Source organism: Phoenix dactylifera, chromosome 17 (assembly GCF_051530095.1).
Source record: "Phoenix dactylifera cultivar Ajwa chromosome 17, Ajwa_hap1_PhDact_Kaust_v1.1, whole genome shotgun sequence".
Classification (NCBI taxonomy): Eukaryota; Viridiplantae; Streptophyta; class Magnoliopsida; order Arecales; family Arecaceae; genus Phoenix; species Phoenix dactylifera.
This window is the reverse complement of record NC_143206.1, coordinates 9,071,859-9,134,531: the sequence shown is the minus strand read 5'-3', so window position 1 is coordinate 9,134,531 and position 62,673 is coordinate 9,071,859. Positions and strand designations below refer to the sequence as shown.

Sequence of the window (62,673 nt, the reverse complement as noted above, 5' to 3'; positions counted from 1 at the left end):
GAAATGTTGTATTTTGCTATAACCGCTATCTCCTTTAAATTGCATACATATTATGCCATGAAGATGATTAGATAAATATGCATGTCAGCTTCTCAAACCCTGCATAAACATGGTTACCGTTATGTTCGATCCGGTAAGATTATGTATGATTACTTACTGAGCCGTGTAGCTCATATCCGTTCATTTACTTTTTCTTTCAGATCCTCACCACTGATAGCTGCCAGAGACACGTTAATTTGGTATCAGGGCTTCTTTCTTTTGGGGTAAAGCAAGTATACTATTATGTACATAAACTACATAGAAGCTCTGTATTTGGGTACTGACCAGCAGGTTGTACTAAGAATGCTTTCACATGAAAAGATTCGGTTGGTTTGACTACCCTGTTACCCAGGTATGAGGCTGCGTGCTATTATGGGCGATAGTCGGCAATAGCACGGCCGTGTCACGGATCCGGGTCCGGGGTGTGACAGTGTTGCTTGGCTACAACCAGCCAAAGCAAGGTAAAAGCTACTGTGCTTAAGTAAACAGGGTTTAAACTAAGAAAAAAGGGGTGGAAACTCCTCTATGGAGTGTTCTCCTCTTTGTCTCAACAGTGAAACAGAGGGGAGAAGATCGGCATGGAGGAGACAGGAATAGGGCTGCCGGACGTCACATGGGCCGGACCTACAGGCCGCGGGCCGGTCTGAGAACGGCCCAGGCCCAGGCCTGATGTTCATCCGGGCCAAGCCCAACCGGACTCGGCCTGCGGGTGAACAGGGCACCGCAGCCTAGGCTGCAGCTACCTTAGGGCACAGGAGCGGCCACAGGCCGCCGGGTCTGGCCGAGCTGGCAACAGACGCGGCCACAGGGCCGCCAGCCCCAGCCGAGCCCCCACCTCTTCTCCGGTGAAGAGGTGGTGGCGCCGTTTTTTTTTTTAAAAAAAAGAGAAGAGGGGAAACAGAAGTAGAAGAAGAATTAAAAAAAAGAAAAGAAAGGGCTTACCGGACCCTTGAGGCTTCATCCTCGGACGGCGGCGTTACCTCGCCATGGTCGGAGCAGGTGAGGACCTCCCGGAGGAGATCGGACCTCGAACCCACCTCCCGACTCTCCTCCTCTTCTCCGGCATCACTTCGGAGAAGAGGAAGGGCCGACCTTCCGTCTGCCGCTGCCCCGAGGTGGAAGCTCCGCCTCGGCCGGTGGATTGAGGGAGTCTCACCTCTCCCCCGGTTGCTAACGAGAGGAAGGGGAGGAGCCGGAGGGCGGCGAGAAAAGAGGAAGAGGCCGGAGGAGGAGAAGGCCGGAGTTTCGGCCGAAGCGGCTAGGGTTTCGGTGGAGACGAAGGAGAGAACGAGAGAGAGGGAGAGACCGGAGGAGAGAGAGGGGAGCGGGAGATGAAGAGGCGAAGCCTCTAGACGAACTGAGAAGACCCTTAAATGGGTCTGCCTAACGGGTCGGATCCGGGTACGGGTCCGAAACCCGTTAGGCCCAAATAAAGGAAAATGGGTTTGGTAAACCCAATAAAAATGGAACCGAACCCAATTGGATAAAATGGGTTAAATTCAAGCCCAACTAGCGTCGGGTCTGCACCTAATTGAGCTTGAACGAACCCAATTAAGCAAATTGGGTTAAATTCGAACCCAATTAAGCTCAATTGAGCTGGGCGGAACCCCATTCATGCTATGTAAATCTCAGCGGCCCAATTAATTTTAAATCAGGCCCAGTTCAAGTCCAATTAAATTGGCAGAAGGCCAAATTGGCTAGAAAAGACTGGACTTAATCATAAATCAGGCCCAACCTTTTATTAAAAGCCCAATTAACCCATGTGGATCCAAATTGGCTTTAATTGAACCCCAAAGGCTTCAAATTGGATAAATTAAATTGGGTTAAGATCCTTGGATGGGATCCAAGCAAGTCCATAGTAAGATGAACTAAATTCTATAGAGAATAATGTGATTCTTATGATGTGGTTTTAGGGATTAAAGATCTATCATCTAGACTTGAGAAATTCGGATAACGAACTATTGTAAGTAACCTGTCCTAATCTTATTAGATTTATGGATCATATATGTAAGTAGCCTATTCTTAATCTTCTATAGATCATGTAAGCAAGTGACTTGCCCTAATCTTTTATGGATCATGTTATGTTACATGAATTATCAATGTATAAGTAATTTGTATGCAAATAGCCTATTCTTTAATCTTAATATGGATCATGTGAGCATCATGTTTATTAAGATTTTCTAAGTATTGTTCATATACATACTTCATGTATAGCATACTATGAAAAGTAAGTAACATACCTAATCTCATAAATTTATAGCTATGCATGTATCATGTTTATGCTGATTTTTAAAATATTATGCATGCAAGTTAATATAGCAAATTAAATCTAGCTAAGTGTACTGCTTGCAAGAGGTACTATGGGCTCTTGATGTCACGGGCCGAATGCAACTGAGCCGGCCTTGCTAGTGGCCGAGAATGACTGAGCCGGCCCCGCCAGTGGCTGATAAAAAACTGAACTGGCCCCGCAAGTGACCGTTAATGAATTCGTCTTAGCATCCAAGAGGTACTACTTGCAAGAGGTACTATTAATGGGCTCTTAGATGCTATTGATCGAATGCAATTGAGCCGGCCTTGCCAGTGGCCGAGAATGATTGAGTCGGCCCCGCCAGTGGCTGATAAAAAACTGAGCTGGCCCCGTCAGTGGCCGATAACGACCTGGCAGTAGCATCCAAGAGCATGAACCACGGCATGGCGGGGGTACGGTTTTTACGTTATATGTGTATATATTTTATGAAAAAATTCTTGTTGACATAAAACACTGATTTGTTCATTCAGTATAAATATGTTATCATTATGAATTGCTAGATAGTATACATGCCAGTTTCTCAAATTCTGTTTAAATATGTTTAGCATTATAGTTGATTCGATAAGATTATGCATGTTTACTTATTGAGCCGTGTAGCTCATACTCGTTCATTTATATTTTCTTTCAGATCCTCACCAGTTATCGCCGTCAGAGGCATTTTTCTTTTGCAACAGGGCTTCTTTATTTTTGGGTGAAACATATATACTTTTGTATACATAAACAGTGTAGAGGCTCTCTATTTTGTATCAACCAGCAGGTTGTATTGCACATATTTTAATATATAAAAAGTTTGACTGCTTTTGGCTACCTGTTACCCATGTATGAAGCTTCGTGCTATTGCGGGCGGTAGTCGGCAATAGCACGGCTGTGTCACGGATCTGGATCCGAGGCATGACATCTTGTGGTATCAGAGCCCTAGGTTAAACAAGAAAATAACCATAAAATATCTGAGGTAATGGGTAGTTAAGAATGTTATAGCTTATAGAGATTGTCATAATATGTTAGTTTATTGTAATCTTTTTCTAAAATTTTGACTGCTAGATGACCATTAAGAAGACATGGAAGATGATAGGAGAGCACCCTCTCCAGAGCCTAGCTATCAGTCGGTTCCCAGGATTCTCGATGTTTTGTAGCAGGTCAAGCAGACCTCGTCAGGGTATACCAATTGATGGCACAACTGCTCCAACAATAACAGCAGATGCAGTTGGTTACTATACAACCGGCAGATTCCTACTACGAGAGATTTCGCCGACTGAACCCACCGACATTTGATGGTGGACCTGATCCTATGGCAGCGGAAGCATGGATCCAGAAGATGGAGAAAATGTTTCGAGCACTCCATTTTTCCGACGAAAAGAGAATGCCGAATATTGGTGGACGGCCATGGAGACGGCTTATGACGTCAATGGAATAACCTGGAGGGACTTTAAGAGGTTATTCCACACTCAGTATTTTCCGGACTCAGTCAGCTAGATGAAGCAAAACGAATTTTTGGCGCTGACCCAATCCGATTAGATGTCTGTTCTGGAGTATGCCAATAGATTTAACGAGCTGGGACGATTTTGCCCCCAGTTCATGGAGGAGGAAAGAAGCAAGATAAACTGGTTTGAGCAAGGATTAAGATACGGGATTCGGTCCCGAATATCCTTCCACCTATTCACTAGCTTCCGAGATGTGTTGGACCGAGCCTTAAAGGTTGAGGCTGACTTGATAAGGTCTGACAGAGAGAGAAAGGATCTGAAGAGGACTAGGTCGACTGGAGAGCAGAGTAGTGGGCCCGGAGGTAGTAAGAAGCCTACGACTAAGAAGAGGCAAAATCGAGGTTGCCCCACCTGCGGCAAACACCACAGTGGGACTTGCTTGAAAAAAACTGAGGCTTGTTTTACTTGCGCACAGATAGGATATATTGCGCGCGACTGCCCGAGCCGGAAGAGGGATGAGCCCAGACATTCTGCACCAGAGGACCAGAGACCGAGGAGTAACTCTCGAGTTTTTGCATTGACTCGTTAGGATGCTAGTGCTAGCATCAAGTGGTGACAGGTACTTTACCAGTCAACTCGGTTCATGCCTCTATTCTATTCGATTCTGGTTCTACGCATTCTTTCATATCAGTTATTTTTTTAGAAAATTATATTGCACATCTGAGAAATTAGAAGAACCATGGCATGTTGCTACACCCCTTCAGAAAACAGTAGTTGTTGACACTAAATACAAAAACTGTATAATCCAGATAGGGGAAAAAGAATTAGAGACAAATCTTCTACGGCTTAACATGCAAGACTTCGACATCATTTTGGGAATGGACTGGATGTCTCAGTACCACGCCCATATTGATTGTTACAATAAAAGAGTGGTATTTCGGATGCCTGGAGAATAAGAATTCTTCTTTTAGGGCGACACCCCTTCAAGGTAATTCTACATTGCATTTTATTTCCGCTTTGAAAGCCAAAAAGATGCTATGAAAGGGGTGTACGGCTTATCTGGCCTGTGTAACGGATACCAGAGAAGAGATCAAACTGGAAGATATTCCAGTAGTCAGAAAATACCCAAATGTTTTTCCGGATGAATTACCGGGATTACTCCCTAATCAAGAGGTTGAATTCACTATCGATCTTGCACCAGGAGTGGGACCTATCTCCAAAGCTCCTTATCGGATGGCTCCTGCTGAGCTAAGAGAATTGAAGATACAATTACAAGAACTCCTGGATAAAAAGTTTATTCAGCCCAGTGCGTCTCCACGGAGAGCTCCTGTCTTGTTTGTGAAAAAAAAAGATGGGAGTATGCGGCTATGCATCGATTACCGAGAATTGAATAAGATAACATTAAAGAAAAAATATCCTCTGCCCTGAATCGATGACCTGTTTGACCAGCTGCAAGGTGACCAAGTCTTCTCCAAGATAGATTTGTGGTCCGGTTACTATCAGTTGAAGATCAAAGCTGATGATGTGCCCAAGACTGCATTTCAAACCAGGTACGGGCATTATAAATTTCTAGTTATGCCTTTTGGACTGACCAATGCTCCGGCTGTGTTTATGGACTTAATGAACAGAGTCTTTAGGCAGCATTTGGATCAGTTCGTGATAGTCTTCATTGACGACATACTAATCTACTCAAGGAGCAGGGAAGAACACAAAGATCATTTGAGAGTGGTGCTACAGACTCTTCGAGAGAAAAGGTTATATGCCAAGCTGAGCAAATGTGAATTCTGGTTAGACAGTGTGGCATTTCTCAATCATGTGATCTCCAAGGATGGAGTATCGGTAGGCCCCAAAAGATAGAAGCGGTGGTGGATTGGCCTCGTCCCACCAACGTCAAAGAAATTAGAAGCTTCTTGGGACTGGCCGGGTATTACCGACGATTTGTGGAAGGATTCTCCAAAATAGCCACTCTCTTGACCCGCCTGACTAAGAAACGGGCCAAGTTTATTTGGGACGACAATTGCGAGAAAAGTTTTCAGGAGCTTCAACAAAGGTTAGTATCTGCTCCCATTTTAATCTTGCCGGAGAATTTACTATTTATAGTGATGTCTTCAAGAACGGGCTAGGCTGTGTACTGATGCAAGATGGCAAGGTAGCAGCCTATGCCTCAAGACAGCTAAAACCTTATGAGCAGAATTACCCGACCCATGACCTAGAGCTAGCTGCAGTGGTTTTCGCCTTGAAACTTTGGAGATACTATTTATATGGCGAGCACTGTGAAGTATACACCGACCACAAGAGCCTAAAATATATATTCACCTAGAATGAATTGAATATGAGGCAAAGAAGGTGGTTAGCGCTCTTGAAGGATTATGATTTGAGCATTAAGTACCACCCAGGAAAGGCCAACATGGTGGCTGATGCTCTGAGCAGAAAGTCGGCAGTGGGCTCCGCTGCACTACTCACCACTCAACCGCAGATTCAGAAGGATCTTGACAAATTGCAGGTTGAGGTGGTTACACAGACTACAAGAAGTTTACTGGCCACTTTGAGAGTGCAACCAACACTGATCGACAAAATAAAAGTCGCTCAGCAGTCTGATGTGCACACCTGTTAGCTCAAGGACGAAGTGAAGAAAGGGTTGCGACCCGAATTCCAGATCCACCCAGATGGCACCCTAAGATTTGGTCATCGGTTGTGTGTTCCAGCTGATGCTGACCTGAAGAAGGAAATCCTAGAAGAGGCCCACCAGTCTCATTTCTCTATCCACCCCGGCAGTACCAAGATGTACAGGGACCTTCGAGAACATTACTGGTGGAAGGGAATGAAGAGAGAAGTAGCTGAGTTTGTGGCCCGATACTTGACCTGTCAACTGGTAAAAGCAGAACACTAGAGGCCGGCTGGATTACTGGAACCAATAGAAATCCCAGAGTGGAAATGGGAGCATATTACTATGGACTTTGTTACTGGGCTCCCTAGAACTGTGAGAAAGAATGATGTAGTGTGGGTGATTGTTAATCGCCTCACAAAATCGACTCAATTCCTACCTTTCAGGATTGGTACCCCATTGGACAAACTGGCTCAAATATATATTGATGAGATTGTGCGCCTGCATGGAGTGCCAGTAAGCATTATTTCTGATCGTGACCCCCGATTCGTGTCCAGATTCTAGGAAAGCTTTCAGAGGGCTATGGGTACCAGATTGAGACTCAGTACATCATATCACCCCCAGACTGATGGTCAGTCAGAGTGGACAATCCAAACTCCGGAGGACATGTTAAGAGCTTGTATTGTGGATCTAGGTGGAAACTGGGATAGTCATATACCTTGGTAGAGTTTGCTTACAACAATAGTTACCATTCCAGCATTCAGATGGCCCCATATAAGGCTCTCTATGGAAGAGAATGCTGATCACCTCTACATTGGGATGATGTTGGGGAGCGGAAGTTACTGGGCCCGGAACTGGTTCAGCATACTAGAGATAAAGTGCTTCTAATTAAGCGAAGGCTTCAGGCTGCCCAGGACAGACAGAAAAGATGGGCTGATAGAGGAAGAAGGGCCTTGGAATTTCCGGAGGGAAACTTTATCTTCCTAAAAATTTCTCCTTCGAAGGGTGTTACCCGATTTGGGAGACACGGCAAGTTAAGTCCTCGCTGCATCGGTCCATTCGAGGTTCTTGCCAGAATAGGTAAGGTTGCCTACAAGTTGGCCTTGCCTCCAGAGCTATCAGGCGTACATGATGTCTTTCATGTCTCTCTGCTATGGAGGTACATTTCGGATCCTAGCCATGTGGTGCCATATGAACCTCTGCAAATAAATGAAGATTTGACATATGAGGAGCTTCCCTTGTGCATCGTTGGTATAAAAGAGCAGATCCTCCGAAGGCACACTATTCCCTATGTTAAAGTCCATTGGACCAATCACACTGAAAGGGAAGCTACCTAGGAACTGGAAGAAGAGATACGTCAGTGTTACCCCCAGCTCTTCGAGAATTGAGGTATGTTTAATTTCGAGATGAAATTTATTTAGGGAGAAAGAATGTAATGTCCGGGCCCAATATTAACTGGGCCCAATTGAAGGGTATTTGGGACAGGTGGTTAGTGAGCCATACTGGGCCCATGGAGGGCTGCCACCTCCCGCCTGAGGGCTGAAATGACAGGGCCCCAGCTGGCCGTTATAGAGAAGGCCTTAACCATGCAAAACGGGAGCTCGCCACCTCTTCACCCTCGGTTAATGGAGGACTGAGCTGGCCTGAGGAGGGGGGCAGCTGGTGGTTCCCGGAGCAAGGGGAAGGAAAGGATGCCACCTCTCCAAGGGGTCAAATCTTAAGCCACACCATATAAGCCCTTAGCTTGCTAACCCACTGTTTACTATATCCTCTTAACTTCTAACCCTCTGAAATACTGCACTAGAGAAGCCGGATCTTGGAGCTGAAGGCTAAAGGAGCTCTGCAGCCCTAGGAGAGGAAGGAGGGACCTTGTGGAGGTGGTACTGCTCGGCTACAACCGGCCAAAGCAAGGTAAGAGCTACTGTGCTTAAGTAAACAGGGTTTAAACTAAGAAAAAAGGGGTGGAAACTCCTCTGTGGAGTGTTCTCCTCTTTGTCTCAATAGTAAAACAGAGGGGAGAAGACCGGCACAGAGGAGATAGGAACAGGGTCGCCGGACGTCACACGGGCCGGACCTACGGGCTACGGGCCGGCCTAAGAATGGCCCAGGCCTAGGCCCGATGTTCATCCGGGCCGAGCCCAATTGGACTCGGCCTGCGGGTGAACAGGCCACCGTAGCCTCGGCTGCGGCTGCTCTAGGGCACAGGGGCGGCCAGGGGCCACCGGGTCTGGCCGAGCCGGCAACAGATGCGGCCATAGGGCCGCCAGCCCCAGCCGAGCCCCCACCTCTTCTCCGGTGAAGAGGTGGTGGTGCCTTTTTTTTTAAAAAAAAAAAGAAGAGGGGAAACGAAAGCAGAAGAAGAACAAAAAAAAAGAAGGGCTTACCGGACCCTTGAGGCTTCATCCTTGGACGGCGGCGTTACCTTGCCGTGGTCGGAGCAGGTGAGGACCCCCCAGAGGAGATCGGGCCTCGAACCCACCTCCCGGCTCTCCTCCTCTTCTCCAGCATCACTTCAGAGAAGAGGAAGGGCCGGCTTTCCGTCCGCTGCTGCCCCGAGGTGGAAGCTCCGCCTCGGCCGGTGGATCGAGGGAGTCTCACCCCTGCCTTGGTTGCCAACGAGAGGAAGGGGAGGAGCTGTAGGGCGGCGAGGAAAGAGGAAGAGGTCGGAGGAGGAGAAGGCCGAGGGTTTCGACCGAAACAGCTAGGGTTTCGACCGAAACAGCTAGGGTTTCGGTGGAGACGAAGGAGAGAACGAGAGAGAGGGAGAGCGGGAGACGAAGAGGCGAAGCCTCTGGAAGAACCGAGAAGATCCTTAAACGGGTCTGCCTAACGGGTCGGATCTGGGTACGAGTCCGAAACCCGTTATGCCCAAATAAAGGAAAATGGGTTTGGTAAACCCAATAAAAATGGAACCGAACCCAATTGGATAAAATGGGTTAAATTCAAGCCCAAATAGCGTCGGGTCTGAACCTAACTGAGCTTGAACGAACCCAATTAAGTAAATTGGGTTAAATCCGAACCCAATTAAGCTCAATTGAGTTGGGTCTGAACCCCGTTCATGCTATGTTAATCTCAGCAGGCCCAATTAATTTTAAATCAGGCCCAGTTCAAGTCCAATTAAATTGGCAGAAGGCCAAATTGGCTAGAAAAGGCTGGACTTAATCATAAATAAGTCCCAACCCTTTTATTAAAAGCCTAGTTAACCCATGTGGACCCAAATTGGCTTTAATTGAACCCAAAGGCTTCAAATTGGGTAAATTAAATTGGGCTAAGATCCCTAGATGGGATCCAAGCAAGTCCATAGTAAGATGAATTAAATTCTATAGAGAATAATGTGATTCTTATAATGTGGTTTTAGGGATTTATAATCTGTCATCTAGACTTGAGAAATTCGGATAACAAACTACTATAAGTAACCTGTCCTAATCTTATTACATTTATGGATCATATATGTAAGTAGCATGTTCTTAATCTTCTATGGATCATGTAAGTAAGTAACTTGCCCCAATCTTTTATGGATCATGTTATGTTATATGAATTAGCAATGTATAAGTTATTTGTATGCAAATAGCCTTCTTTAATCTTAATATAGATCATGTGAGCATCATGTTTATTAAGATTTTCTAAATATTGTTCATATACATACTTCATGTATAGCATACTATGAAAAGTAAGTAACATACCTAATCTCATAAATTTATGGCTATGCATGTATCATGTTTATGCTGATTTTTAAAGTATCATGCATGCAAGTTAATATAGCAAATTGAATCTAGCTAAGTGTACTACTTGCAAGAGGTACTATGGGCTCTTGATGTTACGGGCCGAATGCAACTGAGCCAAGATTGCTTTTATTATTCAACTCTCTTTGCTCTTTTTTTTACTCTTGATGGAGGCTGCAATTGCAATTTCTAATTATTGTAATGAAGAGCAGCATACTACATCAATAAAATAATAGCATTATTTGATTACATTGTTCTTCAGAAATTAAAATACGGTTTTCACAATCATGACGGGATTTAATTTTGAAAATTGTCACACCAACCACTAATAGTTGCTATTCAATTATGGACCAAGTATCATAGTGGGATATTACTTGTACATAGTTGAGATCCCTTTCGAAGCATGCATTGTGTCGCAAAGAGATGTACAATTCTTGATCTTTGCCACATCTTGATCACGGAGATGGATGGCTATCTGGCATGCAAGAGCAACCCACTGTGCATGCAAAGTGACGTGATCTCTTGCGCCATAATTGGCAGTCTTAAACACATACGAATATATACAGCAAAAAAAGTTGCAGTTACAAAAGACTAGCCTCCACTCTTAACTTTCCGAGCCCCATCTTAATTCTATTTCAAGTTCATCACAATGTGCCAGTGAATTTTGGCTCTAGTCCGGTCATGCGTACTGGAATTGTCGCATATCAGCTGCAATAAGAGAGATTATAGATATGTCGCATATCAGCTGTTATAAAAAGAAGTACGGATCAGATATAGCTACAGCTGGCCTAGCAGCGTAAGGCCTATCTCCAAAAGGTCTCTAGGTGACCTACATCCACATAGCATCAATCGGTCATTCACGCAAACGAAGAAGGAAATATCGCAGAAGAACAAGCAGATATCGGAGATGATACTCCATCCATCTTTCAAAAATCTTTCAAACTGTTTCGTGAGTGAATCTCGTTCAATTGGCAATTTATCGATTTTCGTTGCCTACCATGTTCGCTTGAGATAGACATTTCCGATAACTCATCTGCGAAAACTGAATTGAATGCCCGGGGAAGGAGCGAAGGGTTCTGGATGCCCATGCAGAGTTGAAAGAAGAAAATGCTGTTCTCTGAGTGCGGGGACGCCGTCAGCTACGATGATGAGTTCCTGGACAATTAATTTTAAGCTTCTGTCTCTCAAGCTGTTGGCTGATTGCACTGTGATGAAGTTCAAGGTGGATCAAGCTAATCTTCAAGCTTCGGCTACTTGAAGAGGCTAAGTGGAGCATGAGCATGAGCATGAGCTGCTACACCGAGGAGCACTGGTCTATAACTGATGCAAGAGAGATAGAAGGGATACTCTTTACTATGACTAGCCAAGGGACGATGACTGAGGTGTGACACAATCCTATTCATACTTCCTTGGAAGATCAAGGTGCCGAGCATGGTGGTGGCCTAGCGTGAAGGGAAAGAGTATTATGAGCTGGGCATGATCAAAAGTAAGATTTGTTGCATCAGTTGGTATCTTGCCGTACTGGTAATTGGTACCATACCGTATTGGTACCAAACTAATATGCTCTCTCTTACCATACCAATATTCGGGATGCATCGCTTTCTCATGCTGTACCGCATATCCTGAATATAATAGAATGGTGCTAGTATGGGATTCGGTACTGAGATATAAACTTTAATTAAAAGTGCTCGATGATGTTGCATGAAATTTTTTTTAAGAATATGAAATTTCTATTGTTTTATGAGGTTTCGCTTCAAAGGGAAAGCGAATAAATATGAAAATAAAGAAAAAAACTTCTTGTAGAGACAGGAACCTTTAGAAAATATCAATGGAGATTTCATTTTTAATATTATTTAAGTTTTATTCCTTCTTTTAATGCTTTTGGTTCGTGTCTAGGGAAGGTTGGCCTGCAATAAACACATCATGTATGCTAGATGCCTTTTTTGAGAAAATAGGGAAAAAATATTCAACTTTTTTTTGTTTATTGCTAAGAAAAAAATAAAAAAAGGGCACTTTTTTTTTCTAGTATTATTGCTTTAAGGTTGGTATCTGTTTCTCCTATCAATCTAGCATATACAGGTGTAAGTTTTGATATTCTGCATTGTTAATGAATGGTTATTGCATCCTCTTTAAAAACAGGTAGCTCATTATAAATTATTATTTTTAATTTACTTAAGCTGAGAAAGTGCTAGAGGTAAATATTATTTCTATAATTTCTAATGTTATTGTTTCCCCCAAAATTTTACATGGGTCAACTAGGTATAAAGATTTGTGGATAATGACGTATTAACCAATATTCAATTTGGCATGATATCTCAAGAGTTTACATTTGGCGATCAATCATTTATTTAAGAGGACACTTAAGGTAGCCTATTACTAAAATTAATTTCCTAAATAAGATTATCAAGGTGAATTGAAGTTATTTATAAGAATAATCACTCGAAAAGAGTAAAACCACTACCTAAAGGAGTATCCTCATGGAGATATAAACCACATATTACCTTCACTATATTTTGGGTAGAAAGCTTCAAGATATCAACATAACCCTCATTCTTTCTAGTTCTCATACAAGATAGGATGTCGTAACGACCACCATGCGGCGAAACTTATTATTGAAAATAACTTCTGCTAAAAAGGCAAAAAAGGCTTCATTTTTAGATCTCTTACTCTTTTTTAAAGAAATCTTTTACTCTTGACAACAATAATAGTACCATATTGATCATGGAACTCAGCTATAACAACAAGGTAACTTAAACTTAGGACATATTTTTTAAAGAGAAGACCTGACCTACTCTAGAATTTCTTTTTTTCTTTCTTGGTACTCTCAATCATTTGTATGGATTTCTAAATTGTTTTATGAAGGTATTGCTTTGTAAATTTAATCTGACCAATGTCATCATGACTTTTAGGGTGTAATGCTCTTGAAAGGGTGAGAAACAAAGCCTTGATTCAAAAATTGTATATTCTTTAGACGTTGCTATCTAGGCATATCGATTTGGTGAACAAATGAGTTAGTAATTGATAATAATAGGTTAGAGGACCAGGTGAATCATGCCTCATAGGTCGATAGTTGGCAAAACTATAGGCATGACTTTGAGGGTGCTCTATTAGCTTATCATCAATGACAAGCTTCACTTGGATGATGCCCAAACACAATTGCCCACAGAAATGTAAATTCTGACCCATTCCTACTTAAATGGTTTGAATAAGGAGTGGTTGCAAAAAAAAGAAAAAAGAAAAAAAGTAGTTGAAATACACTACTCTTGGCATTAGCCATTGCCGAATATAAAAGATCAGTAGAGAAATCAGTATCGTGGCTGTTGGGGATGAGAGGTTGTATGATATTATATTTATAATTAAAGTATAACATATATTTGATGATTGACTTTTTTTTCCCTTAAGTATAATATACTTGATTAGTAGGGAAATCATCATACCAGGAATGATGAGATGATATCAAAACTGAGGATCCGCTGATGGATTTCAAAAGAAATTGTCGACCTAGTGAGCACTAGGAGGGAGGGGCTTCTTGGAAGCAACGATATGTCGGGGCCAGGCAGCCGACTGCGAGGGAGGTGAAGGCTGTGTGAGAGAGTCAAGGAGGAAGTCGGATGGGAGTATGCGGCGGAGTGGAGGTGAAGGAGGAGGAAGTTGGTGAAGGAGAAGGCCAATAGAGAGGCAGAGGAGAAGGAAACTGGTAGAGAGGCAAAGGAGGAGATTGGTGGTAGTGTCTGATAAATAGTCGGTCCGGCTAGAAATTTACAAAAATATGTGGTACTCGACGACGTTTATTAGCATCATCTTCTTATTGGCCTTCGACATTGCTTTAGGCGTCATAACATAATGACGCTTACCAAAATGCATTGAAAAAATTCTGTTCTTTCTCACCGATGCTTTTAAGCATCGTTATATTTCGACGCTAATAAGCTGTGTCAGCAAATTTTGGCGTGGTGCACAAGTTAACAATGCTTATTTCTAGTGCCAAAAAATTTGCGTCGGAATTCACTCTTTTTTTGTAGGGTGTTGTATTCTTTCATTCTTTTTTAATGGATGGATCATCACCTTGTTTTTATGATTACTTTTATTTAGATAATGATTACCGTTATGATGATGATTATTGTTACTATGATTGACACGATACCATTATGGTTATGATGAAGTTTATGTTTACTATGCTAAATAATATTTTAATTGTCAATCTGATTATTACTTTGACATAGATAATGATAATTCTAATGTGAGCGAAGCATTATATAATTTTTGAAAGCTTGTGGATGAACTATTTCAATGCATCTCTACTCCAGCAAAATATTCAGATCATGCAAATCCTTATTGTTAAGGCATGAAAAAGAACTAATCATTACTCTCACTGACTATGGCACGCTCAACATTAACCAACATAAAAAATTTTCTATGGAAAAATATTTTAGCTTGCCCCATGGAATTGAATTGGCTTGAAAAAAGTTAATCAATCAGAATAAGTATGCTCATGAAATATAATTCAAGTTGGCTACAAAAGTATTGTAAATCCCAAATGACCAATCAATTAAAAAAGGTTAGTTCTATTGGTCCTCTTGGACAAAAAATAATTGATAACACATTAAAGTTGAAAATAATATTCAATATATGTGGGCATAATTTTAGTTTGTAGGTAGTTTATAAAGCATATTGTTTTCTATGTATATCACAAGGATACAATTAATTACTGCTGATACTCTTTTGCTAATTTTTTAATGAAAAATCTTGAGTTTATAGGAACATATGTTAGTATATGTTGAAGAGAGTAAATTATTGGGTAAAAAGAGTGACACTAGGGATTCAATTATGATGAAACACTAGAAATGGACTCAACTTGCTCATTTCGTAAGGTTCAAGAGAAAATTACTCTTCAAAATTCCTACCTTCAACAATTGTAGGATGACTTATTTAGAATTTGGGACATTAAGAAGAGGTATCCTATTTGAATGTAGCTTATAGGTAGATTGGAGAATGGACAAAGTATACTAGGATAATCAATTGGTATGGGATATAGTTGTCACTATGTTACTATCTAGGACACAATTTTAGAATCTTCATTGTTAACATGAAACTAGTAAAAAGTACAAAATATATGATGCTGCTTCCTCATTATTAACATGAAGCTAGTAAAAAGTACTGAACATGGGATGTTGCTTCTTGATTGGCTTTTAATTTTTAACAATTTGACAATGAGCATATGGTTAAAAAGCTAAGGAACAAATCGTGTCGGTGTTTTGTTTCGTTGACCTCCCTCCTTTATTTTTTTTTATTATTTTTTACAATGGCTGCTCATATCAATCTAGTATGAGTAGAGCTAGTAGAATCAAAAGAAAGAAGATGAAGAAGCAGTGTAGGGATAGCCTCTTGAGAAGACCAACAGGCTTCTTTTGAATGTTGGGCGGCAGAGACAACGACTCAGTTTGCTGCTCTATTCGTCTATCGATACACATGTACAATCTAAAAGGCATCACAGTTATTTATGTTTTTTATTCATGATAGCTGGCATTTTAATTCATGTCCTTAATGGATTTTGAAAATTAGTTATTTTACACTTTAAATTCTTTTTTACATCATAATTTTGGTACCACTACAAGAACTTAATAAATATTTCTGCAAAACTCTTGGAAGTCCGAAATGTTGTTTAACTTGGAAGATTTTTCATTAAAGACAATAGCAAGTAAATATTACAAATTTTGTCCTTAGCATACACACCATAAAGTAATGCCAGCTAAAAGCGAAAGCATATCATCCATTAAATTATATAAATAACATAAAACTTAGAACTACATAGAAATCACAGCCATTGAAGCTTCCATGGACAAGCAGCACATGTGCAAGCAGCCCCCCATACTAATCAGGTGTCTGAATGAAGGCTTCAGCCGCAAGTAATTCCCCTCACAAGCCATAACGGTCGTCCATAATCCCTCAGAACTCTGTGGACCAATCAAGGCTTCCTGTTCCCAAATTCGAAAAAAGATGTCGTTCCCGTGGGCCCACTCTGTTCTCCAAGCGGCCAAAGTACCGGCACGCGCTCCCCCGCTTCCGTCCTTGCTGCTGCTACCGCCTCTGCCTTTTATCGGAACCAGATGCGCCGCTCTGGGCCATTCTCCCCCCTCGAAGCGCCCCCCGGTGACCGTACCCCCGCTGCGGATCTCGTCGTCTTCCATTTCCCTTAGGAGCAAAAGCGAGGCGTGAGCTTTGGAGAAGGAAGAAGGGAGAGAAGGGAATGGGGTGCGCGCAGTCGCGGGTGGACAACGAGGAGGCGGTGACGCGATGCCGGGAGCGGAAGCAGTGGATGAAGGAGGCGGTGACCGCCCGCAACGCCTTCGCTGCAGCCCACTCCGCCTATGCTGTCTCCCTCAAGAACACCGGTGCCGCCCTTAGCGAGTTCGGCCAGGGAGAAGTCGCTGCCATCCATACCTCCACCGCCGCCGCCGGTACTGTCGGCCACCACTCTGCCGCTGCCTCTACCTCCGCCGCTGCCTCCGTCCAGCCCCCTGTGGACACCCTCCCTCCCCCTCCCCCTCCGTTACCGGATTTCTCCCCCTCCCCTCTCCAGCGCTCCATCAGCATGCCTGACATCCCCCCCTCCGAGAAGTTCCCTTCCAAGTTCCCCCCGGAGGCTTCCATCCGCGAGGAGGAGGAGGAGGAGGATGATGACGCCGGTGGCGATGGCGGAGACCTCGAGGACCACCGTCGCCACCGCCGCCCCGCCGCCGCGAGCCCCTCCCCCTCCCCCTCCCCCGCCCCGCCGCCGCCTCCTCATACGCCTCCACCGCCGCCAATGCCGGCGGAGTCCACCTGGGACTACTTCTTTGCCATGGACGAGAACATGCCCGGCCCGTCCCTGGGCCACCCTGAGGAGATCGGGCCGGAAAGAGCGGAGGCCCCGGAGGAAGGCTTAAAAAGATCAGCCCCATCACCCCCGCCCCCCGCCATCGATCACGAGGTGGCCGGTGCTGATGATGACTCTCCGATGACGCCTGAGAAGGTGGTCTTGGAACCCCCATTGCCGCCAAAGCTGGGTAAGAAGCAGAAGCCAGGCGGCACGGTGCACCACCAGCATGCGGCCTCGGCGCCTCCCGTAGATGCCAAGAGGGGAAAAATGGTGGCGTTCGCTGCCCCCAGCATCAATCTACTCCAGGTCCTGACTGACATTGATGACCATTTCCTCAAGGCATCGGAGAGTGCTCACGAGGTGTCGAAGATGCTTGAGGCCACTCGCTTGCATTATCACTCTAATTTCGCTGATAACAGAGGTACGTGTATCTTTTGTTAAATGCTGCTGCTTTCTGAGCTCATTGTATTTTACGTAGCCCATGAACCTTGAAGTTCCATGCCCTGAATCATTTTACTCTTAAAAATAACTTTAAGTAGGATTTTGCTTTACCTCAATCATTTTACTCTCTTCAAAAATTTCAGCCCTCTGTCTAAGCTTGTCTTCCATTAGCTAATGTTATCCAGTGCCATAATAAAAATCATTACTTCGAAAAGCCTACAGTCAGTATAATATTGGGTGCAATTTTTTTTGGGGAAGAGGGGATAAGAAATCAAAATGTAACGACAGTAAGCTTCTGCTGAGTGCCTTGGATTTGTCATTGTATTATAACGGGGTGATGAACAAATTCCCATAAAAGGAAAAGAAAAGTTTAAGAAAAGCTGTATTACACATATGAGAGATTTTCATCTGGTTTCCAAAGATTTGGAGGAGGGAGGGACACAGGAAGAAATTTTTTGAAAGTGGGATGCTCATAGAAGCCAGCAAAAGGAAGGTCTGGGATCAAAATTTTGATGGGACATTGATAAGTGTAGAAAAGTCTTGTTCATCAATGTGTTTTTTTAAGTTTGGAACTTGAGAGGCCCAGGCAATTTCCTAGAGTGGATAATGCTAAAAACAACTTAATGTGTTTAGTATGAGAATACTGAGTACAGTCCAAGCCAAGGAGTTATGGTTATGAGTTCTGTTGAAGTGTATTAATGCTTTTCAGATAACTGATGTTTATTGGAGATTAGTTTATTGGGTTAAGGGTCTAATGGAATTATTTAGATAGATTTTCACAATGGTTTATGGGCATACTACTAGAGTTTGAAAAGATTAGCTTACTTAACGAACCATCAAATTTCAATGACCCTTCTATTTTCTTGGTCTTGAATTTTGAATGTCCTAGAATAGGAGTGATTGGTTAATGAAGGCCACATACAACTAAAAATTGATGCTAAATGATTAAAATTTTGTGACCAGTAGCTGATCTTCTACTAAATATAATGCAAAAGAATTAGAGTGCAGCCACATGCCTCTGGATTTTAAATACTTCTGTGGTAATGTTCAACAATTAATACGAGCTGTCTTTCAGCTTATAGAGTAGACATGGGCATCGACAAGGCAGGGTCGGGTTTAGGTTGGGCATGACTTAGTATCAAGTTTTAAATGTTGGCTGGTTCTGGCCTGATCCATCCTTGGGCTAAGTTTCACTTTGCTGAGCTTGATGCATTTGTAAAGTTTTAAGCACAGGAGTGGCTTGGTCAAATCTAAAAAAACCCAAACTTGATGCAAATCATTTATAGCTAAGGCGCGCACACACACACACACACACACACACAGAGAGAGAGAGAGAGAGAGAGAGAGAGAGAGAGAGAGAGAGAGAGAGAGAGTGCAGGCAGCGGTGGCAAAGGTTCTTGCTTGGGTGGTGAGGGATTTGGATATGGTGGGGGCAAGGAAGGTGTTGATAGTGGTGGATTCTAGAAAGAGAGTGAGAAGGAGAGGGATAGAGGGGGCAGGGGAGAGGTTGTAAGAGTTGGAGACATACTCTGGCAATGGTGCTTTGGTGTAACCAGATGTGTTGTGCTCTGATGTTTAAATGCTCCATTATGTAGCAATGAAGCAGGGGTCTAGAGATAGGGGAGGAAAAGGCTTCAGGGGTGGAGAGGAGGAGGATAGGGGGAGATGCCTAGCAATGCTTTGGTGCAGTATAAGAGGAAGGTGATTAAGAGATGATTTCAAGTAGGAAAAGATGGGGGCAGGGAAGAGGTGGAATCAAGCATGTTAGATTTCGTGATTTCATTTAGTTATGTATAATAAAGTATGTAGATAAATTTTTATTGAGTGATAGTTTTGGTCAGGCTAGGTCGAGCCTAGCTAGACTTTTTGTCAGCTTGAACCTACCCCAAAAATTATTTGGGCTTTAGATTCTTTGCTGGGTCTATCCTGTTGGCCAGGAATTCTCTATCCAAGCCTAACCAAAATTAAATCGAGCATGCCGACCACATTTGCACAAGTCTGTAATAGAGTTCCAAATCCTAATGCACCTTTTAGTGGAAAAGCATCTCCAGTAAGATAGGACCTGCATGCTTCAGAGATCACAATCATCCATGCTCCTTCAAGGCCTTTGCTTAAGAGCTTTTATTATTTTATTACTATTGGAGTTACAATTCTTTCTCTTGGGGTGAAGTGCATTATTGGTCCATATGCATTTGTTTGTGATAAGCTTTTCTAATGCCAAGGGGCCCACTTTCTGGAGATAAAGCATGCGCAGTACATATTCTAAATACTAATTTCCATATACTGGAATTTAAACTGAACAACTAACTCATTTCCATGTTCCACGTATCCCTTTTATTTATTTAAACATGTTGTTCTTGCAACTTGCTCTCAAATAAATATTGTCTATATTGTGTTAATTGCTATTTGTGTTTTAATAATAGTTACATGCATCCTTGTTCATAGGACACATTGACCATTCAGCAATAGTCCTGCGAGTCATCACATGGAACAAGTCATTCAAAGGCATACCTCATGGCAATGATGGAAGAGACGATTTTGATAATGATGAATGGGAAACTCATGCCATTGTGTTGGATAAGATGTTAGCATGGGAGAAAAAACTATATGATGAAGTGAAGGTACATCATAGATTTTCATTTAGCTTCATTTATGATCTAATCTCTAACTACCTTTTTGTCATCACTCATTTTTTTTAGTTTAAATTGGCTTGCTGTGTACAGAGGGAAAAACTATATAACCAAAGTTTTAAATACTAATACCGAAACCTGTTTCTTTTTTCCATTGGAACTGCACAGCATTGGTACGAATAGTACACATTGGAATTGAAAACATCAAAAATATGAAAATTGTTGGTATCGACTGGTACGATCAGTGCAATACCGCAGTATGTATTTATATAGATCTAGATGATTGGTACAGCTAGTACATTCCAGTATAGAGGGTCTTGGCACCCCGACACCACCTGTGCCAAGTTTGCTTTGAAATGGTACGATATCAGTACTACCATCCAATTTTGACGGTTTTTGAAACCATGTATATAACTGTTTTGTTCCATCATTTATAAAAAATAAGTAGGCTATAAAGTTTTTAATAAGGCTGCTACTTTATTGGGTTTGGTCCTAACTAGTGTAACTTTCCAAACTGGTTGAAGACTGCCTAGGCCTGGACCAAGCCTTAATTGAATTGCATAACATGGGTTAGGTGTGACTTGGGACATGTTTACAAGGCTTGGATCAACCCCGGCCTATGCTCACCTAATAGAAGGTTCCCTTTTTGGGTTGGGGGGATTGGATAGAGAAAAAGGGACTATGAGGAGGATGGAAATCGGATAATAGGTTCCGATGGTTGGGATTTGTTTATTTGGCAACAGGTGTGGAGTCCATATTTTTAACAGGAGTAGGGGCCGTAAGTGTTGTTGCAAGATGTAGCTTTGTAATGGTTGATAGAGAATCCCTATCTAGGAAGCATAGATACTTCAAATTGCATGCCATGATTATATTTGATATGTATTGGATATGGACACTTGTCAGATACTTCTATGATACATGCCAAATACTTATGTAAGCATTCTCTTGTTCAAATTCTGCAAAGGTTTCATATAATTCTTAGACATGCTTGAGATACTTCTTCTATACCTCCAGAGATTAGGAAGAGCTTTACTTTCTCTATTTTTTGTTTGGGATAAATGTTGACCTTTCAATGAACATTTAATTTCAGAGCTTATGATGTTAGTCCTATTGAAAGCAGTATGGATTATAGTCTATTTATTTTGAATGACGGCTAAATTGAGTGTGTGGAAGTTAATGCTATTCTGTAAAGCATGGACTATGTATTTTGATAAACCATGATGCTTTATAGATGGTTTTTCACAATATATAAAAAAATATTTATTTGTTGATCATATCCTACTTTTTCAAGATTTGCCATATTAACATATTTATATCCCATTCTTATATCCATGCTTCATGGGGACTTAGAGCTCCTTGCCTCCCTGTTTTTCATATCTCTCGACTTTTAGATGCTTTCCAACTGCCTATACACTCCAACACAACACCCAACTAAAGGCTCAAAAAGAAAAAAAAATGAAAGATGGACAGAAGGCAAGCAGAGCAACATACACTTAAGAATAATGAAGCAATGAGAAAATCAGGGCGGACAGGACAGGAGGTAAGAGGAGAGTTGACTGAATAAAGATGAATGTTGCTGGAGAATTAATAGTCTGTTAACTTGCGTACAAATAGTAAGCTCAACGGAATCTTGGGACTGTGCAAAGATGAAGAATCAGAAACAGTAATGGGGGTGAGCAAGCGCTACTTCAGGGAGCTGGTGGATGGTCAATTAGTTTTTGTAACAGTGGATCATGAACATGGAGCTTTTGAGGATATAAAAAATATGTTGTTGTTGACTATTCATGTGTTTTAATGCTCCTGAATCAATAACCCATGTTGTAGACCCTTGACTAGTAAATCAATAGGTACTCGAGGGGGCCAGAGTGACAAAAGGAGATGGTGAAGAGAAGCTTTTACCAAGTTGTCTTCTAAACAATGGATGGAGTTTTCTATCAATGTCTCTTGACTGGAAGATAATGTCCTTTGATGATTCATAATTTTTAGGTCTGGAAATACTGGACATCTGCTGTTGAACTGCATATCAACAAGGCTTGCTGCTTGATTAACCATGCCAGGTTACATTGCAGGTCCCTGCAAATTTCCATCATGTGATTCAATGTCATTCTAGTTTTAGCATTGAGACCAAGTATCCTATGATTTTCCATCTAGAATTATTACTTTACATTACTTTTTCTTTAATTTTCATGTGAATTTGCTTGCTAAATTGCTTGCAATCTGCTTTTTCAAACTACATTAAGTTTGACTCACTTTAACAACAAACAATTACCTTGCAAAATTCTGTTTCACTTCTTTTGCTCCAGTCTTCACTTTTCCTTTCATCAATTTCTTGTCAAAAATGTTAGTTTCAAACCATCATTTGTCGATTAGTTTATGTTGATGAAGCCTCATATTGCCATCAAGGAGAGATTGTTGACAGCAATCATGGTATAAATTGTACATGCATATATTTTTATTTATATGATGGATTTAGCCCACTTGTATCTACCAACAGCCAAATATATAAGATACTTATTTCTATATGGCAACTGCTCTTGTAGGATTCGTTGTAGCATCCTCTCCTAGTTGAGGTTATCTTGGCCAAATATTTAAGGCTGGTTTTTGGAGGTTTCATTGATGTTGGTATGAAGTCACAGAATCAGTTATAAACATTCCTGCTTTGATGAATTATATCTTCACCCATAAAGCTTACAGCAGTTGCATGAAATGCTTGATGATCAATAGGGATATGCCACATTTGCATGCATTTTGCATGCACGTGTGATTTAGACAAATTGCCAAAGCGGCCGAGAAATGATGGGATTGACAGAAACTAGGCTGGGCTCGACAACAGATGGCCAAATAGAATTATAATTCAGTTTTTATGTCGGACATTACAAAAATACCACTAATAAGAAAGGATGTCCTTTAGGGTTATTGAAACCTTGTAATTCAACTCCACCATCATCTTAACCTACGTGCAATTTGAGTTGCAATTAAGATGAGCTGCATCTGGATGAGTTCGCTTGTTTTGGATGGTGAATAGGAGGAGAGAATTGTCGAGGAAGTAGGGTGGCAAGGTTAGGTTGATTCATAATACAACAAGATTGGGATGGGGACATTGGAATTTAGATGTACTAGGTAGATGACGACGTGGAGTTGGGGAAATCAGATTGGTGAGGTCTGGGTGGAGATATCAAAAAACAAAGGAGACAATGATGCGGGGTCATGGGGAAGTTGGCAAGGATTAGGACCTAGAAAGGTGAGGTGGGCGACAGTGACAGCGGAGGTCAGGCTGGGCAAAGAAGGCCAGATGGGTGAGGGTGATGTGGTGGAAGTTTGGATGGGGCGAGGAGCTGGCAAGGTATGGAAGGGGCGGTGATGAGGTGGAAGTTGCCTGGGGTAAGGAAGGCGAGGTGGGAGAGGGTGTTGTGGTGGAATGTCGAGTGAGGCCGGGTGAGAAGTTGGTGAGTTGGGCAATTGTGATGGGGCGGAGGTCGGGAAAGTCAAAGAAAGCAAGGTTTGAGAGGGTTTGATGGTGGAGATTGGACATGGTGGGGTGGTGAGGTGGGCAAGGGTGGTAGAGCTGAGATTGGGCAGGCTGGGGAAGGTGATGTGGGAGGGTGAGGGCAATGGCGATGCCAATGTAGGGGGATCGAGCAGCGGAGCATGCGATTAGGGCTGCAACTTGGGAGAAGAAAGGTGTAGGGTAGAGATATATGCCTGCTCAAGAGGTTACAACTTGTCCTATGTTTGATCAGGCTGCAAGTTGAGCTGCACTTTTTTTGGCCCGAGCTACAATTGGACGCCTGGACCACATCTTACTTGCAGCATACAGTTGAGCATGCAGTTCTAAAATATTTGAACTGGACTTTGCATGCTGCTCAACCTGCAGGTGGGTTGCAAGGGTCCAAACAGCCCCTTAGTTTTGAATCAGTTTAGTTTTTTTATTAGAGTTGGAGCACGCCTGTTATTTTGGTATTATTCAGCGACTTGAGGGGTGTAGGTTGTGTCCGAATTTGACTAGGACAAGAAAGTCCTCTAGTCTAATTGAATAGGACAAAAGATGCCATAGAGTCTTTTCCTTATATAATCAGGAATGGGTCTTGGGTGTAGGTTATACAAAGGTCCCAATACTGTACGCTAAACAAAATTTATCTTTATCAATAAAATATTTGTATTCTTTTGTTTTGTCTTGTCAGTCAAGAGACAAAAAGATCTCTTGGTCCATGAGCTTTGAGGAAATCAGGTTATCTCTTTGCATTTCTTTTCAAGAGAAGAGGATGCTGATTGTCCTCTATTCTTCCCCTGTATTGCTGTGTAAGTTTGTGTGCACGTGCATTTGTACTTTCACCAATATTGTTAGAAATCCTAGACTGAGGTATAACTGTCCATTGGTGCTTACATGGCCTATTTCATGTTTATTATTCTAGTATATGAAAAATTAGTTCATCAAATAGGATAATGCTCCTTGATTTCATTTACATTTTCTGTAATGTGTGGCAAGATTTTTAAATTATTAAAAAACTTTCCACAGCTTCAAAATACACTGCCTTGTAGGTGTTTGTGTGTAACTAAATACCCTTATAAATGATTGTAATTCTTGTTCATATAATTCTTTTTCATTTGTCAAATGGCTTATTTGAGCCTTAACTTACCTCGCACTGCACCTATAACATAGTTTGGAGCCATATTTCAACAAGCTCATATTAATGTAAGTGTACGCGTAATATAGAGAGTCACATGCTTTATGCCTTAATTTATATTTTTGATGCATTCACATCAGGCTTTGATGATGTCAGTAACTAATGGAAGTTACCAAATGGATCTTTTAGCTATCATTGTATACTGAGTGTGGACATGGGTTAGCCTGATATGTTGTTGTACACATCAATCTTGTTACAGATATTAGAACATGATGATATTGAACTAAACCTAGCTATTTTTTCATATAAATTTCCTTACAAACATTTGTATGAAAATCAAGTCCTAGAAAAGACACAGCTAAATCATTAGCCTTGCTTGTTTTCACATGTCTTTATTTTTTATTTTAGTTTTTTAAATATTGAAGAAAACTACATGAGGTATAGGCCTTATTAACATCTTGCCCTAGTGGGAGTCTCAGCATCTTGCCCTAATGGGAGTCTCAGCATCAGTTGTGCCCCACCTTTTTAAATATTTCCCCCTATTTGACAATTAAGGAGAAATGATGGTATTGTTAAGAATTTGTTCTAGTGAGTTATGAGTTTTACTTTCAATGTCTATTTTTTGAATGGTAAGTGATTTCCTCTTGGCACTTTATATAAGTGTTCAGTTCCTTTAACATTCCAGGTATTTGGTTCTTTATAAGATGCAACTCTACTAGACAATCATGGTGTCATCTTTCAATTTTGACATTTGAATTTATGGAAGGTTTCTTGCCTAACATCACCTCAATAAGGCTCAGGTGATTTCGTAAGTTATGAATGTGGTAACTAACATAGTTAAACAAAATGTCCATGCACGCATTGGTATGTAACTATTCACAGATAAGTGACATACAATTGTGTTGTTATTTCTGATTGGTTAAAGGTTGCTACAAAGAATGGTTTATGTCATGTTGACATGTCAGCAATATCATGACCCAAGGTAACATTACCGTTGGCAAATGGGATTTTACAGGCCTGACTAGTGTTGCTTCCTATTATTCAAAGTATGGTGCTTTTTAAAAAGGTGGATTGTCTCATAGACTTGCCATTTCGCCAGAGTGTAATATTAAATTTGTGAACAAGTACAGAAACATTGTAATGCTATATAACAATTGCTGCTGGGTATGACCTTGGTCTTATGATTGATACATGTAAATTAATAGTGGATCTCTATTTGAGCATGCCCTTGTAGTATATTCATTTGCATTTGTAGATGATCCACCTTTTGTGATGTATGTATGTATGTATGTATGAAACAGACTAGTTTGAGCGTGACATGATCCAAGGCCAACTTAAAAAGGAAATTTTGTTTGGTTTTGACACAAACCGACTGAAACTAATTGAAATGAGCTTTTGTTGCTGTTTGGGCTGGCAGATTAGTTTTAGCGTGAAATGATCCAAAGCCAACTAAAAAAGAAAATTTTGTTAGTTTCGACAGAAACTGACTGAAACTAATTGAAATGAGCTTTTGTTGCTGTTTGGGGGTTGATAGGGGACTTTTTCTTGTTCTACAGAATCTTGGAGACAACATGGGACCGTTAGTGACACCTCATATCCCCCCTTGTTTCCTTTTGAAAGCTGGGCCTGTTCCCACTCCAAAAGCAAGTCACTCAAGAGTTGACACCCCTTCTCTTGTGATGCCTCTCCCTGCGATGATCTAAAGGGGAAGTCAGCCAAAATACCACTGAATTTGACATGAATTGATGCTTAAAAAAAATCAAGATTTGAAGCGTTAAAGATATTTACTCTCTTTATCTTTTAGCAAACTTGCTAAATAAGTAAATTTGCTTAAAGCAAGCATGATCTGTGGGATCTTTCTTGCTTTCAATTTTTAATTAGTGTACACAAGAAATGTGATTTTAGCTGGATTGTTGCATTCCTGTAGTATGTTTGATGCACATGGTGTCAATAAGGTTTCACACCTAACTACATAATTATGATCTTGATTATCTCAAAATAAAAAAATTGCCACAATTTCTTCTATTTTTTGACTTAATATTCTTGTTTTTGGAGTTTCGTCGACTTTGGTGATTGAAATTCTGAAATTTGGGTTGAAAATTGCTGAAACAAACCTTTATCTAGGAGGACATAAATCATTCTTTGATAGTGCAAATATGTTTGTTAATTGGGTGGCAAGAAATTCTTATTTATGTCACTTGGCTTAGTTGGAAAGGGGTGGCCTAGTGCACGAGGTTCCCACTACTGCAAGATCTAGGGAGGGTCAGATGTTAACCATGCATGCAGATAGGTTGTTTTCATGTTTTGAATCTGTGACACCCAAGTCACAATGGAGAAAGTGTACCATTGTGCCAAGGTTGACCCTTTTTTTGTTAGTTGTAAAGCCAATCATAGATGCTACAGACTTGTTTCTACTAGCCTTCAGAATGTATATCTTTTATCTTATAATTGTTCCAACCATGTTAATGTGGAGTGCCATCTTCTTGGTCCCTATTTTTAACTATTATTACAACTTTCATCAAAATCTGAATCTAATGGTAAATTAATTCCTGAAAGGCAGGCAGGCGAGCTTATGAAAATTGAGTATCAGAGGAAGGTTGCTTTGCTTAATAGGCAAAAGAAACGTGGTGCTGGTACCGAAGCACTAGAAAGAACTAAAGCAGCTGTAAGCCATTTGCATACGAGATATATTGTTGACATGCAGTCAATGGATTCAACAGTCTCAGAAGTTGAACGTCTGCGAGATGAACAGCTGTACCCAAAATTAGTGGAACTTGCTGATGGGTAAGTCATGTTGAAGTTTAGGTCCAGAATTTGCTTATTTTTGCATTTTTTAAGCAGTTTTTTTTTTCAAAATTATGTTTTTAGTTTCTTTATTTAAGTGATTTTTTTAGCCTTTTAGTTAAACCTTTTGTCCTCATTTTGCTTTGTATAGTATAGTTAATCTTCTACATTTGTTTTCTCCAATTGCATCTCACGATCTCCTAAAGTCTATCCCTTTTTCAATAGCCACTTCTTCCCTAAATTGCTTCCATCTTGAACCTTACGGTTCAAATCCCAAATTAGTTCCTTTGACCTCTGATTTTTTTAATCATCATATCTAGTTTCGAGGAAGCCAACCAATAATCCATTTCCATCTTAAATGCGCTCCAGATCTGTGGAAATATATCTTTCTGTCAAACTAGTATTACATCTTTCTCACTTGGTTCAATGCTTAGCGCTTAAATCTTTCCTCTATGAATGATACTCCTGTATTTCATTTATCTCTAACTGCGTAATACATCTCATCTTATTTCTCGCTGTTTACTCCACCATGTGTTAGCACAATTTTATATCCATGTGCTTTTGCTTGCACTATAATCATTCTAGTTCGTTTGAATTCCATGATCTTGTGAGAAGCTTGAAAATTCAGCACAGTTTAATCGTGTCAACCCATGTCAAGTGAGCTGTTTGAAGTTGCAGCAAACAACCAACAAGCATGCATGGATAGGGAACATCGAACACCAACCTGCTAGTGGATCTGCTTAAATCTTCAACAAGATGAGTTGATTGACATAGAATGATGACCTCATCTGAACCCCACTTAACCTAGCACATTGTTCCTACTATAAGGAACTCATTTTCCAGTAAGACTTACATATGTCAAACTTGACAATTAACACATTTGATCAATCTTTGTTATACCAACAGTATGTATCCTGTCTCTATGCTGCCACAAGCCAGCATGGTACACTTTCCAGTTTCCATGTGTTACCTTAACAAGGCATAGACTTGCATGAAAAAATACACCTGCCAAAAGATCTACAATTGGCACAGATGGAAATAGTGTTGCTGATCTCTAGCCAACCGCAACTATAGCTGCCCCTGTTACTCTAAGATTTGCAATTCCAACCTCTCTGTTCCTTGCACATTTTATTTCATGAAAACAGATGCATATGACTGGACCTTTATCTTCTTTCTGAATGCCGTATATTCAAAGCAACTTGCAATCCAACTGCATAAATAATTGGCCCATCATATTATTTAGTTTGTAGGCATTCGCTTTAGATAAGATGCTTTTATTTACCTTGCAAGTGAGTATAATATCATACACTTATTATCTTTCTTTAACCAGGATGGCCAAAATGTGGGAAGCCATGTATGTGCATCATGACAACCAGCTGAAGATTGTACTAAACCTAAAAATCCTTGACATCACAAATGTTCCCAAAGAAACAAGTGAACATCATTATAAACGCACACTTCAGCTGTTCGAAATTGTGAAAGAGTGGCATTCACAGTTCGATAAACTTGTGAGTCATCAGAAAGATTACATCCGAGCTCTTAATAATTGGCTGAAATTAAACATTATCCCCATTGAAAGCAGCTTGAAGGAGAGAGTGTCATCTCCACCAAGGCCACGTCAACCCCCTATCCAGGCCCTCCTGCTTGCATGGCATGACCATCTTGAGAAGATTCCAGATGAGCTGGCTAAGAGCGCTATTCTTAGCTTTTCAGCGGTCATCAACACAATTGTGATACTTCAACAGGAGGAGTTGAAACAGAAAGAGAAATGCGATGAGACCCGTAAGGAATATCTGAAGAAGGCACGGGCATTTGAGGATTGGTACAGCAAGTATTCACAGAGGAGGGCAACAGCATTATCTGAGGAGGCTGTGCAAGAGGATAGTGAGGCAGCTTCTCAAAAGGACCCTGTTGCAGAAAGGAAGTTTGCAGTAGAGTCTGTAAAGAGTCGGCTGGATGAGGAGGAGGACAACCACAGGAAGTTGTGCAAACAGGTGAGGGAGAAATCATTCGGAAGTCTCAAGACACATCTGCCAGAGCTCTTCCGGGCTATGTCTGACTTTGCTTATGCTTCTTCTGACATGTATATGAAGTTGAAGTCGATCTCTCAAGGGCAGAATCCAGTCACTAACTAGCTCAAAGAACTCGCATGTATAGGTCTAATATGCACCTTGGTCTTTCCTTTTAGTTTTTGGTTTATTTGTTCTGTTGTTAAGTTTTCAAGTGTTGTACTTAGGCAAGAGGAAGTTCTGGCTTTTAAAATATCTTTTCTAATGTTAGATATTTATTTTCATATTTATTAAATTATGCAGGAATATGGCATCAAATCACCACTTTTCCTCTCAGCAATTTGCATGAGAAACCCACAGAAAACTGTGGTATCTGTTTAATGAGGAAGCGTTAGCCTTAGCATTTGTTTCTAGTCATTGATTGTAACAGATGGAAACTGAATGCATTTTTCTTTTACGATTGTACTTGGAAGAATGATGATAGACTGATATTGGCAGGTTTTCTGAATGCCAGTTTAGGTCCCTATTCTTTCAAAGACCAACATCAGTGCAAAGTTGTGGGGGATGGGAAATTTTATAGTTTGCAGGGAAAGTAAAATTGCCACAATCTGTACTCATGCCAGTAATTATTTTTTGGAGATCTGGATGTCCGAAGGGTGTAATGAATATGATGGAGCAACTGAAAAATCAAGGACATTCGTTTGGCAAGCTGAATGAAACTTGCAGTCAGACGAACGAAGTTGCCATGGAACTGCAGTAGGGTCAGACCTGTGTTCATCATGATTAGCTTCGGGCTTGACACCCAGGCATAATCCACTCAAGTGATCTAAGTCAGTTATGGCCTCCTTTTGGGGTCAAATCCAGGCAAGATATTTTGGATAAAGGTTTCCGCCTTAAGGTTTTTGAACATTCATTTGGTATACATGTATGAATCATGGGACTAAATTAAGAGCAAGGATAATTTGATCGATACGCATGATCCTGTAACTAAATAATTTCTGGAAATGTTAAAATCAGGTTTGGTTTGCAATAAAGCAATTATGGAGCCAGTTACTGTTTCTTGCTGAAGATATGATAGTACTAAGTGGCTAATAACAACCATATGGTATCAGGATGTTTCAGTTTACCAAGCTGGTAAAGTTCAGAGCTGCTATAAGTTTAATTCCCTTGCTCATTGCCTATTGACCTCTTCCATCAAAAGAACAAGAAATAAGGCAACCATGCAGTGGTCCAACAAAATAGAACATGTGGGTTTTTCTGGGTAGAAATTATTTAGTGGGAGCAAGAGGAGTGAAGGGAAGATATAGAAGGAAGAAATGAAAAAAAGTAGCATCTGTAAGAATTATTGACCTTTGGTAAGCTGGGCACGGTTGATTATAACTGATTACAACTAACAAAATTACAAAGCATAAGATGAAAAGATTAGAAGTAATAACAATAGAATTTATAGATATTACTAATAGGTGCTGAGTTGAGATAGCTTATCCCAACTAGTTGTAACCAACAAAACTAGAATATTTAGATCCTTACAGTGAAATGAAGGGCTCTCAGAGCAACTGACATACATCCAAACATGCATTGTATAAAAATCAAGTCTAAAATTTACAAAATAACCTTTTTGTTATCTTAAAAATGATAAATAACTAAAAGACATAAATAGAAAAGTTATATGGTTGTTATAGAGTTAAGGTGTGTAATCAGTGTCTTAGAACTGGAACTATTTTTCTAGATATAGATAATATAGCAATTCACGATCCCAAATACCACGAGCCTTTCACCAATGGTGTTTCTCTATATGTATATATCAAGAAATGAAGGATGAACCATTTACAGAAACAATAAAAAAGACTTGTGAGACCAATAGCTTTCAAATGCATCACTTAGAAAAAAAGCATTCAAATGCAACAAAATTGACATAAAAAAATAGAGTCTGAAAGTCCTTATGATACATGAATGCTCTTGTAAATTCTGATATTGTGATTATTAGTTTCTAGTTTGTTCCCTTTACATTGGGCTCGTTTGGTTCGCAGGAAAACGAGGGGGGAAAGTGTGGTCAACGGGAAAGTAATGAAATGCCTCTTGTTTGGTTGGAGTTTTCAAAGGAGAGAGATGGGAAAGTTGTATTCCCATGGGAATATGATTCCCACATTTCATGGGAAAGTCTTTCCCATGAGAAACATGGGAAAGTTACTTTCCCATGAGGTGGGAATCACTCCTTTTTTATTTTTTCCCAAAAAGACCCTTCAGCATTAAAGAAGCATTAAAGAGGCATTAAAGACCTAATTTTTATTAAGGGCATAATAGGAATTATACATAACTTTCCTAGGAAAGTGGATGGTCAACCAAACATAAGCACTTTGGAAATTAGTCACTTTCCCATGGTTAACCAAACATGTCAAAAGTACTTTCCTAGGTATCCTCTTCCTAGGAATCTGATTCCCAGGAATCATATTCCTAGGAGGGAAAATACTTCCCGCGAACCAAACGAGCCCACAGAGAAAGTGAGTATTAAGATATTTGCTTATAGATGTCTTAATGAATATCTCAACAGGAAAGCTGACCATGAGATACGTTGGTCGGAAAGAGATTTCTCTCACTAGATGCGATGGATAAGTTTTAAAACTTCTATTAAAGAATCAAGCACAAAAACCATATCATAATGCACTAAATAAACATTCAACATATTCATAAAACTCTTAATCATAACACTAATGTTTTTAATTATATGCATTAAAATTCATACATCTATATATTTGTGGAGGTTCCAGCCAACAAAATCAAGCAACTAATCTAACGGATCTAGCAGATGTATAGAGGAGTCTTAGGTTCCTTTGCCAACTTATCTAAACCATGCTAATTTATTGGTAATTAATAAGTTAGTTTACCAATTGCATTTAAAATATGAATAGCTGTTATTAGATAGGTGTTAAAGTAGGTTGGTCAAACAAAGATGAGAAAAGTTATAATAGCAATGCAATGAAACTAGATATGATTTAAATAAAAAATTAAAAATAACTATATATTGATTATTGTGACATAAAATAGTAATTATTTGTAACCTTTTACCTTTGATTCCATTAGGGCATCCTTAAGAGCGAATATTTCACAAGTCAATTATCCCATTTTGAAATCCCAAACTATGTAGTTAATAAATTATGATCACAAAAAAATAATATGTACATTAATTTTCAAACTATCTTCTTTGACATGATAATTTCATAGTTATTTATGAAGAGTATATTGCTTTATATTGCATATATTTTGTTTATATTATTATTCTAGTAGGTGTATACAATTATTTCATCCTTATTTATCCTCATAATGATCCCAAGCTGGAAGTTGGGGAGAAGCAAACTCCACAAAGATACAACCAGAAGGTCCAGAACAGATGATACAGCATTATGATGGCTATTACAATTGCTTCTAAGACATTTTCTTATAAAAAAACAGTTTATTTTTTTATAATATAATAACTGCATAAAATAATAAAGTTCAAATTCAATTATCTGCGTCCATGGGTTAAAATATAATTTTTATATTTTCTTGGTAAATCATTTAAAAAAATACTTTTATTTATGATTATTATTTTCTATTTTTTTTTGACCAAACAACTAATCAAGTTTTAATTCTCAACTTTACATGTTTTATAGTATAAAAAATTATATAAATCTAGATAGGGGTATACATAACCAGACAAAGGACCATATCTAGATTCGAGCGTGCATACCGGTGTGACTTCTATTTGGATATATATATAATTTTTTATTGCCTACATTGTATGCACTATATGGTCATGCACGCAGCCAATAACAACTTATATTTTTTGTTGGTCCCAGTTATCGGACATGTATTTCGGCGCATCATTATGGAAATCAGTGATTATGATTGGCTGTATATATGGCTACGCTGATTCATGGGGTGTAGGCAATGATTTCTCTATGAGGGGATGAGGTGGCATTTTGACCTTCTTGGATTGCAGGACTTGCCAATGTTTTCGCTAGATGCCAAAAACGAACGATGGATGGCGTGGCCGCGATCTAAAGACCGGTGAGGATCCGGGAGACATACTGTTCTCGGAAGATAAAACACGGTCTGTCGTTCGGGCGCAGACTCCGGCGACTATTTGTTCACCTCCGATTTCCCCCGTCTAAATAACATGGATCGATCGCTTTAAGAACCGGCGACGGCGAGGGTTTAAAATATCACCAGATCCGGCGAGAGAGAGGACAGATGGGGACTTTCCAATCCAAAGCCTCTCCGGCAAATACTTCCATCCATGAATTCACGGTCAAAGTAGGGATGTTGCTCTGGGTTTCCTTCCATAATCTTTCTTCCCGTTCCTTGATGTTTTTATGAGATTCTTGTCGGCCAAGAATTTGTGAATAATTTGTTGTGGTTTGGGTGTAGGATGGCAGCGGCAAGGACGTCGATTTGGGGATTTACAAGGGGAAGGTGCTTCTCGTCGTCAATGTTGCTTCCAAATGGTATTTCTTCTTCTTATTGTTTTCTTTGTCTTTTGCTGACTGGGCTTGTCTAGAACTGGATAATTTAGCCTTTTGGGCTTCAAGTTCTATATAATGATGCATAAAAATCTCTCTTTTTTCTTTTGTTTCGTAAATTCTGGAGCAGCGGGTTCACGGATAGCAATTACACCCAGTTGACAGAGCTCTACAACAAGTATAAAAACAAAGGTCAGTGAGTTCTTCCTCGCCGTCTCTGTGTGAATTCTATTCGGGGGGTAGTGCTCCTAAATTTTTTTGTTACTATTGGTAATCGTTTGATATGCATAGATCAAGATTTGCTCTTTGTGATATGCTTTATTCCTTCATGCCCATTATGGATATCGATGGATTTTTTTTTTGATTTTTATTTTTTTATTCATTTTTGAGATGTTGGGATGTTTTTATGGTTTAATCAGCTTTTCATGGGATTTATAATAAGACATCTTTGTTAAATTTGGAGATTAGCAGATTGTGCATTAAGCTAGTATTGCAATAACTTAGTGGGTTTGGAATTCAACGTATACATATCAATTAATGCAATTTGCTGGTGCATCTTCTTCGTTTATAGACTACAAGGTGAACAGAAAGTAGATCTTTTTTTTTTCCCCTTGGTTCTGGAAGAGAACTATGAGATGGTAATTGGTGATAACTCAGGAAGACCTGATTGAGCTTAGATATTTGCCTCTTTAAAGTGTGAATAACAACTCAGGTTAGCTTGCTTGTTCTCGCACATCTAGATGACCTCGTGTCATTAATTTAACTGCTCTGATGGACCAAAGCTTTCAGTCATATAGCCATCCTTTCAAAGTTCCTTTGCTTCAAAGATGGTTAAGTATTTCCTGTAATATAATTACATTTTGTAACCGTTTAATCATCCATTTTTTCACACAATTAAAAGGATTTATTTAAAATTGTATGTTCCTTTTTTTGAGTAACATAGTTCCTATCACAAACTTAGTTAATATCAGGCCTTAATTCAGTAATCTCTTGCTTGACATGTAGACTATTCATATAAATTTTCTTGTTTCCTAATTTGACGATGATGCTCGACAAACAATTTCAAAACCACTTTTATTAATATAAAAAGGAAAACAAATATTTTGATCTTAGTTTCATATTTTCATTAAAAGTGGAATATTGTTAACAAAAATTGAACATCTATTATTTGATGAAATGTGAGAATAGGATCTGAAATAGATTTTGGATATATCATATCATGAAATCTGAAAATTGATGACTGCATTTACATACTTGTCAAAGTGATCTTGGGACTTGGGAGGTCTTAAGTTATAACATGGTTGCACAAGGAACTTTAATGGTGGAGTGCAGATGTATAAAAGATACTCATGAGAATGGTTTATGCAATAAGAAATGCAAAACTTAGACATTCAAATGAACTTTCTAGCTTATGCTATGCTGATCCTTTGGTTCAGACTTAAGTACCTGCACCCAACACTTGGGCATAATTATTAGCATGAAACTGGTCCATAAGTGCAAGTTTTCAGATATTAGATGGATCTGTTACTTGCATCCGCACCTGCAGACACACACAACATAGGTACTTAAGTCCATTAATATAATTTAATTGTATTAAATAATTATGATTCATGATCCAGATCTTACGATCTGGTCTAAGATAGCCCTAGGCAATCTAGATTGTATCTTTGGATCGGGATCCGTCAGGAAGATAAGATCTACATCTGTACTATGAATTATATGGTTCCTTGGATCACCAAATCCAACTTGATTATGCTATATAGACATTAAATCACGTGTAACTCCATTTTCTATAATATATTTAATTGTATTGCATTTAAATTACATATTGCTAATAAATGGAGTAGTGAAATTAGCAAGCTTATTATTGTTGTTTATGGAATTCGAAATCAAGGGCAAGTTTTTGTACTTTTATAACTATATGTTAAGATCTCAACTAAGGTTCGTCTTCTCAGTATCGGACTCCGTACCGGTGCCACACTTGCACAGTGTCGGTACGGTACGATACGAATTTTTTTGGCATACAGAATGTCGGTATTCCACTTGTATTGGGTACCGATACCGAACCGATACGGTATAGTACGCCCCGTATCATGAAGAACTGTTAGTTTAGCTTTCACTTGGGCGGGTTTGTGTTTTGAAGTGACATCCATGGCTTTCTATTTGGGGTTCTGTTGAAATACTAACTTTACTGTATTTGTAAAGTCTATGATTATCTTTTGTAAGAAAGGTGAGTAGTTTTATGATAGTGGAGTTTTTGGTTGTTTTGAGGTCCTATTTTGAGTCAAATTGTGTAGATTAGAGGCGTAGCTTTATTATAAGAAAAATTGGGAGCTTCTTTATGATTAAGAAACATTGTTTTAGGGTTTTTGGGGTTTCTACAGAAATGGGTCCATGGAGAGTGATAAGTTGTATTTTCTTATTTTGAATGAATTGGATTCCTCATGAAGGTTTTTTTTCTCTTTTTGTCTGCTCTCTCCCTATACTTCTGATCCTTTTTTACTCCAACCCTTGTTTTCTTGTTTTCCTTTCTTTTTCACTCTGTTTCCATTATTGATTACATAAAAGGAATACTCAGATTCGACCAGTTGTCAAATTTATTTTAGCTCAGGTGAAGTAAGTTTGCGTTCCTAAGGCCAAGGGGCTGCATTAGATGCCTCCTTTATTGCAGAATAAATCAAATAACTCTAGATTTACATGTTTGGAAAAATAAATTCCTAAGGGTTTTATCATAATGATTCTCTTAATGTTTATCCATATTTAAATGCATGTATATGCAAACATGTTTTTTCATGTCCAACTTATGTCGAAGAAAATAATTAGATTTAATATTTATTTCATAGTGAAATAAAAAATTTAGACCTAATCTTTGGAAAAAGAAACTCATTTTGAGGGTGTGATTATAAGTATACTCTTTATCAAGGTTAGTTGAACCGGTACTGGGACTCGTGCTGGTCGGCTACGTGTTCAGTACCGGGTGAACCGGATGGTTCACCCCGGTTCAATAGACTATGATTCAATCCTTTTAAAAAGGAGGTAGTGGTGGTGATGGTGTGTGTGGGGGGGCTCAAACTAGTTCAAATTTGCACTGGTTCTGCTCTGAACTATTCGGTTTGGGGTTGTTCGGAGAGGATTTTGAAATTTAGGATAGAACCTATCCAGTTCTCCATTGGTTTGGTTCGGTTCGGCATGGGCTGAATCGGATGGTTCGGTCTGGTTTGGCATACTTTGCTCTTTATGGTTTCTATATTTAATTGGCATGCATTTGTGAACTTATTCGCAAGTCCATTTTAATGATGTCGAGCTTCATTAGATTCTCAGAGTTTATAGAATTCTTTGAAATAGAGAGTAACAGTTTTTGCATTATTACAAAGTATATTTTCATTCACAATTCTTCACATTTTTTTTTTCGGACTGAAGTTCGAAACTGACTTATTTGATATTGGGAATTTTCAGATTTTGAAATTTTAGCATTTCCATGCAATCAATTTTTGCGACAAGAACCCGGGACAAACCAGGACATAAAAAATTTTGCATGTACAAGATACAAGGCTGAGTATCCAATTTTCCGAAAGGTAAATGCTCTCTAGCTGTAGGGTTACTGAAGAGAGTGACATCGTTTGGAGCTCTCTCACACATGCATACAGCAATTGCAAATGCACATGCATACAGCAAATGCAAATGCACATGCATGCACGCATTTACTAATAAACCTTTTTTTGTTTTCATATAATTAAACAATATGTAAGTGAAAACAGATGGATTATGTTGGTGCTGTTTATATGCTTGTCTGATTCTGCTAATGTAAATGTAACCATAAAAGATTGGTTATGTCTTCAAGTCTTTTACACAGGAATGATATACATGCAGTATCCAACTTTTTTTGTATACCATTATAGTGGCAGATGACACTAGTCTTAAAATTTTTGAGACATTACATTAACATTTATCTGTCATTTTTTTTGCTGTAGCTTAACAGTATTCAATTGTTTATTGAAACCAATTGTAGTTGGTTAAGTTGACTTTTAAGGTCTGTAAATGGCATATCGCCATGTTTGCCTTTATCACTTTTTGTCTATAATATCATATACAATCCAATAGTTGGAAGTTCACAGTACTCTCCTTTAAAATTGTGTTAATGGATAATGTTAATTTTGTTTGTTGTTTTTTTATTGCATATTAACTTTTAGCCTGTGAGATGGATGCCTCAAGGATCATATGTAATGGTTGTTTCAGTGATTGAAATTTTTGATAATACATTCTATTAGAGAGAAAAATGGTTTTGATGAAGGTCTGAGGCACGGTATACCGTCTCGGTACCAGTGCGACGCTATCACTGTGTCAGTATGGGGCCAGTTCGGCATACCGCCCCCCATACTGTGTACTGGTACTGAACGAGTACGGTCCAATATATGCCCCATATTGTTTGGTTTAGTACGGTACCATGGTCTGAGGTCTCTGATAATTGCATGTTTAGTCTAAAATTTTATGATATAATCTAGTATTGAGCATGTGCAATGGATATGTGGAGGATCAGAGGTGATGCTTGTTTCAATTATCCAAGTTTGTGATGATACATGCTGTTTGAGAAAAAAAAAAGTTGGCTCCTGATGTCTCATGGAGGCTCATGATCTTTTATCAAGGGTTTGATGCAACCTTATGTGGTGGACACAAGTGATAGATGAGGGCGTATGTTGGACAATGGATGAGAAATCAAATCATCATGCAATTTAGCCCTGGTGGTGATTTTTTTTTTTATTCCATATATCTCCTTGCACCACTGACAGATTTTTCATATTTTTAATTGATTCCATTCCATTGTCTCTCTCTAGTCACGTGATTAGACACACAGACACAGATACACGCAGAGAGAGAGAGAGAGAGATCAAAGAGTCCATTTGAAAAGAGATGACATGTTTATTTTTAAGTATTCCTATCATATTTATTAATGCACTCCCATCGTTTCTTCTTAGATATGCTTTAGAGAGCGACAGACCAAAAAGAATGTAAACTCACACAAGAGGGTGTGTAATCATCAATTGCCTTGTTCATGTCACATGGGATCATGTGAATGTGACTCACGGGTAGGGTGCTTACTCCCTGGCCAGGGATTTTGTATTATATTTGGTAGGAATGGACATTCGTTTTTTAAAAGGATTTTGCTAGGGGTTTTTTGATGTATTAACGTATTGATCATTATTTCCCTGTCAAAGATTAGTGTATTTAGTTGTACTGTGAGTCTGTGATCAATATGTTAAGATGTCTTTGGAACTAGCCTTCTGGAATATTGAACAATATTATGCTTGAAGGTGGATTATAAAGCCTTCAGGGCTTGGGTCCAATCATTGACGCCTCTATCCTAATGGCTTGCTCTAGGAAGGGGTCCGGAGTTCAAACACTGGTGATGGCACTTTTGTATTGCATTGCTCAAGAAAATAAGGTGGATTATTAGATGGAATGTGCTTAAGTTCATCAAATTATTTACTGTCACTTATCGGTAATTATAAGAACAACAAACAACAAGACTGCAATGGAGCATGTATTTTACTGTTCATCCATTCATTTTTAATATCATGATTAAGGTTAGGTTCATGAAGATCAAGGATAATTAGACTTTTGAAAAGATTTGGAAAGACTGAAAGTTGATTTTTACAAGTTGCTGAATGTTTTCTTCATTAGATAAATCAAATTTAGAGCATTACAACCAGGACAACTGAAGTGGGGTTCTTTGGGAAGGGCTAAAAGTTGTAGTCAGACTTGATGAATGGCTAAGGGCGTGGAAATACCTGAACGAGAATATGTTAATTATGTTAATGAGCTTAGTGATACTGAATATAATGAATGCAAAATGCTCTATGCAGAAATTTTGCAGTACCATCTACAAGTAATGGTGGTGGACAAGAGTTTGCAAAGCATAAGGGGATAAGTCCACAATGTTGGGAATCACTAGATAATTTCAAGCTAAAGGAATTTGATTCATAATTTAACTCTGTTCTTGGATACAACCTGATAATGCACTGGACATGAAGCTTGGATAGCAAATGGTGTTAGTTGGTTAAACACCAAGAGGCATCTACTAGTATCATCTACTTAATAGTTAATACCTTGCAACTTTATCTAATTTATAATAATCATACTTATATCTTGCAGTCTTACAAGCTTTCCCTATATATAGATCATACAAGAAAGAAGAAACAATATCCAGAGTCTAAAACTTATCCATGTTAGGATGTGTACATATGTCGTGTATTGATCAAGTTTACCATGTATACATTCACTTTACACTTTTCTTTGACTGTATTGTTGGTTTGGAGTTTTGAGCTTTCACTTTGGTGCAATGTTTATTTGGACTATTGCCTTAAGCAAACTGTTGATGTTTGTTCTTCCAGTTATAGGATAACAGCTCCTGCCATTGCCTGTAATAATCACTTATTATTGGTGTCTTCATTGAATGATCTAGCTGTTTGATTTGATCCTTGCATCACTTTCTAATGCTAATATTGTTCAGTATTCTCGCTAGAATATCACCATATTTCAGTAAATAGTTGCCAGCTAGCTATTGCATCACTTTGACCAGTCCACCGATATCACAGTGTGGCTCATTGAGGTGGTTTTAGATCCAGTGTCTAATTAGCAAAAAGGTGCTGAAATCTGATGGTTTGGGAGTTAGTTTCTGCTAATAGTAGATTGCGACACTATCTACTGTTTTAGGCATTTCTCCCTCTTGCTATTTTTCAGCCTTGACTTTGGTCAGAAAGACAAGTTGTGGTGTTCAATATACTACTCTTAAAATTGTCTAGCAGGCCACTGGAGCTCTGGCTGCCCCAATAAGCCTGTTCTGTGTCTGTCCTTTGTTCATACGTGCAAACCCTATTCTGCTGCCTTATTCGATTCTCCTGTATTGTCCCTTGGTATCCACTCCATATTTGATTTTCTGAAAAGATTTCCTTACTATAATCAGTAGTAAATGTATTTATACTTGTTCTAGTCCTTTTTATGATGAGTTGGCTTTTCTTGCACATAGTCTTACTCTGCCCCTCCCTTGCTGCCTTAATCTCTTCCCTTCTTGGTACGTAGTCTGATGTTGCATTTTGCTTTCATCAGCTGCTTTTATGTTTAGAATATCATTATTTCATCATTTTTTCGGTGTTTCCTGGATTTTTGTTGCCTGTCTGGTGGGTCATTGTTATGAACTCATGTACAATCCTGTTTTCTTTTACTTTTTGGCTTCTCTAATTGACATATCTGTAGATGCATCAATCCTAAAGAACAATGAGATTACCATGCTTCCTCTGTTTTCATCAAACTTGTGGATTCATGACATGCAGATTCACATTCATATTTCATTCTAGTATCCCTCAAGAGAATGACTGAAATTTTTATAAATGACAATTGGTTTAAAATGACTCTTATCTCTTAATTACTTATTCCGCCTATTCAACTATGACATGACCAATTCACAACAATTCAGGTCTCAGGAGTTAGTTTAGCCATTTACCAGTGTGTTAGCTTACTGAAGATTTTTACTCTGCCTACTAGGAGAGAACAGTAGTCACAATTTCTATTTGGGGATGATGGGCTAATGGCATCAATCATCACTATGGAGTCAGACATTTGTATTTTATCTTTCCAAGCAGCGCATTGTCTAGAACCAAATGTTTTTCATCCTTTCTAATGCATTTTTTGACTGGTGTTCAAGTTGATCTGAAATCAGATTCTTTATTGTTTCACTCTTCATCTATAAACCATCTTTTGCCAAGTTTATTACTAGTTCCTTGTTGTTGCTTAGAGGCCTGCTTACCATGGCAGTTATGCTAAACCTACTGCTGACTTCTTAAAGGTGCTATTACAGAGCCACAAAACATATAATTGGTGCTTGTTTTAAGCTAGCCAAGAAAAAGGCTGTCCATAACTCTGTACAATTACTTCCCCATATGGCCTCCTAAGTGGATCAATCTTCTAGCACATTTAGTGCTTTTATTACTTAATAACTCGACAGCTTCCAAATTTGTTGATCTTACAATCCATTCCTGGGCCTCTTTTATTTCACATGGAGTGCTGCCTATTCTCTTGCTACCTCCCACTTTTGCTGTGTGTTGACTAGATGTAGGCCCTCAAAGTACAGATTGGTCATTGGAGGATTTTGAGTATAGGGCTTTTGATGCCTCTATGTTGGTTCACTTTAGTTTCTTATACTCTCCCTTCAAGATTTTTACTTCTAATGGCAATCGCCTTTTTGCTAAGCAATTGGGAATTTTTCATTTGATATTTTTTTTCATTTTCATACTTGATTTTTTTGCTTATGTCTTTGCTTGCTTCATAGTTTTGAAATTTGGAGATCTTGTCCATTTCGGCGAGTGGCTGAGAAAGATGGACTGAGATCTCAGTTTATCATGGTTATGGAAACTTGGGCTAAAAAAGGAAAGACGAAGATATTTCTGGATCTTGATAGGTATGTTAGGACCGCTAAAATGAAATCTTGGCAAACATAGTAAATTTGAGACTAATTAGCATTTAACAACATTAGTTTCAATTTTAATAACAAAAGTTATTTAAAATAGTGGACTGATTAGGAAATCTAGGGTTGTTATTTTGATATGATAGTGGTTTATGTACTAAAGGGGTCATTGGTTGGTACAGTGGTAAAATACTTGGGCTGACAAGCATAATGGTGCGGGTTCAAGTTCTAGGGTAGCCATTGTGTAAAAAAAATGCCAAAGATTAGGACCAAGGTTCACTGGACTGGTATTGTGGGTTGTACCAGCCAACAAGTGATTTGGTATGGTACCGGTATGTACCGTACTGATTCGAGGCATACTGAACTGGGGAGAGGGAGAGGGAGGAGAGGGAGGAAGAGCGAGAAGGGAGGGAGGGAGGGAGAGGTATAGGGTTTATGGAGAGAGGGAGAGAGAGAAGGATAGGAGGGAGAGAGGACTTACAGAGAGGAGGGAGGGAGAAGAGAGAAAGACCAGGACTTACCTCATCTACAATAGTAGTCAGAAGCCTCGAATCCTAATCCTAACCATCGACTGGGGCCTGACATGTCAGTGAGGGCCTCCATGGCATTGATTGAGGGTGGCGGTGTCGTCTTCAATGTCGATTGAGGATGATAGCATCATCTTCAGCGTCAGGACGACAAATCGTCTTCAACGTGGTTTGAAGCATGGTCTCAAATTTCGTTGGAACGTACTGTAGGACACTAGGTTGGGGTACCATCTTGAGTGTCAGGACAAGGCTGTCCCACTATTGTCCCAACATTTCGATCGGCACATCTTCGGCCATTGCTTGTCCTAAGTGTCGGGATGTTGGAATGGCGATTCATCCCATTCCATGGGCAAATTGAGACATCCCCATCCCACGAAATTTAGAACTTTGGTTCGAAGGCGACAATGTCGGTTGGTGTCGAAGAGGGGAGAAGAGGGTGGGAGCAATCAAGAAGGATTGGAAGGTTTTTATAAGTTGAGCCGATTCGAATAGACAACCATTCTGATTTTGTGTTGGTTCGGTTTAGTATAGGCCGAATTGCCCAATTTGCCTAGTTATGGTCTCCGCAATCCAGTATCCTAAGCGGGGTGAGCTAAGGGCAGTCCTAACCAGGGTTCGCCGAACCGGCCCGTACTGGCCGGTTCGGGCCATATCGGATCGGTCCGGCCAGCTACCGGTACGGCGGAGCCGTGAAAACCGGTACGGGCTGGTTTTGTGCCGGAGACGAAGAAGACGAAGAGAAGGAGAGAGAGAGCGTCGGAAAGAGGAGGGAGGAGACCTGTGGCCGTCATCGGAAAGCCGCGGTGGCGCGGCGGAGGGCGGAGGGGCAGCGGAGACCGCGGTAGCGCGGCGGAGGGCGGAGGCCGAGGCCGAGGCCGCTGCTTTTTAATTTGGGAATTTTAAGGGAAGTCGTTGCCGACTTCACTTAAAAATCTCCAAATTTTTTAATTCGGAGATTTTTAAGTGAAGTCGGCGCCTGATTTGCTGACTTCACTTAAAATTCTCAAATTAAAAAGCCGCGGCCGCGTCCCCTGTTTCGAATTTTTTTTTGGAGATTTTTAAGTGAAGTCGGCAACGAATTTGCCGACTTCACTTAAAATCCCTAAATTAAAAAGCAGCAGCCTCGGCCTTCACTGCGCCCCAGCGGGCTCCGCCGCCCCTCTGCGGCTCTCCAACGGTAGCCATAGATCTCCTACCTCCCTCTCTTCCCCTGCGCTCTCTCTCATTCTCTTCTTCCTCGGCTCCGACGGGGAAGAGCTGGCCAGTTCGTACCGGCCGGTTCCAGTACGAACGGAACCATACCAGTCTGGTAGGTGACTGGTACGCCTACCGATACCGGTACGGCGAACCTTGGTCCTAACCATCGCTTGCCGAACTGATCTGAGTCAGGCAAGCACCGAGGTCCTGAAAGAGGCACACTGAGGACCCTCTCCTAGGATTGTCCTCAGTTCGCTCTCCCAGGACCCCGATGCCCGTCCAATTCAGGTCGGTTCGACAAACGATGGCTAGGACTGCTCTCAATTCACCCCTCTCAGTAGATTGTTGGAATCATAACTAGGTAAGATCCTTTTTTATTGGCTTATGTTTCATGATATATCAATTTATTTTAGCTGAGATAATATGGGACAAGACATCAAATATATTGTATGAGTGAGTTCCTGATATGGATACAAACCTTCTTAGCCAACTTCCGGGCAGAAAACTTTTTAAAGTTAACCGACATACTGATCATAAGTCCATTTTCTCATTCGGCTTTTGCCCATGATTGGTGTATCAAGAGGCTAATTGCGAGGAGACAGAGACAATGAGGCCCCACATAGGTCATGAACATCTTGTTGTGCCACCTTCTCCATCCACTTGTATTAGTTTAGTTTCTTTTTCTATACATAACACTTTGGGTCTATCTGGATCTAGTTTTATATTTAATTAATAGAAATGTCATGCACATCTTATGTTTGGACACACTGCATGATCTGTAAGCTTGCCAAACAACTGAACAAGTACAATTTCTTATGATAGACTTGATAGATTTAAATGCAAGTGATCTTTGGCTGCTGAAGGAGGCTAAAGCAAGTGTTTATGAGCAAATCAACCTTTCGAATAGTGACCTCAACAACATAGAATTTCATGATTATGGGGTTAATTTTGGCTGGTCCTAAGTCAGCTTGCTAATTAATCACCTGACAATGTAGTAGACTAGAAGATGAGCTATATTATCAGCAAGTAGACCAGCAAGCAAGATATGTAGAAGTATAAATCCATTGCAGTAATTCTAGACATTTTAGACTAACTGGAGATGAGGATTAATGACGCTGCTCAGAAAGGAAGATAGTCACATCTCATGGTAGTCATTTTATATGATGCGACATCATTGAAGACAAAACTTGCATAAAGATTGATGCACAAATCATGATTGTCTTGAAGTTGTGAGGAGTAACGAGCTGATATTAGCAGCTGTTCCTTGATGCAATATGATCAGTGGAAATTGTGGATAAGCTAGAAATTTGAGACTGAAGGATTTGTTCTGTGACTCGTGCAAGGCTGATGGAAGTAGAGTCGCCAATGTTTAATTCCATTGTAGTAACAGTACACGGAAAAGGTGGGAGTTTTCAGTTGTTTTAGACACAAAAGGTCACACTCAATTGTTTCAAACACAAAAAAGGTCACAAATGAAAAGTCCACATAAATGACCAGAGAAAGAGAATTTCAAAGAAATCTTTGTTGCATCTCAATGGAAAATAATCATTACTACGAAATCTAGAAGGTCTAAGGCTACATACTGTCTAAAACAAATAAAAAAACAGATAAAGGCTGCACAGTGGATCATGCTAGTTGTCAGGTCAGTTGTAGGAATAGACCAGTTATAGTTTTATGAGTCAAAATCTGAAATCTATAGGTCAAGTGGTAAAAAGAGAAGCAATTAAACAAGCCATGAAGGCTAACAAAGCGACTGACTTGGGAAATGAAATGGTTTGCAAAATTTTGGTAGCGCATGGAACAATAAAAAATTGATCAACCCGAGGAATTGAAAAGATGGATTAAATTCACAAAGGCGGCTAGTATAAATTTTTGATCCCGTAAAATAAGATTTCTGGTCCACTATAATTCTAAAGGTTGAGAAAAGATGTAAGGAAAACAAGTTAATGAAATATGGGGTGAGTCGAACTCCCATAGGGCCAATTTTATTATAATTTTATACCATATCTTGTAAGGGGATCTGAGACCAAAATATAAATGGGACGATGGAAAGCATGTCTTTGTTGCTCTAATTGGACTGGACGAGAGGGTAGCAAAGGTTGAATGAAGTTCCTACAACACTGGAAGGGATATATTCAGCTACTGAAAAGACCATCAGGAGCAGTTCAAAGGAACTCATGGCCAAAAGAAACAAAATTTTTCACCTGGAAAAGCTTAAGACCTCAAAATAAACAATGCAACTCAAGAAATAATTTCAGAGAGAATTCATTCAGCTACTGAAAAGACCAACAAGGAGCAGCTCAAAGGCTTCAAGGCCAAAAGAGCACAAATTTGCACCTAGAAAAGCTTAGAACCTCAAAGTAAACAATGCAACTAAGGAAAAGGATATTGGTGTTAGGTATTTTGCATTATGTTCAATTGATGATAGGAATGTTGCATTATGTTCAACGGATGGTAGGAATGTTGCTTTATGCTTGGCGGATCTTGACGGATGATAGGAATGTTGCATTATGTTTTGATGGTCATAAGCAGTTCCAATGCTGGAAACTGAAGCGAACTGGATTGGAAACAAACCTAATCGGTTGAATAAGTAATGCTTCAAATTATGTGAATATATTTTAATAGGCTATCTAGAATCCAAATGACAGATGATAATCAATTAAAATGATCGACTTTAACATCTATTTCTGGTATTGTAACGAAGAATAATCCAAAACTCGGGCAGAGAGAAAAGTAAGTGAAACAACTCTGTAAAAAGCTGGTCCTAGCCCCTGAAACCTGCTGGGATGATGCGTTATGTGGCAATCCTAATATGAAATCAAAGCAATGAACATTGTAATGTGAATGGACAAAGCACCTTAGTGAAAATACAGAGTGCAAGGAAAAATATAATCCTTTTTGGCAATGTGGTGCATCCAACTATCAGTATGTCATCGGTATCTGATGGGCTCTGTACCAACATGTTGCCTTGACAAGATGCTACAATAGTAAGCCAATACAGAAACAGAAGAATCCCTAGGAGGCTGCTGATTATATTAGAAGCTGAGGTTCCAATTGAGGCACCTTTTGGTGGCACAAATTATTGCCTTCAGTATATTATTGAAATCCACTAGTATGAATCTAAAACATGTTTACCCACGGATGCTGGGGCTTCATGTTGGCACTTTATGGTCTATTTGGGTAATATGATTTGAGCACAATATTAGATTGCATGTTTTTGCTGCTGCTGGGTAATCTAGGACCTGATCTGATCCAAATTTGACCAAATAAATATAACGATCGGATTACATGTGAACCAACTTATTTGCTTCTGTATTCATTTGTCCATTTGCACACATATAATGGCTGATATACCGCATGGCTGGCTTCTCCATTATGTTCTCTTACTAGTTATATGGTTTTTCTTTTCTTTGTTGCTTATGTCACTCGTACAGGTTCGAGTAAATGGTTCAGACACAGAGCCAGTTTATCAATTTCTTAAAGCAAGCAAAACTGGTATATTGGGTTCTCGAATAAAGTGGAATTTTACCAAGTTTCTAGTCGATAAGGAGGGCAAAGTGATTGGCCGATATGGGCCAACAACTGCCCCATTGTCCATTGAGGTTTGTTTTTGCCATCTTTCTCTCTCTCTCTCTCTCTCTCTCTCTCTCTCTCTCTCTCTCTCTCTCGGCAGACACAAACACACAAGATTCTGTTTTCTTTCCTGGTTCCATGTCATTTACGTATTTTGCTTAATTTTGTTCCCTCTTTGGGTTTGTAATCTACAGAAAGACATCCAGAAAGCATTAGGAGAGATTTAGCAGTCTTCTGTTCAGACTGGGGAGAGAATGGTCTTCTGTTCAGACTGGTGTACCATCCTTTGCATGAATATATGCCTACATTGCTGTTTTGTTCATATGACCATTTGATCATTATTTCGTGCTTTGACTTTTATTATTTGCAAATAGAGTCGCTTTTATGGGTTTGGTCATCTTACCGGCTTTGAAGTATCTTGTGCCTTTTGTCCTAGAGATGTACATGTTTGAGTTTGTGAACTGTCAAATGTCGTTGACCTGCATTTGGTTTTGGTATATTTTGAAAGCAGAAGCCAGTAAATGGATGTAAACTGAACCATATCCCAGCATCCATTGCATCTTATTACTGAATGGGAGTCCCCAAAAAGTAGGACACCGAAATATTTATCTCATTTCCTTTAAAATATTTTGTGTTTTCTTGACCCATGGGCTTCACCTCAAAAGTTACTGCTGCTTTCAAACTGCACCCAGGGTTCTTTCTGATTCATTCAGCATTCAAGCCACGTTTGATACTTTGGAGCAGGCTACGTTTGATCCGGGCTGGTGGAACCTGCCATATTTCTCAGCAAACATGCAAACATGAAGCATCTTTCCTGCTGTTTTATAAGATTTTGCCGATTTCACCAGCTGCGAGTTCCATTATATTCCGTTTGCTTGGAAATTGGTTCAAAATTACTAGTACACAACAGTTGGGAGTTCCATTGCAGAAAATGTCGAGGCAGTTGCACACAAAATGTGTTCCACCAAGTATTTGTAGGGTATCCACATTAACATCAATGGATATCTTTTCATTGATACTTCGGCTTTTTGCAGTGCCTGGGTGTTACCAAACAGTGATCAGAACGTAAGCTTAGCAGTTTGGGTTTAAATTTGCTGAAGATAACATTAAGGCCATAGTAAAATTTGTTCATAATATTGTCTGAGGCCCTAATTCAAGCTTTGGGTGCAGCGAGATATTGGGGTGCCAGCACGGTTATTTTGATGTTTTCTGGCAAGTACTTTCACCTTTTTCATTGATAGAAGATGGAATCATCAGGACCGTCTCTGGAGAGACCCCCATCAAATTTATTGGTGCTGATTCACACAAACCTTCTTTGCCAATGTCTAATCTGATGTAACTTTTTGTACATAGAAGAGATTGTAACTTTTTTTAGATAGTTATTACTACTAGAAATAATCACAAAAAACTAAAATTTTCTTGGAGTTAGATCTCAATTTTTACATAAACTTTGTTTCAATCTTGTTGTCCTTCTCCTCTTGAATTAGAAGGTACACTAATTCAAATTTTACTTGAAAAGAAATTTTTTATTTTGATCTATCTATTTTGAGGTTTAAACATCATCATAGATCAACCTCCGTTGCATGTAGAGAATCCCATGTAGAGAATCCCTTGAGGGTGCTTGCACTCTTGTGGTGCTCATCGAGAGCTTCATCATTTTGGCGTCTGGCACACTGAAAACAAATGTTGTATGAGAAATTACGATATTGAAAGTTTTTGTTCATAATCGAGTACTAGATATGATAGATCTTACTCCAAGACCACATCTAGACATAGCCAAACTAGTCCACAGCCCTCTTGGATCATCTATAATCCTAAATTATGCATTTGACCCTATCCAATCTATTTGGCAAGGTTGAATACTTAATGGACCAACCTAACATATCAAATCTTGCTGTTAGAATTCTTATCGGCTCATTTCTAAAATGATTAAAGAATTATTGTTAAAAGTGACTAGACACTTAGAAAACTCTTGGTTAATATCATGATTTAACTGAATTTAAATTTTTCTAGTCCCAATAGATCGAAACCCTTATTACCCAAGTCAAGTCAAAGTTTTGACTCGCAGCCAACGCATTTAAAGTTCAAGTCAAAAAAATTGACCCATGCGTGACTTAATTGAAGAATCCTTGACCCAAACCTCGCACAAATATGATCAGGTTGGGTCCAATTTATGGGTTGGGTTATACCATCCCTATCTAGGACCGTTAAACGAATCGAGCAGCTTGAGATCGACTTGTGTTCAGCTGAAAAAAAGCTCAAATTAAGTTATATTTAGGCTAAACAAACCAAGCTTGAATGAGCAAAGCGAAACTTTAAATTAATTTCACTCTGAGCCAATAATTTATTGAGCTTAGCTTGGCTTGATAAATCATGAATATATTTGATTTTACATACAATATATTATATGAATATTGGATCATTTGATCAAGGCTTTATTTAGTATACTTTTATACTCTTTCTTGTTTTTGTTGCCTAGCTCTAATGACTCAAATCAACAGCATGCTTAATAAGCTCATCTTATTAACAATTATTTATTTACATCATTATTAAAATATGTAATGGTAGGGGAGTCATTACAAAAATTCAAGGAGTGTACATGTAAATAGTGATTTTCAAAAGTTAAATATGCAATAAGCCATATACATAATATATTCTTTTCTTTATTGTTTAGATGCTACTATTTGATGATTATAAGTGGATATCTATATTTTTATATCTTAGCGCTCAAAAAGAATTGGTATTTTATAATGACTCAGTAAGGATTCATAGTTTGGGGAAGCAACTATTGTGATTTTTGCTTGGAACAAGATATACTGCATCTCGACACTCAGGATAGGGATTTTCTCCATCTCGTCGCGGTCCTGTGTTGACACTGTTCGAACACATAGGATGGTGGAATGCCCTGCTGTCCTATTGGAACTTAAATCTTTGATGGTACTAAAGGGAGCGATGATAGGATCAAATATAATGGTGCAATTTGGATTGGGTTCAACTAAACCTAGCCGCCCAACCCGTATATTGGATACTATTGGATTGAGATATAAACTTTGGACTATGCTTCGGCTGAAAAATTTCACTTGACCTGAAGTATGGTTGGGTTAGGTTTCATTTTCAACCTAAGTAAAATCCGGCCTAATGTGATATATAAATAAATAGACAGTTCATATTTATTCTTCACTCATAGTTATATTTTCAATTGATTATGTACAAGTGTATCATTAAAATTGATGAATGTTTGATATGACCTCATTGCTCAATCAAGGTGTAGCTTCTGCATTCTAAATATGATAAACTGTCATTGCTATGAGCTAAGGAGAAGTATTTGTTTGTGGAAATTAAGTAACGATGATAGAATTGTGATTATCATGCATATAAAGTATGGTCATCTTTTCAAAGTAGACCACTTCAACAAGTTTCACTTTCATCTTTATCCTACGGTTTCAAGGTTATGTTTTAATTTGATCTTTATCCTTGAAACACTTTTAGTGTGGCTCAAATCCAAAGCAGCCCCCTAATTGCCTAACTTATTTTGTATCTTTCTGGATCAGATAAAGTTTGATCTCCTGAGCCAGATCGATAAAACTTCCGTTCGTATTTATCATTACCAATTTACGAGGCCACAGAACTTATCTTCGACTACTGAAAATGGCCCAAAAGCCACATTCCCAAATCAAAGTCAATTCACTCCATCTTGGCATATTTTTGAAGGTTCATCCAAATCACCCTGTGCCTCCCACACAGAGCAAGCCAGTTCTTGGTTCTCCAGGGACAATAACAATTAGGTTCGGCATTTTTTCCGAAAGCCCATGTCTTAGATAGATACACTGATAAAATTATACACGCAAGGTGATAGAAAGATAAGAACACAATTACACGTTCTTTAATCTAAGACGAAGCTTGTGAGGGCCCACGCCCCAGTTCCCTCAATTCCAGCAAACCGTGGCCTTACTTTTTGTTCGGGGGCTAACAGGAGTCCCCAGGTTGGTTCCGTTTTTTGACAGTTAAATAACAACCGGAAAAAATAACCGTTATATGCGTATCTCCCATTATTTGCGGATTAAGCTCTGCGCTGATCGCTGGGGGGAAAATCGTATAACATCTGTACGGAAAACCGTATAACAGCTGCACCCTGGGAAAATTAGCCGTTGTTAGCGTCCATTGTAGCTCTGTTTTGGGTTTCAAGAAAACTTAATACGCTGGGAGGAACAAAAGAAATCTTGAGCGTATTATAAACGCGTGGTTTTGAGGGTTTAAAATCTGGAAGCCGACTGAGATTGGGAGAAAAGCGCTCGAATCATAACGGTCTTCTTCTACTTCTTGTTCTCCTCCTTATTCTTCTCCTTCTATTTACAGAGACACTTCTCTGTTCGGGATTGGAGCAATCTTGGAGCGCAGATTAACAGAAAGACTGATATGGGAGAGAAGGAGAAGTTTCCCCGAGGGTATAGGTTTCTTCCCACCATGGAGGAACTCATCGAGTACCTCAAAGAAAAGGACTCCGGCAAACCCCTTCCCACCAACATCATCAAGGAAGTCGAGCTCTACAACCACCAGCCAGCAGTCCTCCATAGTAACTCCTATTCTCTCTTCTCTTATTAGCCAAGATATACATCTTGCTCGCTTTCAATTCTTTCTTTGTTTTTTCCTTTCAAACGATGAAAGAAGGATCTTGATTCTTGATTCTTGATTCTTGATTCTTGATTCTTGATTCTTGATTCTTTGCAGAGCGTTTTCCAAATACGAGGATAAAGAGTAGATACTTCTTCACCAAGTTGGATAAGAGGTCCAAGAACAAAAAGCATAGAGATCGCAGGGTCAAGAATGGAGGCCACTGGATTTGCAGCGCCGGAGACAAGCCAGTTCTTACGGATGGTGGACAATACACTGGTGGGGTATATAAAACCTTGACCTACTATGAGGGCAACGGCAGGTCTAAGAAGACTGGTTGGATCATGAAAGAGTATCGTCTTTCCGAGGAATCCAAGCAGCATCGGCCAACTGCAAACCAGGTAGGATTGATCTCATGCCTTTCTTTCGTACTACCTGACACCACTCCATCTTATTCATACGCCATTCTTGTGCGTATTAATTCTTTTGTAGGGAAGTGATTGGGTGCTGTGCGAGATCCATCATAAAGGGAATACAGCTGAGGATGATGAGGCCAGTGATGATTCCAGTGAAGAAGACAATGAAGCAGAACAGGAGGAGCCTGGCAATGCTGCTGGTCTGCTACCAGACTTCACACACCTCCAACATGACACGGTCACGGATATCCCTGGTTTTTCCCGAGTTGCAGCCCTTTTGTCCAGCGGTGGCACTGGAGTGGATCGATCTCTCCTACTATTTGGTGATTCACATATTGTCCCTGGCACTGGCATTGAAGACAGTCCTCCAGAGCAACCACCTGCTCCTTTTTCTTGTGACTGGATCACAAAGAACCCTGAAGAGCTTGAAAGTTTTTGTAATTTGATTGAACAAGATTTCCCCAACTTGGAGGAGGATACAGCTTGGCTTCCCCTGCCAATTCAAGCTGCTCCACCCAGTAATGCTCAACTAGGTGAGCAAGGTGTCAACTGGTTCTGCTAAGAGGAGTGATGAAACTAGTGGGAAGTAAACAGTTAGCAGGTTGTCTAAGATAGGGTCCAAGGATTAAATTTTTGGCATTATGTAAGTTTATTTTGTACACAACAAAGGAAAGTGTAGGAATGAAACTCAGCCTGGGATACACTAATGTTGTAATATACCCAGTATGGTAAATTAAATTGAATGTATTGCAATTTATCAGCAAGTTAGCTGTTTGTCTTTCTATCCTGTTCCTTGCTACTCAACTAGTCTGTATTGTGATTTGTAGAACTATAGTTCTAATGCTCTTTTCACTTGCAGTTTGGGTTTTTTCAATATCTGTTCCATGTGCATCTTTGCATCAATCATCCTTCTGCAAACAAGGGCAATGTGCCATAATTTGTATGGCTGAAAGTAGTGACAAGTTTACCATATCCCTGCACCGTAATGCCTTAGCCTTCCTTATGGATATTTGACTGCAAAGTTAGAGAAAGGATCCACAATTTTGACTATAGCCTCCACGAGCTGGAACATGCAAACGTCGAAGATTGATAGGTTTCCATGATTAGGAAATAATCATTACGAAAAACTAATCTTCTGAAAATTTTCATGCACGGTTCCAATTCCATGCAGCAATCAAGAGTCGCTGGCATCTAATATATCTGTGCCATCTGGCTTTGGATGCCCAGGGAAGCAATGACACTAAAACAAGTAGATATTGAAGATTGACTAGTTTCCATGATTAGAAAATAATTATTTTGAAAAAGAAATCTTATGAAAAATGTTTCATGTGGTGTCCCGATCCCTTCTTACTTTGGATATGCTGAGGGCAGTAGATTTGGAGTCCGAATGAGACTTTACATAGAAAGAAATGATGTTATAAACTCAGAGAGAGATCATAACAGAAATGAAAGAAAACAAGGATATGAAAGTTGATGGATAGGGCAACGGAACTCTGTCTTGCTCACTAGCGATCCTCACTTTAATGATTAAAGCAATAAATACATGATAGATGCATAGGTTCCTCCTTATGATACACTAATTCCTTATTATGGAGAAATACAGCTGTTAGAGGACAATAAATCTGTTTGACTTTGCCCCTTCCGCTTGGCAAAAAGAAAGAAATTGAACCAAAGAAAGTTATCATAAGTTGTTTGCATCAAGGTTCGCCACCTTTGTTCCGGACCCCATATAGGTACCATCCTATTATAGATTGGTACGCCCGGTACATGAGATAGCTCTTTATACCGAAACTCGATACTCCTCCCATACCATGTATCAGTATGGTAAGATACGGTAGATACGCATCGGTATCGATCGGTACAGCAAACCAAGGTTTGCACTCTTATCATTTTCAGAGCTAATGATGACCTTAAGTAATTTTGTGCTGATTTGAAATTTGGATTGCTCCAACTCCACCAAATGATGCTCTCCATCTTGATGTTCTTGGGATATTTACAGAGATGATTCTACTTGTTGCAGCATCCATAGCATCAGAACACACCAAAGGGCTAATCATTTGTAGCCAAGGTATGTCATACCGTACCGTACTATACCGGTTCAGTATCGGTACGCGATACGGGAGGCTTACCGACACTCGGTACACCGAACCGACACCCATACCAGTTGTACCTACACAGTAACATAGTGGTAACGGTACGGGGTTCAGTACGGAGATGACATATCTCGGATGTAGCCATTTTACTCTTGCATGTATAGGTAGAAAATTAAATTTCATAAACCTCATGATGTCTATGGAAGAATTAATGTCTATCATAGAATCAACCCTGGCATCCCCAAGGCACACATAACCCATTTCATTTGACAACATAGAAATTAGGTTCCAATTGACAAGAGATTGATAGAACTAGGCCAGCCTGCATCTTCTAAATCCCAAAGTACTCAATCCTCTTGAATTAGTGCAATCTATGAGTAGGGTGTTTGCTCTTGATATTAGCTGTAAGTAGCATAATCTATATTATCTTCCCCAAGCAACCTCTTGAACTCTTGATATCTTCTCTCCAAGATTCAGATGATCCTTTAGAGAAAGTGGCTAATTTGGAAAAAAATGGAGATTTCATTAACTAGCTTAGGATAATTGAATGTACATGCTTTTCAGGTATAAAGAGCAAGAAATAAATAACTACCTAGTCAAGAAAAGGAAAAATCGGTTACCTGGCATCATTCAAATCGTAAACAATTTTTGAATGCTTTCTCAGCTTTGGGAGGAGCTCAAGAACTATTTTATCATGGCAATCAACTTGAAAAGTTGTATTTCCCATACCACCCCAAATTATCCTTTCTAATGCATTTTTTGAGTGGTGTTCAAGTTGATCTGAAATCAGATTCTTTATTGTTTGACTCTTCATCTATAGACCATCTTTTTCCAAGTTTATTACTAGTTCCTTGTTGTTGGTAAGAGGCCTGCTTACCATGGCAGTTATGCTAAACCCACTGCTGACTTCTTAAAGGTGCTATTACAGAGCCACAAAACACATAATTGGTGCTTGTTTTAAGCTAGCCAAGAAAAAGGCTGTCCATAACCCTATACAATTACTTCCCCATTTGGCCTCGTAAGTGGATCAGTCTTCTAGCACATTTAGTGCTTCTATTACTTAATAACTCGACAGGTTCCAAATTTGTTGATCTTACAATCCATTCCTGGGCCAATTTTATTTCACATGGAGTGTTGCCTATTCTCCTGCTACCTCCCACTTTTGCTGTGTGTTGACCGGATGTAGGTCCTGAAAGTACGGATTGGTCATTGGTGGATTTGAGTATAGGGCTTTTGATGCCTCTATGTTGGTTCACTTTAGTTTCTTATACTCTCCCTTCAATATTTTTACATCTAATGGCAATTGCATTTTTGCTAAGCAATCGGGAATTTTCCATTTGATATTGCTATTCATTTTCATACTCGATTTTTCTGCTTATGTCTTTGCTTGCTTCATAGTTTTGAAATTTGGAGATCTTCGCCATCTCAGCGTGTGGCTGAGAAAGATGGATCGAGATATCAGCTTATCACGGTTATGAAAACTTAGGCCAAAAAAGGAAAGGCAAAGATATTTCTGGATCTTAATAGGTATGTTAGGACCGCAAAAATGAAATCTTGGCAAATATAGTAAATTTGAGACTAATTAAAATTTAACAACACTAGTTTTAACTTTCATAACAAAAGTTATTTAAAATGGTGGACTGATTAGGAAATCTAAGGTTGTTATTTTGAAATGATAATGGTTTATGCTCTAAAGGGGTCATTGGTTGGTATAATGGTAAAATACTTAGGCCGACAAGCATAATGATGTAGGTTCAAGTACTGGGGCAGCCATTGTATAAAAAAAAAGCCACAAATTAGGACCAAGGTTCACTGGATTGGTATTGTGGGTTGTACCCAAAGAATGCTGAACTGGCCCGTACCAGCCGGTTCAGCCCGTACCGAACCGGTACCGGCTCTGACTGGTCTGGTTTGGCGTTAAAAAGTAGTACTGGCCCGTACCGGTCTGTATCGGGCCTTACCGGCCCGAGCTGGCCCATACCAGCCGTACTGGTTCCAATTTTTTTTTGGGCTTTTGGATGCATGTACGCCTACCGGTACCGGTTCGACGATCCTTGGTTGTACTAGCTGGCAAGTGATTTGGTATGGTACCGGTATGTACCGTATTGATTCGAGACGTACCGAACTGGGAAGAGGGAGAGGGCGGAGAGGGAGGAAGAATGAGAGGGAGGGAGGGAGGGAGAGGTATAGGGTTTGTGGAGAGGGGGAGAGAGAGAAGGATAGGGAGGGAGAGAGATGGCTTACAGAAAGGAGGGAGGGAAGAGAGAGAAAGACCAGGACTTATCATATCTACAACAGTAGTCAGAAGCCCCGAAGTCCCAAATTAGGACCAGGGTTCACTGGACTGGTATTGTGGGTTACCTAAGGAATGCTGAACCGGCCCATACCGGCCAGGTCAGCCCGTACCGAACCGGTCTGATTTGGCGTTAAAAAGCAGTACTGGCTCGTACCGATCGCTATCGGGCCTTACCGGTCCGAACTAGCCCATACCGGCCGTAGTTCCAAATTTCTTTTAGGACTTTGGATGCATGAACCAGGCCGAACTAGAGGTATCAGTGCCAACCGGTACACCTACCGGTACCGATTCAGCTATCTTTGGTTGTACCAGCCGGCAAGTGATTTGGTATGGTACCGGTATGTACCGTACTGATTTGAGGCGTACCGAATTGGAGAGAGGAAGAGGGAGAGGGAGTAGAGGGAGGAAGAACGAGAAGGAGGGAGGGAGGGAGAGGTATAGGGTTTATGGAGAGGGGGAGAGAGAGAAGGATAGGAAGGGAGAGAGACGGCTTACAGAGAGGAGGGAGGGAAAAGAGAGAAAGACTAGGACTTACCTCATCTACAACGATAGTCAGAAGCCTCGAATCCTAATCCTAGCCATAGACCGAGGTCTGACATGTCAGTGAGGGCCTCCATGTCGTCGATTGAGGGTGGCAGTGTCGTCTTCAATGTCGATTGAGGATGATAGCATCATCTTCAGCGTCAGGATGACAAATCGTCTTCGGCGTTGTTTGAAGCATGGTCTCAAATCCCATTGGAATGTACTGTAGGACACTAGGATAGGGTACCATCTTGAGTGTCGGGACAAGACTGTCCCACTATTGTCCCAACATTTCGATCGGCATATCCTCAGCCATTGCTTGCCCTAAGTGTCGGAATTTTGGAATGGCGATGCATCCTATTTCATGGGCAAATTGGGACATCCCCATCCCATGGAATTTAGAACTTTGGTTTGAAGGCGATAGTGTCGGTTGGTGTCGAAGAGGGGAGAAGAGGGTGGGTGCAATGGAGAAGGATTGGAGGGTTTTTATAAGTTGAGCCGACCTGAATGGACAACCATTCTGATTTTGTGTCGGTTCGGTTTAGTACAGGCCGAATTGCCTAATTTGCCCAGTTATGGTCTCGGCAATCCAGTATCCTAAGAGGGGTGAACTGAGGGCAGTCCTAACCATCGTTTGTCGAACCGACCTGAACTGGGTGAGCACCGAGGTCTTGAATGACCTTTCCTAGGATTGTCCTCAGTTCGCCTCTCCCAGGACCCCATGCCCGCCCGATTCAGGTCAGTTCGGAAAACGATGGCTAGGACTGCCCTCAGTTCACCCCTCTCACGATACCGGATTGCCGGAACCATAACTGGGTGAGATCCTTTTTTATTGGCTTATGTTTCATGATATATCAATTTATTTTAGCTGAGATAATATGGGCCAAGACATCAAATATATTGTATGAGTGAGTTCCTGATATGGATACAAACCCTCTTAGCCAACTTTTGGGCAGAAAACTTTTTAAAGTTAACTAACATACTGATCATGAGTCCATTTTCTCATTTTGGCTTTTGCCCATGGTTGGTGTATCAAGAGACTAATTGTGATGAGACAGAGACAATGAGGCCCCACATAGGTCATGAACATCTTGCTGAAATTGTTTCAGCTGATGTGCCACCTTCTCCATCCACTTGTATTAGTTTAGTTTCTTTTTCTATACAATACACTTTGGGTCTATCTGGATCTAGTTCTATATTTAATTAATAGAAATGTCATGCACATCTTATGTTTGGACACTCTGCATGATCTGTAAGCTTGCCAAACAACTGAACAAGTACAATTTCTTGTGATAGACTTGATAGATTTAAATGCAAGTGATCTTTGGCTGCTGAAGGAGGCTAAAGCAAGTGTTTATGAGCAAATCAACCTTTAGATTAGTGACCTATACAACATAGAATTTCATGATTATGGGGTTAATTTTGGCTGGTCCTAAGTCAGCTTGCTAATTAATCACCTGACAATGTAGTGGACTAGAAGACGAGCTATATTATCAGCAAGTAGACCAGCAAGCAAGATATGTAGAAGTATACATCCATTGCAGTTATTCCAGACATTTTAGACTAACTGGAGATGAGGATTAATGATGCTGCTTGGAAAGGAAGATAGTCACATCTCATGGTAATCATTTTAGACGATGCGACATCATTGAAGACAAAACTTGCATAAAGATTGATGCACAAATCATGATTATCTTGAAGTTGTGAGGAGTAACGAGCTGATATTAGCAGCTCTTCCTTGATGCAATATGATCAGTGGAAATTGTGGATAAGTTAGAAATTTGAGACTGAAGGATTTGTTGGGTGACTCGTGCAAGGCTGATGGAAGTAGAGTCACCAATGTTTAATTCCATTGTAGTAACAGTACGCAGAAAAGTGGGAGTTGTCAGTTGTTTTAGACACAAAAGGTCACACTCAATTGTTTTAGACACAAAAAAGATCACAAATGAAAAGTCCACGTAAATGACTAGGGAAAGAGAATTTCAAAGAAATCTTTGTTGCATCTCAATGGGAAAATCATTTACTACGTAAATGACTAGGGAAAATAATCTTTGTTGATCAATGGGCTACATAATGTCTAAAATAAAGAAAAAAAACAGATAGAGGCTGCACAGTGGATCATGCTAGTTGTCAGGTCAGTTGTAGGAATAGACCAGTTAAAGTTTTATGAGTCAAAATCTGAAATCTATAGGTCAAGTGGTAAAAAGAGAAGCAATTAAACGAGCCACGAAGGCTAACAAAGCGACTGACTTGGGAAATGAAATAGTTTGCAAAATTTTGGTAGCGCAAGGAACAATAAAAAAAATTTGATCAACCCGAGGAATTGAAAAGATGGATTAAATTCACTAGTTGGGATCACAAAGGCGGTTAGTGTAAATTTTTGATCCCATAAAATAAGATTTCTGGTCCACCATAATTCTAAAGGTTGAGAAAGTAAGGAAAACAAGTTAATGAAATATTGTTTTACTCACCCACAGAGCCAATTTTATTATAATTTTATATGATATCTTGTAAGGGGATCTGAAACCAAAATATAAATGGGACGATGGAAAGCATGTCTTTGTTTCTCTAATTGGACTAGACGAGAGGGTAGCAAAGGTTGAATGAAGTTCCTACAACACTGGAGAGGACATATTCAGCTACTGTAAAGACCATCAGGAGCAGTTCAAAGGATTCATCAAAATTTTTCACCTGGATAAGCTTAAGACCTCAAAATAAACAATGCAACTCAAGAAAGAATTTCAGAGAGAATTCATTCAGCTACTGAAAAGACCAACAAGGAGCAGTTCAAAGGCTCCAATGCCAAAAGAGCACAAATTTGTACCTACAAAAGCTTAAAACCTCAAAGTAAACAATGCAACTAAGGAAAAGGATATTGGTGATAGGTATTTTGCATTATGTTCAATTGATGATAGGAATGTTGCATTATGGTCAATGGATGGTAGGAATGTTGCTTTATGCTTGACGGATGACAGGAATGTTGCATTATGTTTTGATGGTCATAAGCTCTTCTCATACTGGAAACTGAAGCAAACTGGATAGGAAACAAACCTAATCGGTTGAATAAGTAATGCTTCAAATTATGTGAATATTTTCTAATAGGCTATCTAGAATCCAAATGACAGATGATAACCAATTAAAATGATCGACTTTAACATTTATTTCTGGTTTTGTAACGAAGAATAATCCAAAACTTGGGCAGAGAGAAAAGTAAGTGAAACAACTCTGTAAAAAGCTGGTCCTAGCCCCTGAAACCTGCTGGGATGATGCGTTATGTGCCAATCCTAAAATGAAATCAAAAGCAATGAACATTGTAATGTGAATGGACAAAGCACCTTGGTGAAAATACAGAGTGCAAGGAAAAATATAATCCTTTTTGGCAATGTGGTGCGTCCAACTGTCAGTATATCATCGGTATCTGATGGGCTCTGTACCAACATGTTGCCTTGACAAGTTGCTACAATAGTAAGCCAATACAGAAACAGAAGAATCCCTAGGAGGCTGCTGATTATATTAGGAGCTGAGGTTCCAATCGAGGCACCTTTTGGTGGCACAAATCATTGCCTTCAGCATATTATTGAAATCCACTAGTATGAATCTAAAACATGTTTACCCACGGATGCTGGAGCTTCATGTTGGCACTTTATGGCCTATTTGGGTATAATGTGTTTTGAGCACAATATTAGATTTCATGTTTTTGCTGCTGCTGGATAATCTAGGACCTGATCTGATCCAAATTTGACCAAATAAATATAACGATCGGATTACATGTGAACCAACTTATTTGCTTCTGTATTCATATGTCCATTTGCGCATATATGATGGCTGATATACTGCATGGCTGGCTTCTCCATTATGTTCTCTTACTAGTTACACGGTTTTTCTTTTCTTTGTTGCTTATGTCCCTTGTACAGGTTCGAGTAAATGGTTCAGACACAGAGCCAGTTTATCAGTTTCTTAAAGCAAGCAAAACTGGTATACTGGGTTCTCGAATAAAGTGGAATTTTACCAAGTTTCTAGTTGAATATATGCATACATTGCTGTTTTGTTCATATGAACATTTGATCATTATTTCGTGCTTTGACTTTTATTATTTGCAAATAGAGTTGCTTTTAAGGGTTTGGTCATCTTACCGGCTTTAAAGTATCTTGTGCTTTTTGTCCTAGAGATGTATATGTTTGAGTTTGTGAACTGTCAAATGTCATTGACCTGCATTTGGTTTTGGTATATTTTGAAAGCAGAAGCCAGTAAATGGATGTAAACTGAACGACATCCCAGCATCCATTGCATCTTATTACTGAATGGGAGTCCCCAGCAAGTAGGACACCGAAATATTTATCTCATTTCCCTTCAAATATTTTGTGTTTTCTTGACCCGTGCGCTTCACCTCAAAAGTTACTGCTGCTTTCAAACTGCACGCTGGGTTCTCTCTGATTCATTCAGCATTCATGCCTGAAGCACTAAACGGTTTGTACTCTTCTTGTTGGTATACTTTGGAGCAGTCTACGTTTGATCCGGGCTGGTGGAGCCTCCCATATTTCTCAACAAACATGCAAACATGAAGCATCTTTCCTGATGTTTTATAAGATTTTGCCGATTTCACCAGCTGCGAGTTCCATTATATTCCGTTTGGCTGGAAATTGGTTCAAAATTACCTGTTCACAACAGTTGGTAGTTCCATTAAGCTGATGCAGAAAATGGCCAGGAAAAAAACACTCTAGTCCCTCTGATTTTAACTATTTTAACCGGTCGACTTGCATGTCAGCATAATCAAACAAAATTCACATTGAGACATTTACTTCCAAGCTTGTTTCTTTTGTCTCCTCTGGTGAGAACCAAACATAGGTGGTGCCAAGAGCATCGCCCTCTTTTTGCTGGTATTGTTATCAGCAAGAAATCAGATAAAGTTTGATCTCCTGAGCCAGATCGATAAAACTTCCGTTCGTATTTATCATTACCAATTTACGAGGCCACAGAACTTATCTTCGACTACTGAAAATGGCCCAAAAGCCACATTCCCAAATCAAAGTCAATTCACTCC

General features: G+C 39.7%; 2 protein-coding genes across 2 annotated transcripts; both read left to right on the top strand.

The window, feature by feature from the left end:
* Positions 1-16,113: 16,113 nt before the first annotated feature.
* Positions 16,114-29,764, top strand: LOC103714416 (protein ALTERED PHOSPHATE STARVATION RESPONSE 1-like). Its single transcript, XM_008801652.6, has 4 exons — positions 16,114-17,372; positions 19,838-20,013; positions 27,208-27,431; positions 28,762-29,764. Exons 1-4 carry the CDS (start codon positions 16,340-16,342, stop codon positions 29,564-29,566), a joined length of 2,238 nt encoding a protein of 745 aa, XP_008799874.2. The 5' UTR covers positions 16,114-16,339; the 3' UTR covers positions 29,567-29,764.
* A 3,725-nt stretch (positions 29,765-33,489) lies between these two features.
* LOC120112870 (putative glutathione peroxidase 5) lies at positions 33,490-48,236 on the top strand. Its single transcript, XM_039132844.3, has 6 exons — positions 33,490-33,733; positions 33,848-33,924; positions 34,070-34,131; positions 37,396-37,514; positions 47,556-47,723; positions 47,889-48,236. The coding sequence occupies exons 1-6, from the start codon at positions 33,671-33,673 to the stop codon at positions 47,919-47,921; spliced, it is 522 nt and encodes a 173-aa protein (XP_038988772.1). The 5' UTR covers positions 33,490-33,670; the 3' UTR covers positions 47,922-48,236.
* The last annotated feature ends 14,437 nt before the right edge of the window (positions 48,237-62,673 follow it).

Excerpts from the sequence above, each read along its gene's own strand:
- LOC103714416 (XM_008801652.6), top strand. The coding sequence starts at position 16,340 with ATGGGGTGCGCGCAGTCGCGGGTGGACAACGAGGAGGCGGTGACGCGA. Across the intron at positions 17,373-19,837 it reads TAATTTCGCTGATAACAGAG|GACACATTGACCATTCAGCA; the intron begins GTACGTGTATCT and ends CCTTGTTCATAG. Across the intron at positions 27,432-28,761 it reads TTAGTGGAACTTGCTGATGG|GATGGCCAAAATGTGGGAAG; the intron begins GTAAGTCATGTT and ends TTCTTTAACCAG.
- LOC120112870 (XM_039132844.3), top strand. The coding sequence starts at position 33,671 with ATGGGGACTTTCCAATCCAAAGCCTCTCCGGCAAATACTTCCATCCAT. Across the intron at positions 33,925-34,069 it reads GTCAATGTTGCTTCCAAATG|CGGGTTCACGGATAGCAATT; the intron begins GTATTTCTTCTT and ends ATTCTGGAGCAG. Across the intron at positions 47,724-47,888 it reads CTGCCCCATTGTCCATTGAG|AAAGACATCCAGAAAGCATT; the intron begins GTTTGTTTTTGC and ends TGTAATCTACAG.